This window comes from Musa acuminata, chromosome BXJ2-9, assembly GCF_036884655.1.
Source record: "Musa acuminata AAA Group cultivar baxijiao chromosome BXJ2-9, Cavendish_Baxijiao_AAA, whole genome shotgun sequence".
Taxonomy (NCBI): Eukaryota; Viridiplantae; Streptophyta; class Magnoliopsida; order Zingiberales; family Musaceae; genus Musa; species Musa acuminata.
In genome coordinates, this window is record NC_088346.1 from 17,226,985 (window position 1) to 17,299,073 (window position 72,089).

A 72,089-nucleotide genomic window follows, 5' to 3' on the forward strand; every position below is an offset into this window, starting at 1 on the left:
AACTCCCCCTATCAATATGCCATATTGATAGAGCCTTGAATTCACACTGAATTCAAGTCATTGCAATATTCATCATGAATATTTGCAACACGTCAACATGGACTTATGCATAAACTTATGCATCACATGTCATGTCATCAACATACTTCTCCCCCTTTGTCATCAACAAAAAGGAGAAGTATCACAATCTAAGTGTTTGTGTGTGATATTGGTTCTTCTCTTTGCATGAAAAACATAGTATCAAGTTTTATCATCATGCAATCTTGGAGCTAGAAGATTTAGCAGGTGTTATATCATGCTTAGGACATTCATGCTATCAAGTTTTAGATATTCAAGTTTTATAACATATAAGATAGCACTTTTGGTAATGTTCAAGATAGCAAGTTCTATATCATGCAAGCTAGCAAACTAGAGATGTTCAAGAAAGCAACTCTTGCTTCTTGATATATGCAAATTTGTCAAGTTTTGCTAGAAGTGCAAGTTAGCATTTTTGCCTCTTGAGATAGGCAAGATAGCACATTTGCTTCTTTTGAGATAGCAGCTTTTCGCTTCTCTTTAGACTACGAGCTAGCAATTTTTACGATGTACAAGTTTCACAATATACAAGCTAGCAAGAAACTTTGAAAGCAAATGCAAGATAACTTTCTTGTGTAGGCTCATGATTATTGCTTCCTATTGTAATGTGCAAGTTGCAAGTCTTGCTTCTTGAGATATTCAAGATGGTGATGTTCAAGAAGACAACTTTTGCTTCTTGAAATAAGCAAGTTAGCAATCTTTGCTACTTACGATAGGCAAGCTGGCAATCAAGTTTTTGCATCTTCTTGACTTGTGCAAACTAGCTATCTCCCCCTTTGTCATTGTCAACAAGGGAAAAACCCTTTACATCAATTTCTAAATCATGACAAAGGTAAGTAATCATTCTTATTTGTGCATCATTATAGTTTCAATGCACAAATTCATTAACATTACATTTCAAAAAATTTATGCATGATACTGAAAAATCAATCATCATCATGAGCATATCAAACATGATATTCAAGCATTCATGATATATCATTTTGGCAGCATGATCATAGATATTCAAATGATGGTATCTAGAATTCATTACATCCTATTATGCATGATCATTAACTCCTCATTTGTATTTCATGCATTATTTCATTTCATCTCATAAGGAATATCAAGAAGAGTTATTGGATGATGAGATAAATATTTTATGAATACACAGAATATCATAAGTGTTTCATGTATTCATATTATCACATGAAGCATATTATCATTTTTAAGATTTATAACATGAATAACGTTATTACTATTTCATCAAAATCAGTTTCGAGATTCACATAATATCATGAAATCATTAATCTCGATAAAATGGGAAGAACATTTTCTTTTTAAGTGATTCTTTTAACACATCATAAAAAAGAAAAACTCATTCATAATTCAAGTGATTTACAAGATATCATAAATGAATTTATCACTTGTATTTCACCAAAATCGAGAACTCTTAGAGATAGAAAATGATTGAAGCATTTAATCTGATTGAAGAATGATTCATATTTAAAGTGTAGCATTTGTCAAATCTGAAATCATCAAGTATAACTTTAATATTTTCATTGCAACATTAAGCAAGGTTTCATTGAACATAATTTTGAATGATTCTTGTAGATGCCTAAAACCTCTTTAGTTTTAATCTATGATTGACTTTATAATAGCATGCTCAAATCTTTATTTTTATGTCAAAACCATACATTATATTTCATAAACAAAGACAATGAAAAATATCAAGCCTTCCAGACAAAAGCCATGTATCGTCATTGAAAAGCAATATGAAAATCATCAAAATATACATTCTTGCTTCTCAAGCACATAAATAAGATTAATCTCACTAGGTGTAAAATCATTAGATTTCTATCTTGCATTAACATAAGACATGCAATTTTCATTATCATTTTCAAGATTACAAGCATAATCATATTTTTGCATTTTCATTATTAAATTATTAAAAATATAATTTTCAACAAAATTTAAAGAAAAAGAAAAGTGCATCATGAAAAGCATCATGTAATTTCGAAGTAAATTAGGGGGATTTCGATTACCTCATCATTGTAGGCTGTTAAGGCGTAGTTTGCCGCCTTGCTTTTGTTGACTTTCTCTTCTTCGGAGGAGCTCGATTCATCCCAATTTTTGTTCTTCTTCTTGCGTTTAAAGCAAGTAGTTCCATTCTTTTTGCTTTTTAATTTTCGTTTCATTTTAAGTTCACCATCACTTGAGCTTATGCTCGAGTGGTCTTCAAATGTTCTATGTCCCAAATCCTTCCTGTTCTTTGGAAGGTTGGTTTGTTCATCATTGTCCTCATCACTTGAGTCATCGCTCAAGTGGCATTCATTTGTCCAGAGTTCCAAATCCTTCCTGTTCTTTGGAAGGTGGTTCTCAAGTTCTTCACGTGCATTGCACGTCATTTCATATGTGATCAATGAACCAATTAGTTCTTCAAGTGGAAAATGGTTCAAGTTTTTCGATTCTTGAATAGCAGTTACTTTTGAATCCCAAGTTTTAGAAAGTGAGCGCAAAACTTTGTTAACGAGTTCAAAATCCGAAAAGCTTTTACCAAGTGATTTTAAACCATTGACGACATCCGTAAAACGGGTGTACATGTCAACAACGGTTTCGCTTGGTTTCATATGAAAAAGCTCGAAATCAAGCAGTAGAATATTAACTTTCGAGTCTTTGACTCTACTAGTTCCCTCGTGCGTGATTTCAAGAGTGCGCCAAATATCGAAAGCCGTTTCACACGTAGAAATCCGATTGAACTCATTTTTGTCCAATGCGCAAAATAAGGCATTCATAGCCTTTGCGTTTAAAGAAAAATTCTTCTTCTCCAAAACCGACCATTCGTTCATCGGTTTGGAGGGAAGTTGAAAACCGTTTTCAATGATATTCCATAAATCCAGATTTAGAGAAATTAAGAAAACTCTCATTCGAGTTTTCCAATAAGTGTAGTCCAATCCGTTAAAGAACGGTGGACGAAAGACCGAACAGCCCTCTTGAAAAGTCATTTCTCTCGGGTGTAAATCCGAAATGAGAAATACCCCGCTCTGATACCAATTGTTAGGATCGAGAGCACTAAGAGGGGGGGGGTGAATTAGTGCAGCGGAAATCTTACAATAATTTAAAAACCAAAAGCTGCGTTTGTTCAAAAACTATTATGATGCAAAAGCAAATTCTCAGTTTGTATCTAAGTGCAGTTTGCGTCTAAGCGCAGATTGCGTCTAAGCGCAGTTTTGCGTCTAAGCGCAGATTGCGTCTAAGCGCAGTTTTGCGTCTAAGCGCAGTTTTGCGTCTAAACTCAGATTTACGTCTAAATGCAGATTTACGTCTAAACGCAGATTTACGTCTAAACGCAGTTTTACGTCTAAACGTAGTTTTACGTCTAAACGTAGATTTACGTCTAAACGCAGTTTTACGTCTAAACGCAGTTTTACGTCTAAACGCAGTTTTACGTCTAAACGCAGATTTACGTCTAAACGCAGTTAGACGCAGATTTACGTCTAAACTTTGAAACTCGTTTGTATACTCGCAGAAGGCAGTATGCAGTTGAAAACAAGACGTAAACGTGAACTGAAATCTGATGATTGAGCGAGGAAAGCCGATTTACGTCTGAATGCAGTTTTACGTCTAAATGTTGAAACTCGTTCGTAAAATCGTAGAGGACAGATTGCAGTTATTAATAGGATTAAAATGTAAGCGTAAACTGCAAAGAAGCTCATTCGTAAAAGCACGGAAAACAGTTCTGCAGAATCAAACGTAAACGTAAACTGTAATGTATGAAAATACGAATTTACGTCTGAATGCAGATTTGGAAGAACAGCACTTAGAACTTGTTCGTGAAAGCGCAGAGAGCAGTAGTGATGAGGGAGGTTTGCAGTAATGATAAAGTGCTCGAAAATAAACGCAAACCAGAGATTTAGAGTGGTTCGGTCAGCCTTGACCTACTCCACTTTTGGCTTCCTCCACCGATGAGGTTGCCGACGTCAACTAGGTGCCTTCCTTCAATGGGCGAAGGCCAAACTTCCCTCTTACAGTTTCTCTCCTTTTGACAGGCTTAGGAGACAACCTTTACAGATGTTTTCTCTCCTCTCTTTTCAACTCAAACTTGAAGAACAGAAGGAGGAGGAAAACTAGCAGTTTTGAGCTCTAAGAACCACTGAAAAGATCAAGATTTCGGGTCAGTTCTTGCTCAATTCAGTGCTGAATGGGTGGGGTATTTATAGGCCCCAACCCAATTCAAAATTCGAGCTCAAAACGATCAAATCCCAGAATTCTGGGATCAGGCGGTTGCACCTCTCGACTGGAGAGGTGGCACCGCCTGGCAGAGCTCGAAGACTGAGCTCTGCCGATTGCTTCTCTCTGCCAGAGCTCGAAGACTGAGCTCGATGGTTGCATCACCTGGCAGAGCTCGAAGACTGAGCTTGGTGATTGCATCACCTGGCAGAGCTCGAAACTGAGCTCGGTGGTTGCATCACCTGGCAGAGCTCCAAGCTGAGCTCAGGCTGATCCACCTCTCTGCCAAAGCTCGAAGACTGAGCTTGGTGAATGCATCACCTGGCAGAGCTCGAGACTGAGCTCAGGCTGATGCACCAATCTGCCAGAGCTCGAAGACTGAGCTTGGTGGTTGCATCGCCTGGCAGAGCTCGGAACTTGAGCTCTGGCGGTGCAACCTCTTGGCTGGGGCGGTTGCACCTCCCAACCCCACAGCCCAGGCGGTTGCACCTCCTGGCTGGGGCGGTTGCACCTCCCAACCCCACAGCCCAGGCGGTTGCACCTCCTGGCTGGGGCGGTTGCACCTCCCAACCTCGCAGCCTTGACGGTGGCACCTCCAGGCTGGAGAGGTGGCACCTCTTCACTATTCCAGCTCACTTGGTTTGGCTCCAAACTTGGTCCAAACCAGTCCGAACTTGGGCCTAATTGGCCCCTACTTGGGTTATAGGATTAACACCTAATCCTAACCCTAATTAACGTGCTAACTATGAATTTAAAGACATTTTCTAAGCTATTACAAAGTCCGCAAGTCAAGACTTCTTCTAGCGAGCTTCCGGCAAACTTCCGGCGGTCTTCCGATGAACTCTCGGAAACCATTCTGCGGACTCCCGGCAAGCTCCTAGACTTCACGATTTGTTCTTAGCGAGTTCCAACGAGCTTCTTCGGCAAGCTCCGATCTTTCTCGGCGAGCTCCGCGAACTCCCAACGAATCTTCGGACTTCCGTCGAACTCTCGAACTTGCAACAAATCCTTCGCGCTTGACTCCGACACTTTGTTTCGCTTTATGTCTTCATCGTTATCATAGTTAATCCTGCACAACAAAACAAAACTTCAATCGAGACAATTAATCCTAAGCAATTAACCAAGTTGTCCGACATGTCATTGGTCCCTCGACGCTTCGTCCGATTCTTCGGCGCATCGTCCTCTCGTGCAGCCTATTGCCCAATCGGCCAGTTGACTCCGCAACTCCGATATCCTTGGCACAATACCCGCTCTTCTTGGCCCGATGCCCGAGTCCACGGCCCGAAGCCTTCTGTCGAAACGCCGACCGATCCACCGGCCCGACGTCCAATCTTCTGACATGTTCCTTCGGCACAACATGATTTTCCTGCTTTAATTGTCTCATCCTGATCGAAGCATCCTGCGTCACTCAAAACGCAGATTAAATCATAAACATATATCAAGTAGTTTCATCATCAAAATACGAGATTCAACAGTTCAAGATAACAATTTCTTCTCTTTTGAGAAGTTTAATTTTTGCTTTCTTCTTGAATTGTGCAAGCTAGCTATCTCCCCCTTGACTTGTGCAAGCTAATAATAGCTTCTCTTTAGATGTGCAAGAAAGTAAGCAAGTATTTGTATTTTCTTGACTTATGCAAGCTAGCTAATTTCTCTTTGAGATGACCCTTTACATCAATTCAAGATAGCACATTAGCATCAATTATGACAAAAGTAAGTATCAATCTTATTTGTGCATCAATATATTTTCAAATTAAAACATGTACATTTTCAAAACCATACATTTCATTTTTCATGCATGATATAAATAAATCAATTATCATTATGAGCCTATCATACATGATATTTAAGCATTCATGATACATCATTTTAGCAACATGATCATAGCTTTTTAAATGATGGTATCTAAATGTCAAAGTTCATTACATCCTATCATGCATGATCATTAACTTCACATTTGTATTTCATGCATAATTTCATTTCATCATATTAGGAATATCAAGAAAATTAATTAGGTGATGAGATAAATATTTTATAAATACACAGAATTATATAAAAATCATATCATGAGTGTTTTATGTATTCATATCATCATATAAGGAATATCAAAAAGAATATTGGCGATGAGATGTATAAATAGTGAACATAAATTTTGAATATCAAGAGACATATTATGTTTCTTTTTTAATAACTCAAATAGTGAAAAGAAAGAATCATAATAGATAATCTTGATTTATAAAAAAAATTTTAAGTTATAATTCTCAAAAATCAAGATAAAAAACGTGATTAGATGAAACTCATTCAAATCATCAAAATCATCAAAATCACTTTCAAGATGATCAAATAGATTCATTAAAGTCAATAAGATAGAGAAAAAGAATTTTTAAGAAAAATATTTTTCTCTTTTTAGTTATTTTAATTCATGTGATTGATTTTCTATTAGCATGCTCAAATATTTGTTCTTATGTTAAAACCATGCATCAACGTTTAGGATCAGAAAATGAATTTCGTCATGAAAACCATCAAGACCACTAAATTACAAAAATCATCATGTATAACCTTAACATCTCATGCATAAAATCGTCAATCATGTTATCAAAATATTTAATATTTTCATTATATTATTATGCATTACTTCAAATCAAACATGATTTCATTTAATCAAAATCATGAAATAACAATGAAAATCAACATGATACACATTATTACTTTTTAAGGCATAGTTTGCCACCTCGCCTTTGTTGATTTTCTCCTCGTCTTCGGAGGAGCTCGATTTATCCCAATTTGTGTTCTTCTTCTTGCATTCAAAGTAAGTAGTTCAATTCTTTTTGTTCTTTAATTTTTGTTTTATGTGTAGTTTAAGTTCACCATCACTTGAGCTGATGCTCGAGTGGTCTTCAAATGTTCTATGTCTCAAATCCTTCCTATTCTTTGGAAGGTAGTTCTCAAGTTCTTCACGTGCATTGTACGTCATTTCATAGGTCATCAATGACCCTATTAGTTCTTTGAGTGGAAAACGGTTCAAATCATTGGCCTCTTGTATGACCGTTATTTTAGAGTCCCAAGTTTTATTAAGAGAACGTAAAATCTTATTTACGAGTTCAAAACCCGAAAAACTTCTACCAAGCGCTTTTAGACTATTGACGACATCCGTAAAACGGGTATACATGTCTCCAATAGTCTCTCTTGGTTCCATACAAAACATCTCAAAATCATGCATAAAAAAATTTACTATAGAATCTTTTACACTACTTGTGTCTTCGTGTGTGATTTCGAGAATATGCCAAATATTGAAGGTTGTTTTGCACAAAGAAACCCGATTAAACTTCGTTTTATCTAAGGCGCAAAACAAGGCATTTATACATTTATAGCCTTTGCATTTAGAGAAAACGTCTTCTTCTCCAAATCATTCCAATTGTTCATTGGAAGAGAATATCTTTTAAAACTGGATTCGACAATATGCTATAAATTTAAATCCAACGAAAGTAAGAAAACTCTCATTTGAGTTTTCCAATAAGTGTAGTCCGTCCTATTGAAAAAGGACGAATGAATGAGAAATTGACCCTCTTGAAAGCTGAAATGAGCCATTTCTATTTGGGTGTTGAACTAAATTAGAAAACCATGGCTCTGATACCAATTATTAGGATCAGGGTCGCACTAAGAGGGAGGGGGGGACGGGGGTGGGGGGTTGAATTAGTGCGGTGGTAAAATCATGTCTCGGTTTAAAAACTTTCGTACAATAAAACCATTTTTGACGTAAAGCCATTTTTGAAAACTTAACTTAAAATTGAAAGTATATGAAAGTGTAGTTGATGTAAAGCAATAGAGGTAGTTTGTAGTTAAGATAAATAGCAAAAGGTAAATGCAAACCGAGATTTAGAGTGGTTCGGTCAATCTTGACCTACATCTACTTTTGGCTTCCTACTCCAACAAGGTCACCGACGTCCACTAGAGGCCTTCCTTTAATAGGCGAAGGCCAATCACCTTTTACACCCCTCTTCTCCTTTTATCAGGTTTAGGAGATAACCCTTACAAGCACTCAGACTCCTCTCTTACAGAAATCTAATACTTAGAGTAGAAGAGGGAATTCTAAAGTGATTGCAATAGCATTTCTTTACTTTTAGACTCTCTGAGCTTGTGTATTTTAACCAGGGATGAGAGGGATATTTATATGCTTCAAGTTGATTCAAACTTAGAGCCTTAAAACATCTCATCCCGGGTTCCCTGGGCATGGGCGGTACCATCGCCTATGCTGGGCGGTACCATCGCCCAGGTCTGACGGTACCACCGCCTGGGGTATAGTGCTAGGTGGTACCACCACTTGGCACCTTGCTAGGGGCGGTACAACCGCCTAGACTGGTGGTACCACTGCTTGACACAGTCTCGAAGATTATGCCACGACGGTGAGGCTTCTTGGGGCATTGTTTGGACTTCTTATTGTGCCCAACATAGTTCTTACATGGGCCTAGCTGGCCCATAATTGGGTTGGCTCAATCCAAGCCCAATTACATGCTAACTACGATTCCTAAGACATATTCTAAGCTAAACAAAGTCCGTAAGTCTATTCTTCCGGCGAGCTTCTGACGATCTCTCGGTAATATTTTGGTGGACTCCCGGCAAGCTCCTGGACTTTACAACAATCTTCTTGGCAAGTTTCAATGAGCTTCTCTGGCAAGCTCCGAGACTTCTCGGCCGGTTCCTCCGGAACTTCCGATGAACGTCCGGACTTCCGACGAACTCTCAAACTCTCAACGTAATCGTGTCCTTGACTCCGGGACTTCATTTTGCTTCATGCCTTGCTATCGTAGTTAATCTTGCACATGTAAAACAAACTTCAATCTAAACAATTAATACTAAGCATTAATCAAGTTGTCCGGTATATCATTAGTCTCTCGACGCTTCGTCCGATTCTTGGGCACATCGTCCTCTCTTGTGGCCTATTGCCCAATCGGCCAGTTGACTCCGCAACTCCGATATCCTTAGCACAATGTCTACTCTTCTTGGCCCAATGCCCGAATCCACGGCCCGAAGCCTTCTATAAATACGTCGACCGATCCACCGATCTGACATCCAATCTTCTGACATATTCCTCCGACACAACATAATTTTTCTTGCTTTAATTGTCTCATCCTGATCGAAGCATCCTGCGTCACTCAAAATGTAGATTAAAATATAAATAATTATTAATTAGTTTATCATCAAAATATGAGATTCAACAACATAATCATGTTTAAGACTTATGTGTTTTGATTTTTCATTATATATTTCATTATACACATGAGCTAAAGTGGCTTGACTATCATAAAGTATAGAAATTGAATTCATACTCTTAAACATCAATAAAATTTCTAATAAAAAGTCACTCAATCATTCAGTCTCCTTTCTTGCTTTTGCTAGAACAACAAATTCAAATTTCATAGTTAAGTGAGTTATACACATTTCTTTCTTATTTTTTCAAGAAACAATGTCACTTCCCAAGGTGAACACCCAACTAGTAATGGATTTGTTATCTCCAAAACTCGATATCCAACTTACTTAGTATATTCTTCTAAAATAGTAAGAAATTTTAAGTATTATAGGCCATAATCTTTTGCCCATTTAAGGTACCTAAGAACTCTTTCAATAGTCTTCCAATGGTCTATATTTGGATTGCTAGTAAATCTACTCAATTACTAACTGCAAATGTTATATCAGGTTTTTGTGCACTGAGTTGCATATATAAGACTTCCTATAGCACTTGAATATTCTAATTCAACTACTGTTCTTCCAAAATTTTTAACTAATTTGATACTTGCGTCAAATAGGGTATTTGCTTCTTTGATTTTTAAATGACTAAATTTCTCAAGTACTTTCTCTATGTAATGAGTTTGACTCAAAACGTATCCTCTATTATTTCTTTTTACCTTGATACTAGTGTGGTATCAACTTGCCAAGATCTTTAATCTTAAATGTTGAAGATAGAAACCTCTTTGTTTCTACAATACCTTTCATGTTGTTGCGCAAACTATCACTATATAGCTATCACAAGTTTTAAGATAAATATATATATCCACAACATTGTAAATAAATCCATTAGAAAGAATTGTTGCATCAAATTTCTCATGTCACTATTTTAGAGCCTGCTTTAAACCATATAATGACTTAATAAGTTTACACACTTTATATTCATTCCCGATAAAAAAAAGAACCTTCGAGTTGTCCCATATATACCTCCTCATCGAGGTCTCCATTTAAAAATATCATTTTGACATACATTTAATGAACATAAAGATAAAAAATTAATTCTAAAGAAAAAATAATTCTAATAGATGTGATCCTAGCTATAGTAGCATATGTGTCAAAGTAATCTATTCCATCCTTTTGTCGAAATCTTTTAGCAATTAACCTTGTTTTGAATGTTTGGAGAGTACCATCTATGATATTTTCTAGGAAATTTGCATTTACAACTAATAAATTTAGAAGCAAAAGGTAAATCGATAAGTTCTCAAATATAGTTTGACATAATATAATCCATCTCATCATTAATAGAATCTTTCCAGAAAGTAGTATCACAAGAGGCCATAGCTTCTTTAAACATTTTAAGATCATCTTTCACTTATAAAATAATAGGAATTGTTATTAAGACTCTCTCAGTAGTTCCTTCTATAAGGTAAAAGAAAATAAATCAATATCATCTGATATTAATGTTTTTGCTTTCCGTACACAAGTGCTTTTCCTTAATTCATGAGATTACTCTTTAATCTCTTGTGAACTTGATTGATATCCAATCAAATGAATATTAGGTTACTCACCAACCTTTTGAGATGTCTCCATCGGTGATTCTTCACTAGTTGGAGGATAAACATTATTACTTGAAGTCAATAAGTATTCAAAGAACTCCACATCTCGAGATTCTATTATGATATTAGACTCCAAATTAATATGTTTATAAGCCTTGCTAGTTGAGGCATAGCCTACAAATGCATATTGATTCCTCTATATTCCAGCTTTGTCTTTTGAGGATCATTATTCTTATAATATTTATGACACCCTCACACTTTAAAATAACCAATGTTAGGTTGTTTTCCTTTCCATAACTCATATGGAGAGATCTTATTCTTTTTAGAGGGAATTCTGTTTAAAATATAACATGCAACTAATAAAGTTTCTCCCCATAAATTATAAGAAAATTTAGCATGCAATAACACAGCATTAATCATCTCTAGATAACTTCTATTTTTTCTTCATTAATCATCTCTAGATAACTTCTGTTTTTTCTTTTTGCTAATCTATTTTGCTTAGGTGTTCTAGGTGCTAAACATTCATAAATTATGTCATATTATTCACAAAACAAGTTAAATTCATTAGGAAAGTATTCTCCTCCTCTATCATTTCTTAAAACTTTAATTTTTTTTTCCATTTTTAACTTCTACTTTATACGTCTTAAAAGCACTAAAAGCATCATTTTTATGTTTCAATAAGTAAACATACGTAAACCTAAACATATCATCTATAAAAGTAATGAAATATCTATTGCCTCCTCTTGTTAATATGTCATTTAATTCACAAATTAGTATACATTTCAACACTTTTGAAGGGTTTCTTCGTCATCTTTGATTTAATATAAATTTTACATTTATTAAGATCATTAAAATGATAATTTATTAAGTCATACTTAACTATTCTTTTAATGATGCTAGTTCTAGTTCGAATATGTGCTAATCTATCATGTCATAATGAATAAGAATTAACAATATAAACAAAAGCAATATCTTTATTAAATTTAGAATCATTGTCAAGATAATTTGACCATTCTCTCAACAGAATAGCCTTTTCCAACAAAAGTTCTATTACGGGATAGAATTAATTTTTTGGATTCAAATATAGATATAATTCTAAATTTGCTAAGGAGATTCTTACTCACTAAATTTCTATTCATATCTAGTACATAAAGAACATTAGTAAGAATGACTTTCTTTCCCAAAGTGAAAGTGAATTTCATATTTCCCTTGCCAATCATCTTAGAACGAACTTCATTTCCCATTTGAATCTCTTGCCCATTTGTGATTTCTTTGTAAGTCTTGAAGAGTATCTTATCATAGCAAACATGGATGATAACGCTATCAAATATCGTACCACAAACTAAAAACCTTACTAAATATGACATTCACTTCACTCACCATAGCGATTATATTATCATCTCTCTCAACCGAGTTGACTTTCGATTTTTAATTTTTTTTAAATCTATAGTCCCTAGCAAAATGACTATGTTTTTCACAAACAAAATAACCTCTACTCTTTGGCTTCTTGAATTTTCTTTGATCCTTTTTGGGGCCAAAATGATTCTTCTTGTTTTGCTTATTTTTGTTAGAATTCTTAGGTTTGTTTATATCATTTGCTTTTATATTGCTAAAAGAGTTCTCACGCTTATCTCTCATTCTCAATTTCTCCTCGATTTGAAGATATTTTTAAATTTACTCTAAAGTGATACCCTTCTAGTAATGCAAAATCTTCTTCCTATACCCTTTCCAAGATGAAAATAACTTAGTTATTATAACCTCTACTTGAAAAGGTTCATGAAGTTTGCCTTCAATTGATTAACAATGACCTACAACGCACTTGTGTCAAGATTTACTTGTCATCCACAAATTTATAATCAAAATATTTAAAAATTAAAAATTTCTTTGTTCCTTTCTTCTCGGCATGATACTTGAATTCCAAAGCATTCATTCCAAAGTACTTTTGTAAATGGTTCCATTGTATAAAGATCATAAAGCCGGTTCGAAAGAGCATTGAGAATGTGTCCTTTACACATAACTTATCTTTATTTCTCTTCTTTTGTTTAGTCTTGACTTCATCGGTGTCATTATCGGTCGGATAAGGAATTGGTTGAAGATTTAGATTAAGCACATAGAAGAACTTCAAAGTAGTCAACATGAACTTCATCTTATCTTGCTAATGGAAAAAATTCGTTCCATCAAAATTATCTAAACGAATAAAATCTTGATTCAATAATTTGGTGATATTTATGGCCTCCACGGTGAATTTATATAAACTCACAAAATATCATTTTTAGATTGTTGATGAAAATACTATAGAAATAAATAACAAACGCAAGATGAAAAACACTATAGGAAATATATTTAGGCTTGAAACATATATAAACACTTTTCTAAAATTACATAATTTCTCATTGCTAATATATATATATATATATATATATATATATATATATATATATATATATATATATATATATATATATATATATATATATATATATATATATATATATATATATATATATATATAATCTTCTCATTTTTAGATTGTTGTTGACGACAAACCTCGTACTCCTTTTGTTTCTCCTTAATTAGTTTTATTTTTGGAAAAAGAAAATAAGAAACATGAAGTGTTTTCTCTACGACGCAGCCACAGTCAGATTGAGAACTATCCTAAGAAGCAAGAAGGCTGAAGAAAATTCATGTTCATCCATGACTTACCCATTCTATACATTGACAATGCACCCATCAATCAAATTCCTTTTTTTTTTTTTTTTTTTGCCTAACTTTCATAACTATCGTTGATGATGTCCAAAATTATGAATCTTTACTAAATTTGGAGAGAAAGTTTGGTTCTAGTTTTTTATGTAAATGTAGTGTCATTCCTCATGAGGGTTAGCCAAGTCAAAAAAACACTTTCCCCTAGTATTACACTACTCTTTGGATGGATGAGCAAAGATAGATATCTAGCAGAATTTGCTTGACATCTTTTTGAAACTATATATTTAATGTATAATTAAAAACACATGAGGGAGGATCAATCACGTGATAAAAAAAAAATACTGTATTACCGAAACCGAATATGAGATATATCAGCTGTACAATAACATATAATATCTAGATAAATTAATAAAGTCATGAAAGGATAAAAAGAATAATCAGAACGTATAATTTATCTTAGTTTAAAGAGTTTGAGATTATATCTATTTGATCAACTTTTTTGGGTCACAATTTAAAATTTTAAATCAAAATAAATTTATTCCAGCTACTTGACTGAAATGCCCCTATTATCTGGGGATCCGTTTAGCTCAAGTTCCCCTGTAGCCATTACCATGCCCTGTTTACTTCTACCCGGCAGCCCTTACCAAGCCCAATATAGGCTGTGCGTCCGGCCCGTTGTAATAGCTTAAAGACGGACGGGCCTCTGCGTGTCACCCGTGGAGCTGGCGCTACAAGAACAGCGCGATTTCCCCCATCCGATTCTGCCGTCGTCCGACGCCGAAGCCCTACTTCGCCGTCCGCCGTCCACCGTTAACCTCTGCCTCCACTGCCCTAGGAAGCGGAGGTAGAGCGGTGACGCTTGTCGAATACGCCCTCATCGATCCATGGCTTTTGTATCGTAGGGTTTAGAGAAGCTTGCGAGCAGAAGTCGATCCTCGTGTGGGTTTGTAATCAAAGGTTTCCCTTATAACCCGACCATCGATCCCCAACTTTATTGATATGTTCCTCATCCAAGGTTTCATCTAGAGGGTCTTTTCCAGTTGGGAGCAGCAATGGCGGACTTCCAGACCTCTACCCATCGGTCGAGGTGGATCTTTTCACCTCAGGAATTGGTATATGCAGTCGTTCTGTTGTTTCTCCGTTTCATCAATGCCTAAGTCTGGTAGTTATCGGAGATTTCGAAAAAGTCACGATCTTTGGGATCAAAGTAGCTTCTTTATCGGAAATTGTTCTTGTCTAGAAACCTGTTCTTATGTTTGCTGGGCTTTGCGAGTCCATATGATTCTGATCCCTTTTATTTGATATTATCATAAAATATTTTCCGTCGTAATAAATGCTTAATATTTTGCTCTTCTTACAGTTGGAGAAGCGTGAGGCTGCTAACCAAAGAGCCACTAAGTCGCTCGAACAGGTGTTTTCAGTAAAGCTGGCGCTTTTTTGCCCCTTCCTATTGGTGCACTAGTAATAGCTTTGTCAATCGTATATTTGCTACTCACGTGCCCCAATTAAACTTTATACAACTCCTAAGTAGCTGTTATGTTTAGAATCTTGCTTATTTTGGTGGACGTTATCATCATTCTTTTCCCTTCGCTGCTTAAAAGTTTTGCACTTCTTTATCTGCTTTGTGATAACCTTTTAAATATGCTTATCAATACTGGTCTAGATTACCTAATCTTTCATGTAGTTTGGAGTGACACGGTTGGAAGTTCATCTTGATGGGTCAGTCTCATATGCTGAACCTATACTTGACCAGAAAGATAATGGTAACATCTTGCAAATCTCTACTTTTGCTTTGGTATATGTCTCCTTTATCTACTTTTTCATTGTATGGCCATTTATGATGGATTTTTATAACATTGGCAATCTTGCGTCATATTCTCTCAGCTGAGCGCTCACTTCCCAAGCCTCTTAACTGTGAAGAGGAACAACATATGCGTATTTTCTATGAGCAAAAAATCCAAGAAGTTTGTCTAGCATTCAAATTTCCACACAAGATTCAGGTAAATTTATTTATTTATTTCTGTACTCATGGTAGAATAGCTGATCTCATGCAAATTGTGCTTTTACCATGCAGGCAACAGCAATTATGTACTTTAAAAGATTCTATTTGCAGTGGTCTGTAATGGAGCATCACCCAAAACATATAATGTAAGAATATAAGTTACAATGTTGGTTTATTCATAGCTTATATAATTTTTCTGAATATAGCTACTTTTAAGGCTAGGTTGTTAATTTTGGACTGCTTCTGCACTTCGAGAAAAAAGAAAAAAAAAGTATACTTCATGTTGGAACACTTTATACCTAAGAATTCCAGTTGAGGTTTTGATACCTTTTTAAATAATCACTTCCTTAGGTTTATCTTCCTTGGTTGTTTAAGCTTTCATTAAGGTGAGTTCATAATGTGTTCTAAATGTATAATCAAGGTTTCTTTTTTCTTGTGCAAACAATAGGCTAACTTGCATATATGCTTCCTGCAAAGTAGAAGAAAATCATGTATCAGCTGAGGAACTTGGGAAAGGAATTCAACAGGATCATCAGATTATTCTCAATAATGAGATGGTTGTTTATCAGGTGCATATCTATTTCAAATTTATATTCCAGATACTTTATTATGTTTGTCTTGTTTCTTCATATTGCCTTTCTCTGATGTCGACCAATTTCAGAGTCTTGGTTTTGATTTAATTGTATATGCTCCGTATCGGTCAGTTGAAGGTTTCATTGAGGACATGCAGGTGAAATTTCCTGTTTCTGTTAATGCATTTACAGAACATGTTTTTGTGTGAAAAAGAGTTTCCGCTTGGGCATTTTAGATTGTTTGCCTTCTTGCTTGATTATGCTTTGATTTTAATGCAAAATTTTGCAGCACCTGCTATGATGATTATCAATGACTAACTCTTTGTCTTGATTGTGAAGGAGTTTTGTCATGCAAGGGATGAAGAGCAGGAGAAGTTCAAGGTACATCCTTCTGCTGTTAACTAATATCAAGCTTGGTACTATTAGTGCTGGGTTCTATTGCATGACATATGTCAAAAAAATTTATCATTTTCATCATTATTTTGTTTATAGACTATTTTCATACCCATTGCTATGTGCTGAATTTCCAACACTGTATTGGAGAATAGATATGGTGCAACAATTTACAATTATAGACATCTATAAACAACATTATCAAGAAGGGTTTATACTATCAATTGCTGTTGGAGAATATCATGGAACCATTAGCCATCTCCTACTTGATTGTAGCTTCAAGTAACATAGCTCCATTCAAGGACTGTCTTACCGCCTGAAACAGTATGAAATGGCTGGTACATACTGGTCTGCGTTTGGACCGATATGTGGCCCACTCCCGTTTCGGGCAGTTCAGTCCAACTCAAGGAAAAAATAAAAAAGAAAACCTAAAATAATGATGGGGCTTGTCCAACCCAACATTAAAAAAAAAAACTAAAATAACAACTAGGGTTCGCACAAGCCCCTCTTCTTGCGACTCTACCATCGTTGTTGTTGTTGCCATTCAATGTCGTATCAGCCTTCTTTTCGTGACACTACAATCGCCACCGCTGTCATTCAATGTCACATGATTCTTCTTCTCATTGTTGTCATCGTATCGTGATGCCACTGCCATCGCCATTCCCATGATTCTTCTATCTCTCCAGGTGTACTTACACCTGTTCTCCTCTTCTTTCTTCTTTCACCTCCATCGCTTCCTTTTCTTCCTCCTCTTATTCCTTCTTCCTTCTCCTCTACTGCTTCTTTCTTCTTCTTCCTCTGCCACCATTTCCTCTTCTTCTTCCTCTTCCTCCACTGTCTCTCCTTCCTTCCTTTCTCCTTTCTTCCTCCACCCACCCTTCCTCTTCTTTTTTGTCTCTCTCCAAAATGCTGGTATGGACCAGTGTATTGACACGTGGTACACCAGTATTGATCAGTATGTACTAGTCTGATAGATCACCGAAATAGGTTCAGTACCCGAAACAGTTATCTTTGGCTCCATTACAGAGACTGTAAAATACATTGTGACCTTAAATTTACACTGCATACCAGAAGAAACAATGTCATTTTGGAACAGTATCAGGATCTTCTTCCAATGGTGCATTTGCAGATATCAGAGCAAGAAAATCTTTTGGCAGAAACAACTCTTCCATTATAGATACTGCAAGAAATGCAAAAACTTTTCAGTGATGGAAGTCTTTTTCTATGCTAAATGCTCATGACCTAGACCTGCTAAAGAATCTTCTTTCTAAAAGAATGTCCTCTCAGCCTTTCCCTATTTATGACTCTCCCCGACTTGTTTGTACCCATAATTGCCCTTCCCTTAATTATAAAATCTTACACATTCTCTACATTTTTCTTAATGAGATAGTGCATTGGTCACAGCCCACTGCTATTTCTAGTATAAAAAAGCAGCATCACTGTATCATAATTGTACATGTTAACCCACTTATTGCATTAAATTAGTCATACATCTGAATCCTTTCCCCTGAAGACCTACCCAGAGTTTTACTGGTACTAAATTTGGACATATTTCACATATGCCACTTTGTATTTCCCTTTTCTTTTGGTTCAGTGAGACTAATGTCAAAGGTTTTCTAACAGAACTACAAGTCAGGTTCGAACAATAATTTAGCAAATTATGTGAAACTTTCAGTCCATTTTGGCTGTAGTTTTCAGTTAATTGTAAGAAAAGCTTAATTTGAGGATTTTGTTTGACTTTTTCAACTATCTGGTTCCTGTAAGGTGATTGTATAACAACAGAAGTATATTGTTAGTGTCAAGGAAAAATTATTGGTAAAAGGATGTAATAATGTTGCTTAAGCATATTTGTCTGCATGGATAGATGTGCGTGCAAGTCCAGTTTTTGTGAAGCTTGATTAAATTAGATTGTTAAAGCATACATTGTTAGTAGTTATCTTGTTTTGATAGTAAAAAATGTATCAATCATATAGCATCTGAGTGCTTGTAAGTAAGACTTGCATGCCTTTGCTTTTAAGATTTTCACTAATTCCCTCCAATTGCATTTCAAGAACTTCCTGCAAACTGCTAATGCAGAGGTAGACCGGATAATGCTGACTGATGCACCTCTTCTCTATCCTCCTGGGCAGGTGATATGCTTATTCCAACTCCAATTTCATGCAAGGTTATTATTATTTTTCTTAATTTCAAGTGAAGCATCAATGGCTTCCTTTTTAAAAAAAGTTTTGCCAATCTTTGTTATAATGGCTTTTTTTTCGGAGTGTCATGTCAGACGACATTATACCTAAGAAACTGGGCTATGAAACTCCACATTTCTAGCATCTGGCATGCTCCTTGTTATTCCTTTCTTGGCTATATGGACATGTTCCCAGACTGTTTTGTGCTGAACCTGATATGGTCCATGTGATTCTTGATTGGAGAGACATCATGCTAGTATGAAGGATCCTATAGTTGAAATGCTTGACTCTGTGCTTAATCCTTTTGTGATTGAATTATGATTAATTAGATATTAATGAGATATTATTTCTATTGAGACATCCGATTAGTTAGTACATTATTATACAAGTGATAGGTTAGGTTTGAGACCACGTGTGAGCCTCAAGTATACCATTTAATATAATGAAATTTTTCATAAAAAAGGATTAATGAGATATTAAAATATTTTACTATCATAGTCTTCACAAATACCTGTTGGCCACGTGTAACCAAATATGTTGTAATTCTAAAATGTTTGATTCTCATTCATTTTAAATTGTAAGCATCTTTCCCCAAATCTACATTGATGTATTATGAGGTCTTCTAAAGAACCTTTTTGCTGCTTTTCAGTTGTCACTGGCTTCCTTGCATAGGGCAAATGAGGTGCACGGAGTACTCGATTTTGAAAGGTACTTGAATATTTCTGTGAATTTTTCTCTTATTTTGGCAAGCGAGAATTTTTTTTACTTTTGGTTCCAGGTTATGACATATGCCATGTTCAATTAATATTGCAGATATTTGAATATCCTACTGTCTCGACAGCACTCTGCGTACTCTACTTCTCAGCTATTTGAATCTTTGAAGTCCATTGATACATTGGTAATTGTCATCAAAGTTGAGAAGTTTTATCATTCTTGGTGGTGTTTTGGTTGCCAAAGTACCAGTGGAAGTTAACTGCAATGCCATAGCAATTATACTTGTTTTTTGATGAATTACTTTTCTGCATGATTCTGGACCTGATTGTTTTGATGCATAATTTTGTGCAACTTATTCATTCTTCTTTCTAGGTTAAAATTTTATCAGATCTGCAGATACCAGTGCAAATTGAGTTATCAATATCTTGTCTTTAGCACTGGTTCTTAGGACACTGTCACTACTTAACATAATGGTTTTTCATGTCTAATTCCGAGCACATACAACTCTGTTCTGAAACAAGTTTGTATGAGAACTGCCTTCTGAGAAGCTGATTTAATTAATTTTCTGCTAATGTCCCTCAAAAGGTAAGGGGACATAAAGTTTACATATAAATGAGTGAAGCTGATAAATTTACAAAATTGTTAAAAGCGTGACTTATTTTTTATATGGTGCATGAATCTTTAAGATGATAGCTGACACAAAAGTCACTCAATCATGGGACCTTCAACAGTTCTACATATCTGATGCTTGCAGTTGTGGGTCTTCAATATACTAGTAGGTAGTATCATCATTCACACAAGGACTGCCTGTAGTCTGATGGTGTTACAGCAAATGAAAAGCAAGGAGCAGATTGATTATACATTGTAGGAATAAATTTTGTGATCATGAGAAGAAACTTAGCACATAATTTGATATGTTCTTAGTATTTTGGGTATGTCTTTAAATATTAGCATCTATCGCTCTAGAAAATTGAGGTTTAAATAGATCTCATCTTTCTTGAGTAAGGATTAATTGGCTCATGTTTAAGAAGGAATTCCTTTAGGACTAAATACCAAAAGTCTCACTGATTTGTTCCTATAATTGAAGCTGTCATTCTTCTAGGATTGTGGATTTGGCATATGCTGTCGAAAGCTCAGGTTTAATTTATTAAATTCTTTAGAGTTCTTTCTCCATATTTTGATGGTAAGTGTCCACAATGTATATCTTAGTTATTCATAATATAGAATTTGAGTTTCCTTAATAGTAAAACTGTTGGCCTGTGTCCCTTACCAGTTTTGGTAGCTTCATGATACTGTCTCTTTTTGTTGGTTAGAATAGTTTGACTTCTAGTTTTTTTTTTTATCCATGACTTCCTTCATGTAAAGCCACCTGAGCTGTTGGTTTTTTATTCTATTACCTTAACAAAACAGTTGAATCAATTCTCTTAATCAACTTGTTTCAACCTCCCATTAGCAGCAGTTACTTTCCCTGGTGCATACTTGATCTCTGTAATTCATTTTCTAGTTCTTGTAGGATATACATAAAGAGGCCTTCATCATAGAATTTTAAAACTTAAAACATAGTATTTATTTTATTATCATCTCTCTCTTAGGAAACCAGTGTCAGCCTGGCAGTGGTAGGCTATTGAAACTCATCACTATTCAAATCCAGTGTCCTCACTGAAGCATGTCGAGACTTTCGTCTCCTTTGCTAGCATAGAAAATGACAGTAAATTGACCATACATGTTGGAGCTTTGTAAGATTGCCATCACCAAGGATAGGCTTAAAACATTCGGCCTTGCTAATAACATTGCTAAAATTATGGAAAGTTTTGCTATTGATACCGAATGAATTCTCTCCTAGATTAGTGGAAATCTTGCTGTTGGCTCAGTGGGTTCTGTTTCTGATCTGTCAACAACTTCTTGCAGGTAGGTAAACTTAACATACCGACAGCGAAGGACATGAGGCACATTGATCGGAAACTGAAAAGCTGCTGGGATCCAAGCTCTCAAGACGAGTACGCCCTCTATTATGCCATCTACTGTGATGCTTCTCGTGGATTTTTCATTATCTTACTGTTCTTGTTCTTATATGGGCATATTCTGCAGAAACAAGAAGCGTGAGAAAAGATCGAAGCACAAATCAAAAAGAACAGCAAGCGAGATGCAAGGAGCACATGCATAAATGTACATCCCATACAATTATCTAGAGTCAGAGTCCACAGGAAAACTTCATTATTTTGATCTTTCCTAATTCTTCTTCTTCTTCTACTCTTTTCTCAATTTTTTTGACGTTTGCAGGTAGCAAGTTCTGCACTCCAGTGGAGGATGTGCACAATATTGCATCCAACATCCTCAGTTATTATGAACCATGGTCCCTACCTCTGTTTGGTGCAATTTTTTGTGGGCCATTTTCGCATATCAATTGTGATTGATTATTGAGTCATTGTTTTGGTTCAAGTACTTGAGGTGTTGAGTCATTTTGTGGGCACGTATTTTATCGAGCCAGATGGAACCATTTTCTCTTACATCACATCTGTTTCTCAGGTTCATTCGACTTTGGCCAATTTGAGGGAAAAAAAACTTTTGGCCTTGTTATGTGTGGCTCTCTTTTTTCCTTTCTGAAATTGACACCTTGCAAAGCTTGGAAATAGCAGCATGTTGGCCATTATAATAAACTATAAAGGCTAAATATTTCTAACATTGGTTGACATTAGTATATTTGAGTTTCAAAAAATAAATCATAATATATTTACAATAAATTTTCATATCTTAGCATCGTAATGAGTTTTCTTGAGGGTGGTTTTTTTTTTTCTTTTTCTTTTTTCTATTACACAAGGCTTGATACGTATTTCGAAATCAGAGAACAATTAGCGGAGAAAAGGATTTTTTTAAGGTTAGATGCATGAAGCTCGCTCGCTAAACATTTTATTCCATTCCAACAAACGGAGATGCATGTATGTATGGTTGTGCAAATATCAATTCTTTGAGGATATTATTGCTAAAAAAATTGATTGCTAAATGTATGATTTGAACAATGTTAAGCCAATCATATGATATGCTTCCTTCCGCATCCAATATCGTTTATCATAAAATTTTGAACTTCAATTCCGTTTTTATCACTTGTAAAAAAAAAAAAAATTATATGGCATACTTCGATCGGAGGCAGCAATGGACTCTCAACTGCTATGACGATCGAGTACTCTCAGATCCTGCGGCTTTGGCAGCCGTCGTCGTCGTCGAACACCAACACATGGTCCACCCACTCTGCGTCAACAAACTCCGACGATGCTTCCTTGTCGCTGAATTTGCGGCTTTGGCCATCGTTGAGCACCAACACATCGTCCACTGATTCCGTGCCAATAAACGCGGATGACGCTTTCTTGTCGGTAAAGATGGTCATGTCTGCAACCAGGACAAGCCGGCGACCGGCGAGAAACGTCACGGCGACAGCGGCGGCCTGAGCCGCGAAGGAGCAGATCTCCTGGGCCCAGAGCTCCACGTCGCCGGGGAGGTGGTGGGCGAGCACGTGGGTCACCTGCTGAGGGCCGAACACGGGGTGGACGAGGTGGGCGAGAGGCAGGACGATGTCGGCCGCGTCGAACGCCTCCACGAGCCCCGGGCCTCGGAAGGAGCCATCGATCTTGGAGATGCGGAGCTCGACGCGCGCGAGGGGATGCTGCGTTGCCGCTTCTTGGACTGCGAGAGGAGCAAAAACTTGGAGATGAACTGCGGTGTTGCCGTGCGAGCGCTGCATCTTCATGGCTTCCTTCGACTTCTTCCGCAACGGAGAGAGAGGAGGAGGACGAGGAAAGGATGAACGAGAGAAAGGGAGCGCAGGAGGAGAAGTCGAAGACTAAGAGAGAGAGAGAGAGACGAGGGAGGCGATGGGAGATGATATAGAAACGGAAGGGAAACAAACACCGGGCGAGTCGTAATCCAAGGAGGTATAGGATTCGATTACGGTTGGGACATAGAGTGGAATCTATCTAGTATCCTAATCCCAAACCGACTCGGATACTACTTCTTTTTCTATACTGACTCAGCTCAAGTTGACATCGGAATCTAATTTTGAGCCCATATATTTATGAGACAATCCATTAAAACAAAAAAGAAATCATTCGACGGACGGACAGACAGTCCAATTTTCACAGTTCAAATACCCAAATAAACTAGTGTCGTTATTTCTGCATCAAATTAATGGTAACTTTGGTGCAACCTCCAACATGGATGGAACTGCCACATATGAGACATCAACAGATTAGTTATTTATTTATTTATTCCATTCCTCAATATGACGAGAACACCTTATCAATCTGACCCTTCAAATTAAAACAGATTAGCCACTATACTTGCTTCTACACAATCTTCTACCGGCATCTTCAAATTTTATTTATTGGATTGAATCAATGTCACGTGGAGGAGGAGGGCGAGTCTCCGTATGATATTTATTCTAAAACTAAATTGTATCATAATTATATCTTAAATAAATAGATCCGGTGATGTACCACCAGATTCTTTTATTAAAAAAGATTTTTATCTCAAGATTCTGAATTCGGATATTATTTTTACTATTTATCATTTTTAAAAAAAAATGTATATATATATATATATATATATATATATATATATATATATATTATGACTCGATAGAACACTTAAATAGAAAAAAAGATGAAAGGCGGGTAAACTTTTTTTTTCCTTCTCGCTGGATCCTGTAAGATCTGTTCTGGATTTTGGACGCCTTCTCTCGGATGAACACAAGATTTTGTCGCCTCGCTAGATTTTTGGTCGGACGACCATGTCGGGACATTACTCTTCTTTTAGATTTTGTAAGCCCACGAAGCTCTCCCTTCTGGAAGCGACTTATGCCGCTTTGGGTACCAGAACGATCCCAGGTGGCGCCCGCCGCTTGCCTCTCGCCCTCTCCAGAAGCTCCCCGCGCCTTATCTCTCTTCTCCTCCTCTTCTTTTCTTCCCCTTCCAAACTCCCAGGTTTGCCACCCTCGGCGGATCTCATCGGCCTAGGTAAAGTAAGAAGAAGCCTCCACTTCCGTTTCCTCTCTCTTGATTTCCTGTGAATGTCTGCTTTATGTTGTGTTCTTCACTGTGCTTGTTACTGTTGTTTCCCTCTGCAATCTCGAGGATGGGGGTCAGTATACCACGTGGGGAACTCGTTTATTCTGGAATCGTAGTCATAACTTGATTTAATTGTCAGGATGAGTAGGCTTTCGATTTGTTTTGGTTTACTTTCATTTCTGGATTGGTCCGAATGTTTTCAGATTTTCTTGCATTAGATGGTATGGTGATTGGGATCCTGGTTTCATCTGTCGATCTTCTTGAATCCTATTTTAATGACGAGATGCAGCCTAGTTTACTGCTGCACATTTTCTTAAATAATCAGTGCCCTTTGGCCTTTGTTTCCCTCTTTTGATGTTGGGGTCTAATGCTCTTCTGGAGCTTTTGTCGTAGTGAATGAATCCTTTCACCGTTTCTGACCTTGTATCAGGGTTTTTATCTTCTAACCATGGTGAATTTAGTCATGGGGTTGTCTTTTGTGAATCTGACTTCTGATCATCATCAAAGTATGAAGCAGTTCATGTATGTAAAGTGTAAGAAGTTCTTTCTTGGAAAGGATGCAGTTCTGGGCACAAATTTGACATCATGTCTGTTCATCATCAAAATATGAAGTAGTTCATGTATGTAAGAAGTTCTTTCTTGGAAAGGATGCAGTTCTGGGCACAAATTTGACATCAAGTAGTCATCAGACATGTAGCTAATAGTTGGTTTGCCCATGCATCAAGCAATAAAGATACTTTCAGATAAGGGATGAATCTTAATTCTAATTGGCTTTTCTGTCGATCTAGGAACCCATCCCTTCAGGATGAGACAATTCTGAGTACTTCAATCCAGTTTCCTTGGAGCCGAGTAAATGGAACGGTTCGTAAAGCAATATCATTGATCCATGTTCCGTTTTTCCCTAGACTCATTTTTGAACTCTTTTCTATAACGAGAATAATGATTTCGGTCCTTTCACTGCAATGCTTCATATGGATGCTTTCTCCTATTTTGCCTTGATGTTCATATTGGATGGCTCTCGTTCTCTTAATAGAACACAATATTTGGATCACCAATTTTCATTTGGCTTATCAATTGCGTGAATGTTGAGCATGGGCTTGAGTACCTGATGACTTCTTAATCACATTATTTGAAATTGTGTGACTTCATATCTTTAAGCGCTTCGGAGAGCTAGTTGTTGTTCTTCTTTTCCTTTTCCCTATTGCTAGAATGGGTAACATGTTGCCATAAGATGTTCTTTATATTTTTGGTATTACAATGAATCTACATCATTCTAAGTTGGAGATAGAGATGCTCAAGTTAGATTAATCTCGGCTATAATTATCTCAGCCCTGAGATTAACATAACATTAGTTAGATCTTTGTAATCCTTTTAGCCCAGAACTGTGAGTTTGATCGATCTTCTGTGGACAAGATTTCTCCTTGCGATCATAAGCTAGTATGTGCTGTTGACATCCCTGCTTGAAGTCCACCACAACTTTACTATTTCGCTGGGCTTCTTTTCCTCTGTTGATTCTGAAAAGCTTCAAATGCTGAATCATGCCAACTGATGTTAATAAATTCAACTCATACGATAACCAAGAGATACCAATAGAGTAATCATTTTAATTTTTTTTTTCCTTAGTAATATTGTAACGTAATTGATAATACACTACTTTATTTAGGTATCGGTCCGTCTGTTGATTTGCACTGAACACAGCATCTCATTCTATTTTTGTTTATGAATCCATGCAAAGTTGAAATGTAAAAGGAAGCGAGAGAACTCAGACTGAGGCAACTACATGGGAAGCATCATAATAGGGCTATTGTTTGAGATTCTATGTTTTTCGCTAAACCTACATGAGGGTGACATTCAATGTTGCATTTGTTTCGTCCTTTGCAATCTGAGGAAGAAAACGACCAATCAAATGTTTCTAAAATAAGGACATGATAACACGGAATGTAGTAGTCATTGATAGAGTTATATGGACACTAAGCTGTTGGGAAATCATGGGGGGAGACATCATATGCGCAGCGGAAGAACAAGAAAACAAAAATCCCCGATTCCCAAAAAGATGTTCGTCGTCGTGCGAAGATTGGTGCGCAAAAATCTGCAAAACACAAAACTGCGTATAGAGATTGTGTTACCTAGGGAGATCGTATATCCCTGTTTCCTTGCAGATCCTTAGGAGAGGGTGAAGGAGGTCAAGCGTCCTCCTCTCTAGCGGTGATCCACACAGCAGGGTTGCGACGACGCTCCTCAAAACTCCAGGCCTACTCTGAGGTGGTGAGGGAGAGGAGAATAGGAAGGGCAAGCAAAGACTCTAGCCTATGAGGCTGTGAATCCCTCCTATTTATAGAGATCTCGTGTCAAACCCTAATGGGTCCTTCCCTACTGGGTATTGGATCTGCATCCAATAAGACAAGGGCTCCGTCGGATATCTCATATCCGAACCTCTACTCATCGCAATGCCTACCATATGTGTGTGACCCTCTAGGCCCAATATCGAGCTGGCCGTGAGTCATACCTGTTAAAACTCCTTCTAACTCAGTGAATTATTATCTCTGTAATAATTCGCTCGACTCATCGACTATGGACGTACTAGGCCATTACGCCGTAGTCCCTAGATGATACAGGGGAATCCAATCCATTGGACCTGTCTGTCCTCAGTTACCATGTACCTATAGTCCCTCATCCATCTAATATTCCAGAGACCGTATATCGAGCATGGTGTTGTCAGACCCATACGGTTTCTACTCAAGTCTCGCTCTAATCGGATTCTCCCGGAGAACTCTTTCTCTCTCAACCCGAATGACCCTGGCCAGGGATTTGTTTGAGCAAGAACACATGGGATATTCCTCTCATGACGCTGAGAGTGGATGATCCTTTGTCGACACTCAATAGCCCTCGTAAGGTCGACTACCACTCCCAATGACCAGCTGTACTAGATCTGGGACAGTCAAACCTATAAGTCTGGTATCAAAGAGTGGAGCACTCATACAGGACATCCTTGGTGTCTCAAGTCTAAGGACCAGATACACCACTAGGACTACGGAATCGCTGTCTGACAATAAGGCATCATCAACCATCCAGCATTCCGTAAGCGGATCAATCAGTGAACTCATTCTCCAATGAGCACCTGTATTGTATCCCTAGTGTCTCTACACGAGCAGCTATGAGACCAGCTGCATCCATCATATGGACGGGTATACAGCACACCAGTCTATCCGGTTATCACGATGTCCCTCTCGAGTAACCTATGACCGGGATTATTTAGGATATGTGTTTAAAGGTGAATCGATCTCATTATCGTGATCTCATCACGATCCGATTCCCATTGCACAAATCCAAGGACATCACAATATATATATGCATTTATGCAATAGTTATAAAGTGATATACGCCAAAATATAATAAGCAAAAAGATTCTGTATCAAGTCACACGTGCCATCACTCACGTGATTGGCTTGCTGGGCACCTATGACTAGCAATCTCCCACTTGACCTAAAACCAATCACCTATGTCTGATCCCCATCAGACTCCTGTGACGCTCAAAGACAATCTGAGACAATGGCTTTGTCAGTGGATCTGCAATGTTATCTTCGGATGGAACTCTTTCAACTGCTACATCTCCTCAGGTTACGATCTCTCTGATAAGCTGGAACCTCCTCAGAACACTTCTGATGAGACTCGGGTTCCCTTATTTGAGTAATCGCCCTATAGTTGTCGCAATATAAGGAAGTCGACTTCTCGCTATTTGGAACGACTCCCAAATCTATGATGAACATCTTCACCCAGACTCCCTCCTTTGCTGCATCTGATGCAGCAATGTACTCCGCCTCTGTGGTCGAGTCAGCAGTGGTATCTTGCTTGGAACTCTTCCAGCACACTGCTCCTCCATTCAAGGTGTACACATACCCTGAATTCGACTTGCTATCATCGACATTAGACTGAAAACTTGAGTCAGTGTAGCCTTCAACCTTAAGGCTATTACCTCCATATACTAGTAAAAGATCCTTAGTCCTTCTCAAGTACTTAAGGATCTACTTTACTGCTTTCCAGTGCTCCAAGCCTGGATCCGCCTGATACCTGCTCGTGACACTCAGAGCATGCGCTATATCAGGCCTAGTACATAGCATGGCATACATGATAGACCCTATTGCTGAGGCATAAGGTATCATATCCATGTTCGCCCTTTCTTCTGGAGTCTTTGGGGACATACTCGTAGAAAGCGATATCCCATGTCTCATCGGTATGAGACCTCTCTTGGAATTTTCCATGCCAAACCTTTTGACAATAGTTTCTATGTACCTGGACTGGGACAAGCCAAGCATCCTCTTGGATCTATCTCTATAGATTCTAATCCCCAAGATATAAGATGCTTCCCCTAAGTCCTTCATGGAGAAGTGTCTAGAGAACCAAGCCTTTACCATGGATAGCATTCCTATGTCATTCCCAATGATAAGGATGTCATCCACATATAACACCAAAAAGGTGATAGCGCTCCCACTTACCTTTCTGTATACACAAGGCTCATCTTCGTTCTTAACGAAGCCATAAGATCTGATTGCCTCATCAAATCTTATGTTCCAACTTCGGGAAGCTTGCTTTAGTCCATAAATGGATCTAAGCAACCTACACACCTTATTTGGGCAATTCTTAGACACGAATCCCTCAGGTTGCATCATATACACCTCCTCCTCGAGGTTCCCGTTGAGGAATGCGGTTTTCGCATCCATCTGCCAGATCTCATAATCATAGTGTGCTGCAATAGCCAATAGAATTCTGATGGATTTTAGCATTGCTACGGGTGAGAAAGTTTCATCGTAGTCAACACCTTGCCTTTGACGATACCTCTTAGCCACTAGCCTTGCTTTATAGGTCTCTACCTTTCCATCTACTCCGATCTTTTTCTTAAAGATCCATTTGCAACCGATGGGTACAATACCTTCGGGCGCATCAACTAGGTTCCAAACCTTATTGGAGTACATAGAATCCATCTCAGAATTCATGGCTTCTTTCCACTTCCCGGAGTCTATACTCATAATAGCCTCCTCGTAGGTCTGAGGATCAATATCCTCTACATCCTCTGCTCTAATATGTCCCACATATCTCTCAGGAGGATGCGATACTCTATTACACCTGCGTAAAGTTGATACTTGTGTATTAGGTACCTGAACAGACTCGGGCTGTAGAGTGGTGCTTGAGCTTGGTTCTCCAACCTCGCTCAATTCTATCATTCTCCCACTATCTCTGTCAAGAATGTGTTCCTTCTCAAGGAACACTGCTCTCTTAGCTACAAAGACCTTTTGGTCCTCGAGATGATAGAAATAATACCCACAAGTTTCCTTGGGGTATCCTACAAATTTGCATCGCTCTGTCCTTGATTCTAACTTATCGGGGTTGTGTCTTCTAACATAGGCAGGGCAGCCCCAAATCTTAACAACTTTAAGATTAGGCTTCTTCCCTTTCCATATCTCATATGGTGTAGACACTACCGACTTAGTTGGAACTCTGTTCAGAAGGTAAGCTGCGGTTTCTAGGGCATATCCCCAGAATGAGATGGGTAGGTCAGCGAAACTCATCATGGACCGTACCATATCTAATAATGTACGATTTCTTCTTTCAGAGACACCATTGAGCTGAGGTGTATAAGGAGGTGTCCATTGGGATAATATCCCATGGTCCTTGAGGAACTGAGTAAACTCTGTACTTAAGTATTCACCTCCTCGATCTGATCGAAGAGTTTTGATACTCTTTCCAGTCTGGTTCTCCACCTCATTCTTATACTCTCTGAATTTCTCAAAGGCATCGGACTTGTACTTCATTAAGTACACATATCCATACCTTGAGAAATCATCAGTAAATGTAATGAAGTAGGAGTAACCTCCAATGGCATGAGTTGACATGGGTCCACATACATCACTATGTATGAGTTCCAACAACTCATTGGCTCTCTCTCCAGTTCTACTAAATGGAGATTTGGTCAGTTTTCCACGAATGCAAGGCTCACAAGTTGCATATGACACGTAGTCGAATGGATCTAGATATCCATCATTTAGCAACTTTTGAATCCTTCTTTCATGGATGTGACTTAGCCTACAATGCCACAGGTTTGCACTGTTCAACTCATCTCGTTTCCTTTTGGACATATTTACATTCATGATATGTCGAGTGGTGTCTAACATAAATAAACCATTATGCAATGTTCCTTTCGTGATGATCTTATCATCTAATAATATCGAACAACCATTGTTCTCAAAAACAAATTTATATCCACTAACTGTTAAACATGAAATGGAGATAATGTTTTTGATAATAGTAGGAACAAAATAACATGCATCTAATGCAATAAAAGCTCCACTAGGCAGATGTAGGGCGACCTCGCCAACAGCTAATACAGCAACTTTTGCTCTATTACCCATCTTGAGGTCCATCTCGCCTCTCTCTAGTCTCATAGGCCTTGCCAGAACCTGCAACGAATTGCATATATGATAAGCACTACCGGTATCCAATACCCATGTGTTATCATAAGAGTCTGACAAATGGAGACTGATCATGAATGTACCTGAAGCTTCATCAAGCTTTTGTTTCGCCCTTTCTGCAAGGTACTCTTTGCAGTTTCTCTTCCAATGCCCATCTTTACCACAGTGGAAGCACTGACCTTTGTCCTTTGCTGGGTCTTTCTTAGCAACCTTTGCTTTACCTTGTTTGCCCTTGCCCTTTCCCTTCTTAAGGGACCTTTCTGCTTTCCTTTTCTTTCTGGTCTCACCAGTGTAGAGAACTGGCTTCTCTTTCTTAATAGTACTCTCTGCCTCCCTCTACATATTGAGGAGCTCTGGGAGAGTCACCTCAAGTTTGTTAATATTAAAATTCATTATGAACTGTGAAAAGGAATCTGGTAGGGACTGAAGCACAATGTCCACACACAAGTTATCCTCTAGGACCATTCCTAGACCTGTGAGTTTCTCTATCCACTCAATCATCTTTAGGACATGGTTATGAACCGGTGTCCCCTCAGTCATCCTAGCGCGGAAAAGGCTCTTGGATATCTCATATCGTTGAGTCCTTCCCTGTTCCTCAAACAATTTGCGGACATGTAGGAGAATGGATCTGGCATCCATCTTTTCATGTTGTCTCTGTAACTCTGGAGTCATAGAGCCCAACATATAGCACTGAGCAAGAGTGGAGTCATCAATGTACTTCACGTAGCGAGCGATCTCATCCTCGCTTGCCCCTTCTTCGGGCGTAGGCATCACTGTATCAAGGACGTACACAATTTTCTCCGCTGTGAGAACAATTCTCAAGTTACGGAGCCAATCCGTATAATTTGGACCAGTGAGGCGGTTGACATCAAGTATGTCACGTAAGGGATTTGAAAGCGATATTTTCTGAAAATAAAGATGTAGTAGAAATGAATAACATGCAGATTTTGCAAGAAATAAACTATCAAGATATGGACTTCTATCTTAATATGCTCCCACTATTTTACTAACGAGTCACGCGACACTCTCAGCACGTGAAACGGAAGTCTCCGGCAGACTTCTAGTGGGGATCAGGATCCAATCAGCGTCTTAGTGTAACCTCGAGGGACTCGACCAATCACACTAAGCCTAAAAGGTAGGCAACTCTTGCCGATCACAACTCCTTGTGATTCCCGTCCTGTTCGGCCTCCGAATCACCATGGCCTCGAGGGACTCGACCAACCATGATGCTCGGTTAAGTCAGCACTTTCGTTACAAGATGAGTCCGATTTGATGATATACCCTCGAGGGACTCGACCAAGCATACTATGCCCTCAGGTCACCGGTGACATCTCTATGTCGTAAGCAGGATAGCGAATCGCGATATAGGTGAGTCTCGAGGGACTCGACCAACTCAACCTACACCGGGAATCGGTTCCTACTCATAACGATGGAAGGCCACGTGGGTCAATCTAATTGCCTCACGTTTACCGACTTAATATTATCGAGAGATGTTTCTATAATTTGGTCTCCTAATATGACATGTCACACATATACATATTTAATATATATCTACATCGCATGCAAATATATATACATATCTAGTATGTGTATAAGCAATCACATCAGATGATCATGGACCACAACCTAATATGATTAGGCCCGAGCCAGTAGGCCTAATCACTCACATCAAGATCTATGTGTGCAACGGTGCATCTCCATGCCTTGTGATCGTCCATCTCGTCCTCGTCGGTTCAGTCGACATCTTGATGCATCTCCATGCATTACGATAGTCCGTCTCGTGGGTCCCGCTATCGCTTCCACGCTCCCGCTGCGCCTCCTCATGTGATTACAACTTAATCATAGGCACGCAGGCCCGACAATAAACGAGAAATATAATGGAGGTTCGCAGACCTCAATAATAATAATCACAAGTACACACATCACACGGTCTATGATCATCCGTCCACACATCATACATCAAATGTATAAATAATCATCATCATGTAGGACTACTAGATAATAATAAAAATAATAATCAACTAAACCTTTTAATTAATTAATATTTTTCTGAAATCAGGGACATGTAGGGAATTTCTCAATTCCCAAGGGTATTTTCGTAATTTGGTCAAAAGACAGAAACTGGAATTTCTCAAATTCCGAGGGGCAAAACTGTCTTTTGCCCAGAAAACCCTAATACCCTTTCCCCTTTTCGCTGCTGTCGCCGCCGCCACCCTGCCGGCGGCGGCCTGTGCGGCGGGGCGAGGGCACTACCCTCGCCTGCAGGCAGCACGCCCGCTTGTAACGGACAAACTTCTAAACAAGATGTTGGATGTAATGCTTATGTCTGTCCGTTGTCTTTTGGCATGTTCATGCCTTGTATAGCAGGTAGAGGGGCGGCCGAAGGCTTATAAGTCCCATTTTAGTTGGGTTGGTGGCCTCTTTAGGCTTGTAAATAAAGGTTGTGTCATGTGGACACGTTCGAGAGCTTTTCGGTCTGTAATGGACCATTTTACCCTTTGTTGTGCAACTATTCAGAGCTTGTAAAGTCTGTTTGTAATTTGCATTGTCTATGAAGTGTTTTTCGGACATGTTTGCTTGTGGATCCCGATTGAGGCGTTCTCTTTAACCCGTTCTCTCTTTTGTTGGTCCTTAGGGACAATGGGAGGCTTCGGGGAGGCTGACCTTTGCGGACGGACGCGCGAGGGTGCCGCACGCCTTAGGCAAAACCAGCTAAGGTCGTGACATTATGGTATCAGAGCGGGACAAGCACTCATAGAAACACTTGACATGCAAACGTGGGGGACCTAGCGGGGCTGCGTTGAGGGCAGTCAGCACACGCGCGACCGTTTGAGGGAAAACGGGCATGGAGATGTAGGGAAAAGAGTCGCTCAGAGGAGCGGGCATCTAACATTGGCATTTTGAGGAATGGCCAACCCTTCGCGCAAGAGGCACCACGAGAACAGGCAAGCTTGGAAGAATGCGGAGCGCACAAAGGTTGGGATGGCTGAGTTTGAGCTACGGCTCAACGTTGACAACTATACTTGATGGTGCTCTAGGCAAGCGAGGCGCTTGGCAAGAATGAGACCATCCAAGGTGGAATGAGTTGCCCAACGACCAAAAGAGTTATGCAAAGCTCACAGAGGTGAGGGGAATTGCTAACTCGAAGAATTTGGTACTCATACATGGGCTTGTATGCGGACGATGGAATGTTCGTGGCCATCCCAAGGCGGCCGAGACTCGGCGCCATGGAGCATTGAAACTTTCTCTTCGACAAGCGAAGGATACGTCCGGAGGAGGCTGAAATGTGCAACGAGTTCAGCATGTTGCTAGGCCTTGAGGGGTGCAGCGGTGGTTGTATTGACGTGGAGGCGCAATCTAGCAAGTGCGTCTGCAGGAGGCAGAACAATGCACAGTTTGTTCAGCAGATCGGAGTAGTCCAAGGGGATGGTGGTCTCCGAAACGAAGAGAGATGTTGCTCCAACGGGACAGTTATCCAGGAGGGATAAGTCTCGGCACTCCAGAGGGAGACTCATGTGAGACGGACTTCACATGTTGAGGAGGAGTACGTCACAAACAACAACTTCACGAAGCTCGATGGACTGAGCAAGCGGCGAGGAGTTGTCGCTTGATCTCGCTCGAGAGAATGCATTGGTGGATGCATTGCGAGATCAAGTGGGGGAGCAACCTGAAGCAACTTAAATGAAGGCACACTTAGAGTCGATATAGAGATCGGACTCAAGGGAGGGCTGACCCGTGGAATGGAGGGCGCGAGGGCCACCATCGACTCAATGCAAAAACGAGGAGCGGAGCAACTTGGGTGTAACTTGGCGAAGTACCCAAGCCGCATGAAGGGAGCCAACAGAGAAGTTGGAACATGGAGCAGAAGCACAGTGCTTTCCTTAGACAGAGGTCAAAGACATGAACTCTTGCAGAGGCAAGGGTAGGATCATGTTGTTCCATGGGTCCTTCATTCTGACGGAGCAGACTCATCTTGCATGGTGCCAAAGACGAAGGGAGCTTCTGGGCACATGCACCTTATCTCGGAGGAGCATTTGATGGAGGAACTAAGGCGACTCAATTTGCGGAGGCGAAGTTGGGTTCAAGACCTTAGCACGGGGCAAGAGGACGCAGAGGCGGGTACTCTTGAAGAATATGCCACGGTGTTGCCATTTGAGTTGCTATGAAGGAAGCAGTGCACAGCGGAGATTATGCTGGTTGGGGCAGAGGCCCAGGATCCAGACAATGGTGCACAAACTATAGTGAAGTCGGTGGACTTCGAGAGCTACTAGGCGACGGACTGTCCTAGAGCGGTGCTTCATCTACGTGTGACCCAGGAGTGGGTGGATGAAGGTCGATTGCCAAAGGAGTGAACAAAATCGAAGGTGGAGGAGACCCTGCGATGTATTGGCAGAGGCCACACATGGAGGGTTCACAATTCGAGTTTAGTCCACAAAGATCAGAATGCAATGGAGATGTCACCAGGAGGCGACATGGTGCAGCGGATCGTGGTGGAACAGTTCGTGGCAATGCGACACACACGACAGTGTCCCGTGAGGGATGAGATCATATGGAGGTATGATCGGGAGCTACTGGAAGCTCCACTTCGGTGAACAACACGACGGCAAGAAGGGCTATGGATTCAAGGAGTGAAGGCCATGGTACCGCAGAGGCGGGTCTTCCGGGCGTGCATCGAATTTTGCATCGGATGAAAGCCTTGGTCATCAGCATATGGGGGCTGTGTTCCACCAAGGGAAAAGTTCGAATGCAAGTACCAGTGAGTTCCATGGGAGGGACTTGATCATACAGAGTTATGATCGAAGCAGCTGGAGAGTTGGACTGCTCCAGAGCTCATATTCGCTTAAGGGAGCCCGACAAGTCAGAGGACAAGGTCGAGTAAGCGAACGTTGCTACCAAGGAAGCTAAGGAGAACAGAATCGGTGCAAACTCTACAACGTGATGGCAGAGGCCATGCATGGGAGTTGCAGTCTGTCTTTCCATCGACCAAACAGACTGCTTGGAGAACATAGAGGTGTTGAAGCAGGGGGTCGAAAGGGGCGAGGAAGCGACGACGAGTCCAGAGGGACTTAGCTACCCAAAATCAAGCATCAGTCAGAATGGAGGTGGACTCAGAGGAGTGCCATAGAGACATTACTACTGATCATGTAGAAAAGGGATACAGAGGCGAGGCGACGGATAGTAGGGCCATGGGCATGCCAGCGCCATGGTACCGCAGAGGCGGGACTTCCGTGCAAGTCATTGATCCCTTGCTCTCATGGAGGGAGAGCGCTTGGTCATGAAAGGGGCCGAGGAGGTGGAGCATGCAGAGGCAATCTCCAAGTATCGAGACAAGGCTGAAGGGCAGAGGCCAAGAAACTTCGTAAGACCGGTGTCAACAAGTTTCTCATCAAGATAGCCGTAAGTGAAGGACTTCGGGTCAAGCAAGAGTGCACGACCAAGGAACGAAGCAGGCAGTACGCGGTGCTGTACCTTTGCTACTCGGTGGAGTAGGCGGCAGGGTTGATGGAGAAGACGGTACAATCCCAAAGGCGACCTCATCTATCAGAGAATTACTCCAAGTTGGGGTGAAAACTTCCCGCATTCCAGAAGTTCGATGGCATTGAGAAGGTGAATCACAGTAGCCAACTCAACGCAAGGAGTGCAAACACTTCAAGTGCTTCAGAAGTGTGAGCAAAGAGCAGGCGAAGACTAGTAACCAGCTCGATGCATGAAGTACAACCTCGAGGAGGCGGGCGAAGTCAAAGTAACCTTTGCCTTCTCAACTCTTAAGAGAATGGGCGAAACCGAGTACCCCAGTTCTCTTATCTATCCAGCAGAGGAGCTTTGCACAAGTTCAAAGACCCTTCGAAGATAATGGAAGACAATAGTTGTCAAATCCTCACCAACGGTGATCAGTGCTACTGAGAGTAGATCGTCCGCTTCATTTCCCAACGAAATGCCAATCGAAAGCGGAAGTGATGCGAACCTACTTGGATGTGACAACTAACTGAAAGAAGAGTCAATGAGCAAATTTTGGGGAGGAAGGACCCAAAACTTCAGAAGTTTGCGAGGCGATGCTCGTTAAAGCTCCAACAAGCATCCACCCAGTTCAAGCAGCATGTGGAAATTTTGAGAGACTGGCGCAGAAAAGATGGTCTTTTCCTTCATTTGGTGGATCCGCAAGAATCGACAAGGATCAACACAACTCAGCCAAACCCCCCCAACAGAGTCAGAGTCATTGGTGAGTTGTAGCAGCATGGCGGATAAAAGGGTCGACTACTCAAAAACAGCAGCGTAGAGCAGCTGGGAGCCAGGAGGCGCATTGCAGCTGGAGCGGAAGATTGAAGACTCAGCAAAGGCGAAGAGTTGCAGTGTTCACAAAGGCTTCGACGAGGACGTCGAAGGGATAAGTGGGGGAGAATGTAACGGACAAACTTCTAAACAAGATGTTGGATGTAATGCTTATGTCTGTCCGTTGTCTTTTGGCATGTTCATGCCTTGTATAGCAGGTAGAGGGGCGGCCGAAGGCTTATAAGTCCCATTTTAGTTGGGTTGGTGGCCTCTTTAGGCTTGTAAATAAAGGTTGTGTCATGTGGACACGTTCGAGAGCTTTTCGGTCTGTAATGGACCATTTTACCCTTTGTTGTGCAACTATTCAGAGCTTGTAAAGTCTGTTTGTAATTTGCATTGTCTATGAAGTGTTTTTCGGACATGTTTGCTTGTGGATCCCGATTGAGGCGTTCTCTTTAACCCGTTCTCTCTTTTGTTGGTCCTTAGGGACAATGGGAGGCTTCGGGGAGGCTGACCTTTGCGGACGGACGCGCGAGGGTGCCGCACGCCTTAGGCAAAACCAGCTAAGGTCGTGACACGCTGGCGGCGATGCCGCTGCGGGTGGGTGCCCCCTTCGGGCGCCGCTGCCTCCGCAGACGGTGCTGTACCGTCGGGCGGCCGCCCCTGTGGGGGGGGGGTTTCGCCCGCGGGAGCAGCGGCGGCAGGCGCCGCTGCCCTGCGGCGCCTCTGCCCGTGGGCTGCCAGCCTCGCCAACAGCAAGCCTGCTGCAAGCAGACCGCCGGCCGGCTGCTGCAGGCACAGCGCTTGCGGATGCGCCGGCGCTGTGCTGCCTGGCTGCGGCTACCGCTGCAGGTGGCTGCAGGCATGCAGATCGAGGGCAGCAACTGTTGCCAGTTGCTGCCCTTCCTCGCTTTTGCGTCAACGATTTTGACGTCAATATTCTTCTTAAACACAACACACGCAGTTCAAAACCAATCATTCGCACGAACAACCTGGCTCTGATACCACTGTTGGGAAATCATGGGGGGCGACATCATATGCGCAGCGGAAGAACAAGAAAACAAAAATCCCCGATTCCCAAAAAGATGTTCGTCGTCGTGCGAAGATTGGTGCGCAAAAATCCGCAAAACACAAAACTGCGTATAGAGATTGTGTTACCTAGGGAGATCGTATATCCCTGTTTCCTTGCAGATCCTTAGGAGAGGGTGAAGGAGGTCAAGCGTCCTCCTCTCTAGCGGTGATCCACACAGCAGGGTTGCGACGACGCTCCTCAAAACTCCAGGCCTACTCTGAGGTGGAGAGGGAGAGGAGAATAGGAAGGGCAAGCAAAGACTTTAGCCTATGAGGCTGTGAATCCCTCCTATTTATAGAGATCCCGTGTCAAACCCTAATGGGTCCTTCCCTACTGGGTATTGGATCTGCATCCAATAAGACAAGGGCTCCGTCGGATATCTCATATCCGAACCTCTACTCATCGCAATGCCTACCATATGTGTGTGACCCTCTAGGCCCAATATCGAGCTGGCCGTGAGTCATACCTGTTAAAACTCCTTCTAACTCAGTGAATTATTATCTCTGTAATAATTCGCTCGACTCATCGACTATGGACGTACTAGGCCATTACGCCGTAGTCCCTAGATGATACAGGGGAATCCAATCCATTGGACTTGTCTGTCCTCAGTTACCATGTACCTATAGTCCCTCATCCATCTAATATCCCAGAGACCGTATATCGAGCATGGTGTTGTCAGACCCATACGGTTTCTACTCAAGTCTCGCTCTAATCGGATTCTCCCGGAGAACTCTTTCTCTCTCAACCCGAATGACCCTGGCCAGGGATTTGTTTGAGCAAGAACACATGGGATATTCCTCTCATGACGCTGAGAGTGGATGATCCTTTGTCGACACTCAATAGCCCTCGTAAGGTCGACTACCACTCCCAATGACCAGCTGTACTAGATCTGGGACAGCCAAACCTATAAGTCTGGTATCAAAGAGTGGAGCACTCATACAGGACATCCTTGGTGTCTCAAGTCTAAGGACCAGATACACCACTAGGACTACGGAATCGCTGTCTGACAATAAGGCATCATCAACCATCCAGCATTCCGTAAGCGGATCAATCAGTGAACTCATTCTCCAATGAGCACCTGTACTGTATCCCTAGTGTCCCTACACGAGCAGCTATGAGACCAGCTGCATCCATCATATGGACGGGTATACAGCACACCAGTCTATCCGGTTATCACGATGTCCCTCTCGAGTAACCTATGACCGGGATTATTTAGGATATGTGTTTAAAGGTGAATCGATCTTATTATCGTGATCTCATCACGATCCGATTCCCTTTGCACAAATCCAAGGACATCACAATATATATATGCATTTATGCAATAGTTATAAAGTGATATACGCCAAAATATAATAAGCAAAAAGATTCTGTATCAAGTCACACGTGTCATCACTCACGTGATTGGCTTGCTGGACACCTATGACTAGCATAAGCAACCATTAATCGGTCCCAAGTTGCAGGGTTCCTACTTCACAAAGCCATAAAACAAAGCATATGTCCATAACCAACATTGATCAGCAGAAAAGTAAAGTAAATTAGAGACTTGATCATTCATTGTCAAAGAATTATGCAAGTGGATTGATCTTCTCAGAAAATGAGATTCGCATGGTAGAGATGTTTCTAGTTGGTATTAGCTTTCTCTGTTTTATGTCCTCAATTAATGACAACAAACATCAGAAAAAAGCTGAAGAATGAATTTTTTTCGAGAAACTATTGCTCTCCTTTGGATAATCAAATCAGTTAGTAAGTATGGATAATATGTTGATTAGTATATACAGTAGTTGGCCTTGGCATTTATCTATCGATTTAGATGGTGACGTGTAGTCCTTCAAGGTATCTTGGAAGTAGTCTAACATAATGTTTGTTGTTATGATTTGTTAAACATCAGTGCCTGGTTTGGAGGACTGATTTACTTGTGATCTCCTTATTCAGGATGGCTGAACAACCATACACGGTAGCTTCAGATAGTGAAACAACCGGAGACGACAAATCACAATCGGCATTTCATGATCTTGCAATTGGAATCGAAGTTGGGACCTCAAAATGTAGTATCGCAGTATGGAATGGTGCACAAGTGGAACTTCTTAGAAACACGAGAAAGCAAAAGTCTATGCACTCATATGTCATGTTCAAGGATGATACGTCCTCTGGAGAAGCGTCCTCTGGAGGATCAAGCAACAAAACAGCATATGAGGAAAAAGAAATATTGTCTGGAAGTGCAATTTTCAACATGAAGCGCCTAATTGGGAGAGCAGATACAGACCCAATTGTTCATGCTAGCAAGAACCTCCCTTTTGTTGTACAGACTTTGGGCATTGGCGTCAAACCATTCATCGCAGCTCTAGTTAACAATGTCTGGAGGTCTACCACACCCGAGGAAGTACTTGCCATATTCTTGGTGGAGTTAAAAACTATGGCAGAGGTCCAGCTCAAGCGCCTAATTAGAAATGTCGTTCTTACTATCCCCGTCTCTTTTAACCGGTTTCAGCAGATAAGGGTTGAGCGAGCCTGCGCAATGGCTGGATTACATGTGCTGAGGCTGATGCCGGAGCCAACCGCTGTGGCACTACTGTATGCACAACAACAACAACAACAACAGCAACAATCTTTGCATGGAGGTATGGGAAGTGGCTGTGAGAAAGTTGCTCTTATATTCAATATGGGTGCAGGCTACTGTGATGTTGCTACAACTGCGACTGCAGGAGGAGTTTCCCAAATCAAAGCAATGCAAGGCTGCACCCTGGGTGGAGAGGATATACTTAAGAATGTCTTGTATCACCTTCTGCCAAACTTTGACAGCCTTTACTCAAACCGTGATACGAACAAGATAAGGTCCATGGGACTGCTACGAATTGCGGCGCAAGATGCTATCCACAGGCTCTCTACCCAATCTAGTGTTCAGATAAATGTGGACCTGGGTGATGGGACAAAGATGCAGAGAGTCCTGCATCAGTCGGAATTTGAGGAGGTAAACAGAAATGTGTTTGAGATTTGCGAGAAGCTTATAAAGCTGTGCCTGGCTGATTCCAAACTAGCTGCAGAAGACATAAATGATGTCATACTAGTAGGAGGATGCTCTAGAATTCCGAAGATTAGAAGTTTGGTATTGGGGTTGTGTAAGAAAGAGAAGGAATATGAAGGCATGGATGCACTCGAGGCTGCAGTTACCGGTGCAGCCCTTGAAGGAGCTGTTGCTTCTGGAATTACCGATCCTTCAGGAAGCTTGGATATGCTCACCATACAGGCCACTCCGCTAAGCCTAGGAATTCGAGTTCATGGTGGAGGATTTGTGCCAATCATACAGAGGAACACGGCGATACCGGTAAGAAAGAGCACGATCTTCACGACCACTCAGGATGGCCAGACCGAAGCCCTGATTGTTGTTTACGAAGGGGATGGGAAGATGGTGGAAGAGAACCATCTGATGGGCTACTTCAAAGTGACGGCGATTCCACTGGCGCCGAAGGGGACTGCTGAGATAAGTGTCTGCATGGATATCGATGCGGCGAACACGCTTCGAGTGTTTGCTGGTGCAATGATGCTGGGCACAGACCGTGCCAACTCACCTTTCTTCGAAGTGAGAATGCCTACATTGGATGATGCTCATGGTTGGTGCGCACAGGCTCTTGTGAAGACTCATGGCTCTGCTTTGGATTTGACTACCATCCCAAAAGAGTTGCAGCCGCAGAAAGTACAATAAACTGTATCAGCTCATGGGAGATCTCTGACGGGAATATATTTTCGTTTGTAGCCACGTTGTGATGATAGCTGTAAACTGGGAGACTCTATGATCCCTGTGTTCATCAATAAGTTGCAGATGCAGTGTGTGATCGTGTGCAAAAGGTGTTGTAGATTGCTGTTTGTGTCTTGATTGATGGATGTAGTATCGGTAGTTCAATATGTTTATAGACTCGAAATGCCCTTATTTGTTTCCCTCCATGTGCAAAACTAAAATAACGCACACACAGGAAAACAGGAAGCCATTTGATCCCTGTTGCATGCGATGCTACTATTGAAGAGGACCAGTGGACACGCAAATTCCATCTCTATGCTTCTAATAATTAGAGCGTATTTAGTACAGCACACAGAGAGAGAGAGAGAGAGAGAGAGAGTAGCAGGGTCGTCGTCCAGAGAGAGAGAGAGAGAGCGTAGCAGGGTTGACACGCTTCCCTCCTCAAATGGACACGCTATTTGGAATTCCCTTTCCGGTAAGCCCACGCTCGCTGGTGGGGAAGAGCAACGTATAAGGCACCTGCGCGGCACCATTCCGGTTCTTCAAGCTCTCGTCCCCGTTCCTCCCGATGATCTCGTCCTCGATGCGTTTCAGTGTCGACCCGAACCTGTTGAAGGCCACGAGCGCCCTCTGGTCCGTCGTCCACTCCGGCGTGTCCCGCTGACCGAGGTACACCTCGTCGGACGAGTGCATCGACAGGATCTCGATCAGTGACACCCCGAGAATGGTCTGCAGCTGGCTGGTGATGGTCATCAAGAACGCCTTGTCAGGGTGGGCCTTCAGCTCCTCGTACTCCGGCGTGCCTGGCGCCGGCATGAAGCGTCTGCTGATGGTGGGCCTGTTGGGGAGGTAGCCTGCGTAGGGGTACTGCCCGAAGTTGAGGGCGGCGTGGAGGGCCGAGGCCACCCATATGATGGTGGTGCATGCCTGGGTTAGCTCGGAGACCGTCTGCATCTGCGGCCACCAGGCCTCGTCCTTCTTGTCGCCGTGGCCGACCTCCCGGACCTCCTTCCACCATGCCTGCAGCTCGACGTCGGCTTGGAGCACGGCGTCGTCGGGGTAGTAAATGGCGCAGTACTCGGTGACCCACGTCTCGATCGTGCGCCATATCGCTAGGCCGTCGACGGCGTAAGGATAGTCCTTGATCAGTAGGCGGAGTTCATTGTTCGAATCCTTGACGGCGACTCCCCTGAAGCGAAATAGACTCTATCAAGCCTAGGCACGAGGAAGAAGAACAGGAAGATGTGTTTGACTTGCGATCACCTCTTGATGAGATCAGCCGGGAGGGCTTGTTCGACGAAATTCCAGTTCTTGTAGACCACGGCCGACATCTCCATCGCGTACTTCGCCGGGAAGACTGTGGCCTCAAGGATGCCACCGGCGTTGATGAGTATCTGCCGAGCCAGAGCGTTGATGTTCATGGTGTCGCGGTAATGGGGAGTGAGAAGCTTGTGGATGGGGTGGAGGACACTCAGGTGCCGATTCGTCGCGATGACGAAGGGCTCCATCGTCGCATGGGTGTTTAGCCTGAAAGCACAGGGATGAATCAGATCTACTTCCAGATCTTATCAGAGGAGAAAGAGAACAGAGTGAGCACCAATGGCTGATAAGCTGGTGAACGCCGGAGTCATTGACGACGACATAGGCTTTGGCCAATTCCCAAATGGAGCCCTCAACACCGGCTTCTTCTGGCATGTACACCTCGCTGACCGCACCATGCTGTTCTCCGTCGGGGTGCGGCATGCTGAGCTCGATCGCCAGTGGCTTCAGAGTGGAGTCGTCTCTCAGGAATAAGACAGTTCTAGTAGCGTAGATCTTGCTCGCGGTGGAGTTTATGCGGTTCACGTACGGCATCAGAGCATCGTGGTGATCCAAGATGAACAGCCTGTTGCCACCCAACGCCTGAAAAGAGCGAAACCCGTAGAGAAGATGAGCTCGTTTCGCAGATGAGACCTGAATCCGCAAACGTCTCGTTACGTGTACCTGATCGACTGTCAGTCCTTCGAGGTTGTGCTCGATGTGGGCTGCTGTGATTCTGCTGTTCTGGTTGCCATACTTGCTGGGATCAAGCTTGCTAACTGGGGGGAACTCTTCCAGCCGTCTAATGATCACAGGGTTGACGCCAGCCAGCATCTCCCGAGCAAACTCCTCGTCCGTTCTCCAAGCGTACTTGTTGACTACAGAAACAGAGGATGGCTCGTATGAAGGTTATGGACCGGAATGATCCGCTAAGCTCCTTGGGACTCGAGATTAATGTACCTTCGATGATTTGGGGGATTGGTAACTTCAGCAAACGCTGGTTGCCTTCGGTGCGGAAGAGCTCCCTGATCATCTCGAAAGGAATCCGGTCTCTGAGCTCATCAAGCAGGGGAACTTTCGCCACTGGTAGCCCACCCTCGTACAGCTTCAGAATATCTTCGAACGAGTCGAATTCGTTGGGGGTTTCATCGGCTATGGCTTCCAGAACTGGAACCACCGCCTGAACTAGAGCTTTGAGGGCGTAGGTGAGGAAGTCGGCCATCTTGAGGTGTCCGAACCGCTCGTCCCGAGGGACATAGATGTCGAGGCTGATCAGTGGCAGTCTGCTCTCGGAGTTGGGATCTGTTGCAGGAAAAGTAGAATCAGCGCTGAGTGTTTTACTGAATTCTTGCATTCTTGGCAGAATTACCAGTCTTTGTGGGTGGCCGGCCGGTCCTGCCACGGCGGGGATACGGATACTCCGACGAGCCACCGAGCACCGGCCGAGCGAGAGCTGCGTCACTGTCGGGGTTGCCGAGATCGTTGTAGTACGCGTAGTCGTAGATGCGGTCCCATTCTTGAAGCTGCCCGGTGACATCCTCGCCTCTCAGGTTCAGGAGCTCGTCTTCTCTGTAAGGCTTCAGTGGGGCCGGCGTCTCCCCGGGGAGGTAAGCCTGCAACAGTGTCATGACATGGTTAAAGGGGAGTTCGAAGGTGCAAATGGTGGTGTTCTGCGCAACAATCGGTGGAAGATTGGTCAAGGTCATGTCACATCAATAACTAAGGTTGAGAGAGAGAGAGATCTTGTCATCTCACGTCATGACGTTGCATTAAATACCGGCAGGTCTCAACCACTCCCGCGGTGGTTTTTAGGCCGCCACAGAGACCTGCTCAACCCTGGACGAAAGCGAGCAAGGAAAGCTGTTGATTACTCACAGTATTGGCAAAGAAGACCCGGTCATACTTGTACTTGTCCGCGGAGTAGACCCAGGAGTTGCAGACGAAATGAATCCGGCCCTTCCCAGGGAAGTCGTTCAAGGTGATGCTCTTGAGGTAGAACTGGGACGCGTGCCTGTTCTTGACGATGACTGCGCCAGGGACGCCGTTCTTCTCCTGCCAGTGGAACCTGACGTCGAAGGTGGACTCCCCGGCGGCGATGGACGGAAGCTTGCTGACGAAGCCGTCCAGGTAGGCTGGCTCTCCGACGATCCCCCTGTTGCCATGTTCTGAGAAGAAGACCGATCAGGATGCAGCGGAAGCCATGAAAGTGGAGCGAGGAGCATGCTGGGAGCACGTACTTGAGTCGCCGACGGTGGCGCTGACGAGCTGGAGGGAGACGCGCTGGCCGAGGAGCTCCTGCACGCCGTCGAGGAGGGAGGCGGTGAAGTCGGTGAAGTCGAGGGTGTTCTTCCTCATCAACACCACCGTGCCCTTCACGGCCATGCCCTTGGAGCCGCCAAGGATGTTGCTTCGGATCATCGTTGTCTCTACCGTAATGGGAGGGGCTAAGGAAGCAGAAGGGAGGACTGAAAGAGGAGGAGAAGTCAATGGTGGGGAGGGTTAGGGATGGAGGAGGGGATGTATATAGCATGGAGGTGGAGCGTTCATCATCTTCTTGGCACTTTCCTCTCCCTCGGGGGGAATGTCTGTTTGATGGCCCTTTTTTGTTTTTGTTTTTTTTTTTTTCTTTCCCTCGTTATATCACGTGATGGTCTCCTTTTCATCTTTCTCTCTACTTTTATCTTTCTTTGAGGTATGTAACCATTGGTAGTAGGCATGTTGACATGTATAATAAATAATACTATTCGGTTCGACAAATATGATTGTTTGTATGTAATTCCAAGTTGGACCCTCATGTTTCAGTCCAAATTGATAGGCGAGCCTAGTCAGCAGCACACGAGAAGTGATGATGCGTTCGACAAGACAAGCGTGGGCTCCATATTGGACGAAATCTTGTAGATATCCTTAAGTTATCTATAGAATATTAAGAAAAAAATTATTAATAATTCGATGGTGACACAGGTCTGATTGTCTTTCTCATCGAGTTGGATCGGACAAATCTTCATCTAACCTTTGTTTTTATACGAATGGCAAAAAAAAAAAAAAAGAGTTTGGAGTGTGAGTAGAATAGTGCTTTTCTTGTAAACAGGTTCATTTGTGACGTTCACAATAAAAGCTTGAGGGAGAAGAGATGATGTACAAGTCAACAAAATAAAACAAAATAGTGGTTTGAGAGCGAGCTTAAAAGGGGGAAAGAAGAAGGCGTTAAAAGGTATAATCTAAATTTAACCTCGAAACACTTTTACGTGACTCTTGAATCTTTTTCCCTGTTAATTATTATTATAAGTTCATCACTTGAAGAAAAACAATCAATCTCAAGAATTAGGGGTTGCCTTAGATTTCATGGTGTTTTACTAGGCTAATAAGAAAGAATTCTTCTCCATTATATGATGGATTTGAAAGAATAGCTATGGATGTAGGTCTTCGTATCGGGGATTTGGATGATGATTCTAGAATATTTTATTAATATAAGGTACAATATATATATATACATATATATACATATATATACATATATATACATATATATATATACATATATATACATATATACATATATACATATATATATATATGTATATATATATATACATGTCAATAGTATACATGTCAATAGTATTATATATATATATATGTATATATATATACATATATATATATATATACATATATATATATATACATATACATATATATATATATATATATACATATATATATATATATATACATACATATATATATATATACATACATATATATATATATACATACATATATATATATATACATACATATATATATATATACATATATATATATATATATATATATACATGTATATATATATACATGTATATATATATATATATGTATATATATATATATATATATATATAAAGCAATTTTTGTTCTATTGAAGAAGTAATTAAAAGATCAAAATTTATAAACTCTTGTAAAAATTAGAATTATTTTTCCAATTACTCCAACTACAAGTTCTAAACATAAACATTTGTCATGAAAAAAATATTCATGTATTTATTTAAAAGAGGTTACAGAATATCACATGATTAAGAGATAAAAGAATCATGTAACCGACATATATATATAGTATTTTTTTTATACTAATTTGATGAAAAAAAAATCACATATGTTTGTTAGCAGTAAGCAGCTGGATTCAAACAAACACAATCGTACTTCATCGACTATCCTAATCGATCGATTGATTCACGCGCATGAAGGAGATAGAAGGCTGATGAAAGCAAACGAAGACCAAGGAAATGAGGCAGAGAGAAGAGAAGAACGCGTCGGCGATGGGTTGAGTTGTCGTTGCAGCGACTCATTTACGCCGTAGCAAGCAGCATTCTTTCTACGGAGCTTCTTCGTATATTTTGGTGGCAGAAAGCTGCCACCGAAAACAAAGGTAGGAGATGGGGAAGTCAAAGTCACCAATGTGGTTGCGTGCAGCCATCATGGACGACTCCTTCCGTCCTTCACCGTGACGTGACAATTAGGCAGGCATGGTCCTCCTGATAAACCAAGTGACGATCCGAAGATTCCGTAGCATCCAACAAGAAGACAATTAATTAATTAATTGATTAATTAATTAGGCAAGCCTCGGGCGGAAGGCTTGAGGAGGATCCATCGATCGGTCCTGATGAAAGAAGAAGTGACCATCAAAAGACTTCGTAGCATCCACTCTCTCTTAGAAGAATCAGGAAGGAGGATCCATCGATCGGTCCTGATGAAAGAAGAAGTGACCATCAGAAGATTTCGTAGCATCCAGTCTCTCGTAGAAGAATCAGGAAGAATGATTATCCACCACAAATTATTAACTAAATCGAACCCAAAGAATTCTTGTATTGTTCATATATGCATAAATCTTTGTCGAGTCCAATCAAAACTCGACCTGACAGGTCTATCTACCTACAATAATATCATAAAGCAAGACTTGTCGAGTAAACATAATTCTTAATAGAAAATATTTTTCAAATGATAGATTATTAGGAGAATTTTTTTCTCTATTCTACGTTATAAAAATAGTGAACTATTCAGGTACAAGATATATATATATATATATATATATATATATATATATATATTCTCTATTAAATCAAATTCACGACAGAATCAGATATATTCTATAAAGTCAAATTCACTATCAACATGAACATGAACACTAAGAAATTAAATTACTAATAATTTGAAGAGATTGCAACACTCTAGGGTGATTTATTCACACGTCAAGTAATGAATGTCATGTCAAATCTATCGTATCCGCACCCACGGCAATCTAATACGATACTTGTTGTGGATTGACAGACATGAATACTTTTCCATCCCAAAACACCTTTTAATAAAAGCCTTATCTCCTACTAATCTTTGGGATAGTTGGATCTTAGTAGAAGCAACCATGTCATTGTCCCTTTATTACTAGTCTCATGAATACAAGGTCTACCCAAAAAGGCAAAAAAAAAAAAACAATGATTGAGATTAAAAATTGTTGTGGTCTTTTTCAATAAAAAATTGACATACATGCTTTGAAAGATGGATAAAGTTGGATTGAATGTGCTCCTACAACATCCACCAATTAAGAAGCCATAAAATCATATAGACTGTGGTCCATTAAAATTGAGTCCATGCAAAAACGACATCTTTTATAACTATATCATGTATAATCTTATGATATATTAATTATGATTTTGATAACATTATTATTTAATAAAATATAAGTACTTATATTATTTAATAAAATATAAGTACTTATATTATTTAATAAAATAAAATTCTTATGTATGCTTTAGATCTGGAAAACGATGATGTAGCCATGTCTAATAATATATGTCTATTGTTTATGAAATATCAATATAGATAGGATAATTTTTACATTAAAAATACTTTTAGCATTAGGTTTTTATCATATGGTAACTACATGATTAGTTTTTACTCACGTGTATATATATATATATATATATATATATATATATATATATATATATATATATATATATATATATATATATATATATATATATATATATATATATATTACTTTAACAAAAATAAGTGATTGTCGTTTGACTCGGCACCGCTCGGTTTGGCGGTGGCACCGCCCGAGACACCCTTTAAAAACCAAAGGGTTAGGGTCGGCGGTGACACCGCCCCCAACCCGTGAAGGCCTCTCTCGAACTCTCCCAAAATCTTCCTAACTCTCATTCTAACCTCTAGAAGTCTTGGAGAGGAATTCTTCTTGGTCCAAACTCTCCATCCTCCAAGAAACAATCCATAAGGTAAAATCTTTCCTTCCTCTTCTTGTTTTACTTACTCATTACAATTTCATATTTTTTTCCTATCATCTTGTCTAGATAATAGCTCCTAAGAGATCAAAAGGGAAAAGGATTGAAGGAGATTCATATGACCATGATCTTTTTAGATCCAAAGAAGAGGCCCATAGGTTTCCAAAATTTGAAACAAGATGTATCCATAAAGGTAAACACGTTGATCTTGATGAACTAGGAGACTTAGAACCCATTAGGTGGTTTGCTCATCTAGAGGCCCTACCTCTCTTATAAATAGATGAACCAATTTATCCTATGTTAGTTAGGCTTTTTTATGCAAACCTATGGGTAGATAACGATAGCCTAAGTACTTACCTTTTAGGAACACAAATTAGGATTTCTGATAATACTATTTGTGAACTAATTGGAATCACTGAAAAAGATAGGGGCTGCTATTTTAAAGGTAAATGTGATGTTAATATAATCGGAGCAACTTACACCGAAGCTGTCAAAACTATTTTTGCAAACTCGGACCTCGGAATAATACCCAAGAGTTGCGAACACTTACTACCTTTTAACTCAAAGATTCTTCGTCATATCATAACAAGCATACTATTCCCTAAGCATTTTCATCTTGATGAAATGAGTTTAATAGAGATAAGCACAATGTATTGGATTATGATCGGTCAACATAATTATTTTGGATACTCAATACGGCAACACATGCAGGATATTACAGCTAAAGATACTATGTTGCCATATGGGGGGTTAATCACTAGATTTCTTCTTGCCTATGACATTTGCATCCCACCCGATGAAGAAACAATTCAAAGTGATAGATATAACATCATCAATAAAAATCTACTGAAAAGACTTAGGTGTACATTTAACAATGAAATATGGGTAAGGCAACCTAGAAGGGCTGATCCTATTCCTCCACCAGTAGAACAACCAGAAACACCAATTCTTAGGGGAAATGAATCTCCTCCTCCTAGTCCTTTTGGCGCACCACCTTCAGCTCATGTTTCATCCTCTAAAGGACTCATTATGGCAGAACTGTCTTAGATCAAATTCCAACAAGACCAACTCAAATCGCAGCAAGAACAAATTCAACTCTAGCAAATTGAAATTTTGAAGGAACTACGACAAATGAATCAAAAAAATAGATGTTATGTATCAGCACTATGGATTACCTCCTAAGGATTAATTGATGTATCTTTTTATTCTGATCTGTTTACTCTTAATACCAAGTTCGAAGCTTGTCATCTTTTGAACGAAAACTGAACCTTCTTCTTAGATGTATTTTTAAAATTCTGGATAAATATTTTTGGTAAATATTTTTGGTAAATTTGGATAAATATCATCTCCTTTTTGTTGATGACAAAGGGGGAGAAAAGTGATGACTTGTACCATTTTGATAGCATGACTTATATGAATTACAAAAGCTTGTGTGATATGAATGTCTTATATGCCTTTCAAAATCTTTGAGAATATCGCAATATTGATTGATTGTGTAATATGAATGTCTTATATGCCTTGCAAAATCTTTGAGAATATCGTAAGATTGATTGATCATATTGAAAGCATGTCTTACATCTATATCATGAAATTTATGTTGAAAATCTTTATCTCCTATTGTAGTAAAAATTGCCCTTATCATTCGACTTGAAAATGATTTTCATCGAAGTTTCGTATTTACTATTGCTTAATGAGAATAAAGATAAGTTCTACAGTTAGAACTTATCGGTTTATGCTTAAATTTAATGGGATGGAATTCAAGTGTTTTTATCTTCTCATAATATGACATATAGATAGGGGGAGTTACGTTTAACTCCGTCATCAATTGATTGTCATCATCAAAAAGGGGGAGATTGTTGAATCTCGGATTTTGATGATAAAATCAATTGATGGGTTAATTGATCTAATCCATATTATTGAGTTGAGTGTGCAGGATTAACTATAATAACCAGAAAACATAAAGCAAGAATACCAGAGTCAAGTTCGATGGACGTTTAAGAGTCCGAAGAATCGTCGGAGATGCTGCCGGAACCAACCGAGAAGAAATCGGGAACCTGTCGGAATTTTCGGAAGTTCACCGAAGAGATCGTCGGAGGTTCACAGAGATCACCGAGAAGGCTCGGCTACTCGTTGAAGTCGTCACAAGATCAGGAGCTTGCTGGGAGTCCGTCGGAAGAAATCCGAGGGCATATCGGAAGTCCGCCGGAAGTTCGTCGGAAAGCTCGCCGGAACAAGACTCGACGTTCGCGGTTGAAAACTTGCTTGGGATGTTTTTAGTTATGTAGTTCACATGTAATTAGGATTAGGATTAAAAGATAATCCTATATCCTGGTTAGGGGCCAATTGGGCCCAAAATTAGACTTGGTTTGGGCTGAACTTAAAGCCCAACCTATGAACCGAAGGGTTTGGGGGTGGCACCGTCATACTGGGCGGTGGCACCGCCCAGCACCTGAGAGCCAGGCGGTGGCACCGCCCAGGACCCGAGAGCCAGGCGGTGACACCGCTTGGCTGGGCTATGGCACCGCCAGTACACTGTCAGTGTGAGGCACTAACAAGTGGTGGCACTGCCAGCATCGGGAACCAAAGAGAATTCAAATTTTGGAGCCCAAATTTGAATCCTCTTGAGGCCTATAAATACCTCTCAATTCTCAGTTGAGATTACAACTTTTGCAGAAGCAATTGATTGAGAGAAAGGTCTTAGAAAAGTCTTAGCAAGTCTTGTTTTCAATTTGCTAGAGTGTTCATCTCCTTCTTTCTTGCTGAAAATTTGTAAGAGTGTGAACCGCTTGTAAAAAGTTGTAAGAGGGGTATTTACCCTTCCCCTTCAAGAGATTTGTTAGTGGAAGGTAGGAGCCTCATCGAAGAGGGCCTCGCAAGTGGATGTAGATCATTTGACCAAACCACTTTAAAATCGGTGTGATCTCTGGTTTGCATTTTATTATTGTTATTTACATTACTGCAAACCTTCTTACGTGCTTTATTTCCTCATTACCTTTGCTGCATACCTTTACGAACACACGTTCAAGTTAAGCTTTTCAAGTTCAGTTTTTATCGTATCGAAAGATTTTCCAAAACCGAAGTTTTAATCCGCTGCACTAATTCACCCCCCCCCCCTCTTAGTGCCGCTCTGATCCTAACAATTGGATCATATGGATGAAATTCAATAAGAGCTAATGAGAGATTATTTGGTGGAGACCCACTATTCTAAGTAGCATGGGTAGTTGGTGCTAGTCATAGGTGCCCTACAAATCAATCATGTGAGTGATGACACGTGTGACATAATACGTATTCTTTTTGCTTATTATATTTTGATATTTTATCACTTTATATTACTTTTACATATATGCATATATATTGTGATGTCTATGGATCAGTGTAATGTGAATCGGATCATGATGAGATCACGATAATGAGACCAATTCACCTTTAAACATATACCCTAAATAATCCTAGTCATAGGTTACTCGAAAGGGACATCGAGATAACCAAACAAACTAGTATACTATATACCCATCCATATGATGGAGGCAATTGGTCTCATAGCTACTCGTGTGGCAACACTAGGGCTATAGTATGGGTACTCATTGAAGAATGAGTTCACTAATTTATCCACTTATGGAATGCTGGATGGTTAATGATGCCTCATTGTCAGACAGTGATTCCGTTGTCCTAGTGGTGTGCCTAGTCCTTAGACTTGAGACACCAATGATGTCCTATATGAGTACTCTATACTTTGATACTGGACTTATAGGCCTGAAAGTTTCAAATCTAACACAATCGGTCATCGGGAGTGGCAGCTAATCTTATGAGGACTATTAAGTGTCAATAGAGGATCATCCACTCTCGGTGTCATAAGAGGAATATCTCATATATTCTCGCTCAAACAAATCCTTGGGTAGGGTCATTTAGATTGAGAGAGAAAGAGTTCTCTGGGAGAATCTTATTAGAGTGAGACTCGAGTAGAAACCGTATGGGTATGATAGCACCTTGCCCGGTATACGGTCTTTGGGATATTAGATGGATGAGGGACTATAGGTATACAATAACTGAGAATAAATAAGTCCAATAGACTGGATTCCCTTATATCACTTGGGGACTACGGCGTAGTAGCCTGGTACGTCTGTAGTCGATGAGTCAAGTGAATTATTGTTGATATAATAATTCATTGAGTCAAAAGAAGTTCTGACAGGTATGACTCATGACCAGTTTGATATTGGGCCTAGAGGGTCACACATATATGGTAGGTATTGTGATGAGTAGAGATTCAGATATGAGATATCCGCCGGAGCCCTTATCTTATTGGATGTCTAATAAGCCCCTAAATTATTAGATCATATGAATGAGATCCAATAAGAGCTAATAAGAGATTATTGGATAAAGATCCACTAATCTAAAAGACTTGGATAGTTGGATAGAGATCCAATACCCAATAAGGCAGGATCCATTAGGGTTAAGTTTATAGGGGACCTCTATAAATAGGAGGGAACCAATGGTTCATAGGCTAGAGCCTTTTTGGGTTGCCTCTCCTATTCTCCTCCCCTTCTCCTCCTCATATAGCAGGCTTAGAGTTTTGAGGAGCATCGTCGTAACCCTAATGTATGGATCACCGCTAGAGAGGAGGACGCTTGACCTCCTTCACCCTCTCCTAGAGATCTACAAGTATTTAGGAATATATGATCTCCCTAGGTAACACAACCTTTTATATACGTAATTTTAAGTTTTGTGATTTTTTCGCACTAATTTTTTTACAACGACGAACACATCTTTAGAAAATTGGGGATTTTGTTTTTAATGTTCTTCCGTTGCATATGTGATGTTGCCCCTAGAGTTCCCAACAGTCGTATCAGAGCCAGGTTGTTCGTGTGAAAGATTGGTTTTGCACTACATGTGTTGTGTTTTGGAAAAGCTTTTAACGTCAAAATTGTTGATGCAAAAGACGCAAAAGTGTTGGCCGAGAGCTTCTAAGGGAGGTCTCGGCCACATGCAGCAAGCCACCTGTGTATAGGAGCCGCTCATGGCGATCGTCCACCCACAAGCAGGCTGCCCGCAAGCAACCTGCTTGCAGTGCAGGCAGCTTGCGCATGGGCATAGCGCCCGTGCGCAAGGGCAAGGACTACGGGCGCTGGGCCCGTGGGTGAGCCGTAGCGCTCGCACGAGGGCGATGTCACCCGCATCCGAGCAGTGAGGGGCGACCGCCACCTATAGTGGCGCTCGGAAGGGGGCGTCGGCAAGTTGCGGGCACTACCCCCGCAAGGGTAGTGCTTGCGAGTGTTGCACCCGCGAGCAGAGTTGCCCGTGTGCGAGCCACCCACGGGCGGCTTACGATGCCCCCGCCCCCGCTGTCGGCATGGTGGCTATGGCAGCAACAAGCAACGGGAGAAGGAAGGATAGGGTTTTCTGGGCCAAAGATAATTTTACCCCTATGAATTTGAGAAATTTCAGTTATGTACTTTTGTCCAAATTATCAAAATATCCCTCAAAATTTAAAAAATATTAATTAATTAAAAAAATTAATTATTATTATTATTATTATTATTATTATTATTATTATTATTATTATTATTATTATTATTATTATTATTATTATTATTATTATTATTATTATTATCTAATAGTCTTATATGATGATGATATTTACATGTGATGTATGATATAAACGGATGATCATGGACCATATGATGTGTTTATACTTGTGATTATTATTATTGGGGCCTACGAGCCTCCATTTTATTTCTCATTTTTTGTCGAGCCTGTATGCCTATGAGTAAGTTGTAATCACATGAGGAGGTATAGCGGGAGCATAGAAGCGATAATGGGACCCACGAGACGGATGATCGCGATGCATGGAGATGCGTCGAGATTCCGATAGAATCGATGAGGACGAGATGAACGATCATAGGGCATGGGGATGCACCATTGCACACATAGATCATGATATAAGTGACTAAGTCTACTGGCTTGGGCTTGATCACATTAAGATGTGGTCTATGATCATTTAGTGTGATTGCTCATGTGATGTGTGATTGTTTGTACATCTACTGGATATATATTTATATATTTGCATGCGATATACATATATATTAAATATGTATGTGCGTGACATGTCAAATTAGAAGACCAAATAAAAAATCCCTTCTCTCGATAATATTAAGTCGGTAAACATGAGGTAATTAGATTGACCCACGTGGCCTTCCATCATTATAGGTAGGGACCGATTCTCGATATAGGTTGAGTTGATCGAGTCCCTTGAGGCTCACCTATATTGCGATTCACTTGTAACGATGAGGACATGGTATGCTTGGTTCAATCGGTATATCATCGAATCAAACTCATCTTGTAATGATGGTGTTGACTTAGCCAAACATCATGGTTGGTCGAGTCCCTCGAGACCATGATGGTTCCGAGGCGAAATAGGACAGGAATCACAAGGAGTTATGATCAACAAGAGTTGCCTACCTTTTAGGCTTACTGTGATTGGTTGAGTTCCTCGAGGTTATACTAAGATGCTAATTAGATCTCTATCCCCATTAGAAGTCTGCCAGAGACTTCTGTTTCATGTGCTGTGGGTGTCGCATGACTCGCTAGAAAAATAATGGGAGTAGATTAAGATAGAAGTCCATATCTTGATTGTTTATTTTTTTTTATAAAATCTGCATGTTATTTTTTTCTACCGCATCTTTATTTTCAGAAAATGTCGCTTCAAAATATCTTACGTGGTATACTTAATGTCAACCGCCTCATTGGTCCAAATTATACGGATTGGCTCTACAACTTGAGAATTATTCTCACTATGGAGAAAATTGCGTATGTCCTTGACACAGTGATGCCTATGCCCGAGGAAGGGGCAAGCGAGGATGAAATGACTCACTATGTGAAGTACATAGATGACTCCACTCTTGCTCAATGTTACATGTTGGGCTCTAGGACTCCTGAGTTACAAAGACATCATGAAAAGATGATGCCAGATCAATTCTCTTACATGTCCACAAACTGTTTGAGGAACAGGGAAGGATTCAGCGATATGAGATATCCAAGAGCCTCTTCCGTGCTAGGATGACTAAGGGGACACTGGTTCAGAACTATGTCTTAAAGATAAATGAGTGGACAGAGAAACTCATAGGTCTAGGAATGGTCCTAGAGGATAACCTATGTGTGGATCTTGTGCTTTAGTCCCTACCAGATTTCTTTTCATAGTTCATAATGAATTTTAATATGAAGAAGCTTGAGGTGACTCTCCCTGAGCTCCTCAATATGTTGAGGGAGGCAGAGAGCACTATCTAGAAAGAAAAGCTAGTTCTCTATACTAGTAAGACAAGAAAAAAAAGGAAAGTAGAAAAGTCCCTTAAGAAGGGCAAGGGCAAGGGCAGACCGGGTAAAACAAAGGTTGCCAATTTAGACTCAGCAAAGGACAAAGGCTAGTGCTTCCAATGTGGCGAAGATAGGCATTAGAAGAGAAAATGTAAAGAGTACCTTCTAGAGAGGGCGAAACGGAAGCTTAGAGAAGCTTTAGAGACATTCATGATCAATCTCCAATTGTCAGATTTTTTATGATAGTACATAGGTATTGGATACCGATAATGCTTATCACATCTGTAATTTGTTATAGATTCTGGAAAATGTTGAATCTCGTATTTTAATGATGAAACCACTTGATATATGTTTATGTTTTAATCTGTATTTTGAGTAAAGCAGGATGCTTTAATCAAGATGAGACAATTAAAGCAGAAAAATCATGTTGTGCCGAAGGAATATGTCAGAAGATTGGACGTCGGGCCGGTGGATCGGTCGACATATCGACAGAAGACTTCAGGCCGTGGACTCGGGCATCGGGCTAAGAATAGCGGGTATTGTGCCAAGGATATCGGAGTTGCGGAGTCAACTGGCCGATTGGGCAATAGGCTGTAGGAGAGGACGATGCGCCGAAGAATCGGATAAAGCGTCGAGGGACCAATGACATACCGGACAACTTGGTTAATTGCTTAGGATTAATTGTCTCGATCGAAGTTTTGTTTTACATGTGCAGGATTAACTATGATGGAAGTAAGACATGCAGCAGGAGTTACGCCGGAGTAAGACTATGATCACGTTGGGAGTTCGAGAGTTCGACGGAAGTCCGGACGGTCGTCGGAGGTTCTACGGGAACAAATCCGAGAAGTCTAGGAGCTTGCCAAAGAAGCTTGTCGGAACTCACCAAGTGGATCAATTGCAAGTCTAGGAGTTTACTGAAAGTCTATCGGAGCATCGTCGAAGGTTCATCGGATGTTCGCTGGAAGTTCACCGGAAGAAGCGATTGATGCACCGGAGCAAGTTGCAGTAAATGCCTTAAGAAATTCGTAGTTAGCGCGATGATTAAGTTAGAAATGGGAGGTGATCCCATTAACTTAATCTTGGGGCAATTGGGCCCTTGATAGACCCAAATTGGGCCGAATGGATCAGCCCATTCGGACCCAGATTACTTGGCCAGAGGTGGCACCGCTTGGGTCAGCGGTGGCATCGCCCAGGGCTCAATCTCCGAGCTCTGGCTAGGCGGTGCAACCACCTCTAACAGAGGTGCAACCGCCCCAGTCAGGCGGTGGCACCGCTTGAGCTCGGTCTCCGAGCCCTGGTAGGAGGTGCAACCGCCCTTGACAGGAGGTGGCACCGCCCAGAGGCTCAGCCTTCGAGCTCTATCAGGCGGTGCAACTGCCCCAGTTAGGCGGTGTAACTGCTAGACCCCGGAATTTCGGGAATTGACAGTTTTGAGCTCGAAATTCAAACTGGTTTGGGGCCTATAAATACCCCACCCTTTCAGCAATGATAGAGTAACCAAAAACCACCAAAATCCTGATCTTACTCTGTGTTTTTGAGAGCTAAAAAAGTGTTGTATGAGTTAAAAGTTCTCCTTCCTCTTTTCTTCCAAGTTTTGATCAGTCAAGAGAGGAAAGAAAATTCTGTAAGGGTTGTCTCCTAAGCCCGTCAAAAGGAGTGAAACTGTAAAAGGATGGTTGGCCTTCGCCTATTGAAGGAAGGCCTCTAGTGGACATCGGTGACCTCAGCGGTGGAGGAAGCCAGAAGTGGATGTAGGTCAAGATTGACCGAACCACTCTAAATCTCGGTTTGCATTTACTTTGAGCATATTATCTTTACTATAAACCTCCTCAATAGCTTATTGCCTTTTGCGCTTTTACGATCGTGTTTCAAAGTTCAGTATTTTTCGAATCGACGTTTAGACGTAAATCAGTTTTATCGTATGAACATCATATTTCAGTTTACGCTTACATTCTAATTTCCATCACAACTGCAAACTGCCTTCATAGACTTGCTTTAACTGCATCTTGCTTGATCACAAGTTAAAGTGATTTATGAATCGGATTTTCTACCGAAATCGCTCTTATCGTACGAACACAGTTTTAATCGTCGAAAGTTTTTCACTGCACTAATTCACCCCCCCCTCTTAGTGCTCTTGATCCTAACAGCAAAGCCTAGGAGATTGGTGAGAGAAATATTGCATAATGATTTGTCTATACTAGACATTGCTCCACATATCATGAATGTAAGTATGTCCAAGAGGAAATGAGATGAGGTGAACAATGCATACCTATAGCATTGTAGGCTAGGTTGCTAGTCATATGTGCCCTGCAAGCCAATCACTTGAATGATGGCACGTGTGACTTGATACGCAATCATTTTGCTTATTATATTTTAACATTAATCACTTTATATTGACTATTGTATATATGCATGTATATATTGTGATATCCTTGGATCTATGCAATGGGAATAAGATCGTGATGAGATCACGATAATGAGATCGATTCGCCTTTATACACAAATCCTTAATAATCCTGGTCATAGGTTACTCGAGAGGGACATCGAGATAACCGGATAGACTGGTGTGCTGTATACTCATCCATATGATGGATACAACTGGTCTCATAGTTGCACATGTAGGGATACTAGGGATACAATACAGGTACTCATTGGAGAATGAGTTTACTGATTGATCCACTTATGAAATGTTGGATGGTTGATGATGCCTTATTGTCAGATAGCGATTATGTAGTCCCAGTGGTGTATCTGGTCCTTAGACTTGAGATACCAAGGATGTTTGTTTGAGTGCTCCATAATTTGATACCAGACTTATAGGTTTGGATGTCCCAAATCTAGCATAGCCGGTCATCGGGAGTGGCAATCAACCTTATGAGGGCTATTGAGTGTCGATAGAAGATCATCCACTCTCAGTGTCATGAGAGGAATGTTGCATCTGTTCTTGCTCAGACAAATCCCTAGCCAGGGTCATTCGGATTGAGAGAATAAGAGTTCTCAAGAAGAATCCGATTAGAGCGAGACTCAAGTAGAAACCATATGGGTCTGACAACACTATGCCTGGTATATGGTCTCTGGGATATTAGATGGATGAGGGACTATATGTATATGGTAACTAAAGATAGACAGGTCCAATGGATTGGATTCCTCTGTATCGTCTGAGGATTGCGGTGTAGTGGCCTAGTACGTGTGTAGTCGATGAGTCGAGTGAATTATTATGGAGATAATAATTGACTAAGCTAGAAGGAGTTCTGATAGGTATGACTCACGGCCAGCTCGATATTAGGCCTAGAGGGTTACACACATATGGTAGGCATTGCGATGAGTAGAGGTTTGAATATGAGATATCCACTGGAGCTCCTATCTTATTGGATATCCAATAAGCCCCTGAATTATTGGATCCTATGGATGAGATCCAATAAGAGCTCATGAGAGATTATTGGATAGAGATCCACTAATCTAAGAGGCTTGGGTAGTTGGATGGAGATCTAATACCCAATAAAGGAGGATCCATTAGGGTTAAGTTGATAGGAGACCTCTATAAATAGGAGGGATTCAGTGATTCATAGGCTAGAGCTTTTGCTTGCCTCTCCTATTCTCCTCCCCCTCTCCACCTCAGAGCAGGCCTGAAGTTTTGAAGAGCGTCATCGCAGCCCTACTGTGTAGATCACCGCTAGAGAGGAGGGCGCTTGACCTCCTTCACCCTCTCCTAGAGATCTGTAGGGATTCAGGGATATACGATCTCCTTAGGTAACACAATCTACTCTATATGCAGTTTTAAGTTTTGCAGATTTTGTGCACCAATCTTCACATGATGACGAACATCTTTACGGGAAATTAGGGATTTTATTTTCTGTTCTTTCGCTGCGCATGTGATGTCGCCCCCAAGATTTCCCAACAGTGGTATCAGAGCTAGGTTATTCGTGCAAAAGATTGGTTTTGAACTATGTGTGTTGTGTTTTTGTAATTCTTTTGACATCAAAATCGTTGATGCAAAAGCGAGAAAGGGCAACAACTATTGTTGCCCTCTACATGCGTGTAGCTGCGACAACGGCGACCGTAGGCAAGCAGGCATGTGCTTGCAATAGTCAGTCGATGGCCTGCTTGCAGCAGGCTTGAGGCCAACAGGGAGGGGATTGGCAGCCCGCGGGTGCCCCACCCGCGGGTGTAGCCTGCGGGCATAGTGCCCGCAGGGGCGGCACTGCCTACAGGCATGGCGCTTGTGGGCACTACACCCGCTAGCACAGTGCCCGTTGGGGCACCACCACCAACAGTAGCATGCACCCGCAGGGGTGCTCACCTGTGGGCATAACGCTCGCAGGGGGTAAGGCCACCTGTAGGGGCGCCAAACCATGGGGGCGCCGCTCGCAGGTGAGCCGCCTACAAGTAGGGACGACGCCCCTGCCCCCCGTCGCAAAGGGCCGCCACCGGTAGGGTGGTGATGGCCACAGCAGCAGGGGAGAGGGAGGAGGGCAATTAGGGTTTTTGAGTAAAAGATAGTTTTGCCCTCAGAATTTAAGAAATTTCAGTTCTAACCTTTCTATAAATTACAAAAATACACCTTAGAATTTAGAAAATTTCTTACATGTCCCTAATTTCAGAAAATATTAATTAATTAAAAGATTTAATTGATTATTATTTTTTATTATCTAGTAGTCCTACATGATGATGATTTATACATGTGATGTATAATGTGTGGACGGATGATCATGGACCGTGTGACGTGTGTACTTGTGATTATTATTATTGGGGCTTACGAGCCTCAATTATTTTTTTCGTTTATTGTTGGGCCTGTATACCTATGAATAAGTTATAATCACACGAGGAGGTGCAGCGGGAGCATGGATGTGATAGCGAGACCCATGAGACAGACGATTGCGATGCATGAAGATGTGTCAAGATGCCGATGGAATCGACAAGTATGAGATGGACGATCACAGTGCATGGAGATGCACCACTACACACATAGATCTTGATGTGACTGATTAGACCCACTGGCTCGGGCCTAATCATATTAGGCTGTGGTCCATGATCATTTGGTGTGATTGCTCATGTGATGTGTGATTACTTATACACCTACTAGATATATATATATATATATTTGCTTGCGATGTAGATATATATTAAATATGTATATGTGTGATATGTCATATTAGGAGACCAAATCATAGAAACCCCTCTCTCGATAATATTAAGTCGGTAAACGTGAGGCAATTAGATTGACCCACGTGGCCTTCCATCATTATAGGTAGGGACTGATTCCCGATATAGGTTGAGTTGGTTGAGTCCCTCGAGGCTCACTTATATCGCGATTCGTTATCTTGCCTACGATATAGAGATGTCATCGGTGACCTAAGGACATGGTATGCTTGGTCGAGTCCCTCGAGGGTACATCATCGAATCAGACTAATCTTGTAACGATGGTGTTGACTTAACCGAATATCATGGTTGGTCGAGTCCCTCAAGACCATGGTGATTCAGAAGCCGAACAGGACGAAAATCACAAAGAGTTGTGATCAGCAAGAGTTGCCTACCTTTTGGGCATAGTGTGATTGGTCGAGTCCGTCGAGGTTATACTAAGATGTTGATTGGATCTTGATCCCCACTAGAAGTCTGCCGGAGACTTTTGTTTCACGTACTGAGGGTGTCACGTGACTTGCTAGTAAAATAGTGGGAGCATATTAAGATAGAAGTTCATATTTTAATTATTTATTTTTTTTATAAAATCTACATGTTATTTATTTCTGCTACATCTTTATTTTTAAAAAATGTCGCTTTCAAATCCCTTACATAGCATACTTGATGTCAACTGCCTCACTAGTCAAAATTATATGGATTGGCTCCACAACTTGAGAATTGTTTTCAGATAGAGAAAATCGCGTATGTCCTTGATATAGTGATGCCTACGCCCAAGGAAGGGCCAAGCGAGGATGAGATCGCTCGCTACGTGAAGTACATTGATGACTCCACTCTTGCTCAGTGTTACATGTTGGGCTCAGTGACTCCTGAGTTATAGAGACAACATGAAAAGATGGATGCCAGATCCATTCTCTTGCATGTCTACAAACTATTTGAGGAACAGGGAATAACTCAACGATATAAGATATCCAAGAGCCTATTCCGTACTAGGATGACTAAGGGGACATCGGTTCAGAACCATATCCTAAAGATGATTGAGTGGATAGAAAAACTCACAGGTCTAGGAATGGTCTTAGAGGATAACCTGTGTGTAGATCTTGTGCATATCATGAATATAAGTGTGTCCAAGAGGAAATAAGATAAGGTGAACAGTACATACCTATGGCATTATAGGCTAGGTCATATCCATGAGAGAAGGATCCAAAAGTTGCTAAAGGATGGATATCTAGTTCCATTCAACTATGAGTCATATACAACTTATGAGCCTTACCTTTATGGAAAACTAACCAACTCTCTATTTAGTGGAATTGGAGAAAGAGCCACTGAACTGTTGGAACTCATATATAGTGATGTATATGGACCCATGTCAACTCGTGCCATTGGTGGTTACTCCTACTTCATTACCTTTACTGATGATTTCTCGAGGTATGGATATATGTACTTAATAAAGTACAAGTCTGAGACCATTGAGAAATTCAGAAAGTATAAGAATGAAGTGGAGAATCTAATTGGAAAGAGTATCAAGACTCTTTGATCAGATCGAGGAGGTGAGTACTTAAGTATAGAGTTTACTCAGTTCCTCAAGGACCATGGGATATTATCCCAATGGACACCTTCTTATACACCTAAACTCAATGGTGTATCTGAAAGGAGGAATCGTACACTGTTAGACATGGTACATAGTCTATGATCAATTTCGCTGACCTACCCATCTCATTCTGGGAATATGCCGAAGAGACCACAGCTTATCTTTTAAACAAAGTTCCAACTAAGTCAGTAGTGTCTACACCATATGAGATATAGAAAGGGAAGAAGCCCGATCTTAAGGTTGTTAAGATTTGGGGCTGCCCTGCCTACATTAAAAGACACAACTTCGATAAGTTAGAATTGAGGACGGAGCGGTGTAAGTTCGTGGAATACCCAAAGTAAATTTTTAGGCATTATTTCTATTATCTCGAGGACCAAAAGATCTTTGTAGCCAAGAGAGCGGTGTTCCTTGAGAAGGAACATATTCTTGGCGGAGAACGTGAGAGCATGATAGAGTTGAGCAAGGTTGGAGAACCTAGCTGAAGCACCACTTTACAGCCTGAGCCTATTCAAGTACATAATACACAAGTTTCAACTTTACGTAGGTCCAGTAGAGTATCCCATTCTCTTGAGAGATATGTGGGACATATTAGAGGAGAGGATGTTGAGAATATTGATTTTCAGACCTATGAGGAGGCTATTATGAGTATAGACTCTAGAAAGTGGTAAGAAGCTATGAATTCTGAGATGGATTTCATGTACTCCAATAAGGTTGGGAATCTAGTTGATGCGCCCGAGGGTATTATACCCATAAGTTGCAAGTAGATCTTTAAGAAAAAGATCAGAGTAGATGGAAATGTAGAGACCTATAAAGCAAGGCTAGTGGCTAAGGGGTATATGTTGAATCTCGGATTTTGATGATGACGTCAATTATCATTTGTTATCTAATCCATATGTTGCGATAAGTATGCAGGATTAACTACGATGAAAGTAAGACATGCAGCAGGAGTTGCGTCGGAGTCAAGACTATGATCACGTTGGGAGTTCGAGAGCTCGACGAAAGTCCGAACGGTCGTCGGAGGTTTTGCGGGAACAAATCCGAGAAGTCCAGGAGCTTGCCAAAAGAAGCTCATCGGAACTCGCCAAGTGGATCGTCGTAAGTCCAGGAGTTTGTCGGAAGTCCATCGGAGCATCGCTGGAGGTTCGTCAGATGTTCGCCGGAAGCTTGCCGGAAGAAGCGATTGACGCACTGGAAGTAAGCTGTAGTAAATGTCTTAAGAAATTCATAGTTAGCACAATGATTAAGTTAGAAATGGGAGGTGATCCCATTAACTTAATCTTGGGGCAATTCGGCCCTTAATAGACCCAAATTGGGCCGAATGGATCAACCCATTCGGACATAGATTTCTTGGCCAGAGGTGGCACCGCTTGGGTCGGCGGTGGCACTGCCTAGGGCTTAGTCTCCGAGCTCTGGCTGGGCGGTGCAACCACCTATGATAGAGGTGCAACCGCCTGAGCTCGATCTTTGAGCTCTAGCAGGAGGTGCAACCGCCCTTTATAGGAGGTGGCACCGCCCAGAGGCTTAGTCTTCGAGCTCTGCTAAGCGGTGCAACCGCCCCAGTCAGGCGGTGCAATCGCCAGACCCCGAAATTCCGGGAGATGATAGTTTTGAGCTCGAAATTCAAATTGGGTTGGGGCCTATAAATACCCCTCCCTTTCAGCAATGAAAGTGTAACCCAAAGGCACCATAAGCTTGATCTTACTTTGTGATTTTAGAGCTCAAAAGTGTTGTAAAGTCTAGAAGTTCTCCTCCCTCTTTTCTTCCAAGTTTTGATCTTTTAAGAGAGGAGAGAAAAGTTTGTAAGGGTTGTCTCCTAAGCCCGTCAAAAGGAGTGAAACTGTAAAAGGGTGGTTGGCCTTCGCCTATTGAAGGAAGGCCTCTAGTGGACGTCGGTGAGCTCATCGGTGGAGGTAGCCAGAAGTGGATGTAGGTCAAGATTGACTGAACCACTCTAAAATTACGGTGCTCTCTAGTTTGCATTTACTTTAAGCATATTATCTTTACTGCAAACCTCCTCAATAGCTTACTGCCTTCTACGCTTTTACGATCGTGTTTCAAAGTTCAGTATTTTTCGAATCAGTGTTTAGACGTAAATCAGTTTTATCGTACGAACATCATATTTCAGTTTGCGCTTACATTCTGATTTCCATCATAACTGCAAACTGCCTTTATAGATTCATTTTAACTGCATCTTGCTTGATGACAAGTTAAAGTGATTTACGAATCGGGCTTTCTATCGAAATCGCTTTTATCATACGAACGCAGTTTTAATCGTTGAAAGTTTTCCGCTGCACTAATTCACCCCCCACCACCCCCCCCCCTCTCCTCTTAGTGCTCCTGATCCTAACAATTGGTATCAGAGCCCGGTATTTCTCATTTCGGATTTACACTCGAGCGAAATGGCTCTTCATGGTTTTCAAGAGGGCTTATCGGTTGTTCGTCCACCGTTGTTTAACGGATTGGACTACACTTACTGGAAAACTTGAATGAGAGTTTTCTTGATTTCTATGAATTTGCATTTATGGAATATTGTTAAAAATGATTTTCAACTTCCCACTAAACTAATGAACGAATGGTCGGATTTGGAGAAGAAGTATTTTTCTTTAAACGCAAAGGTTATGAATGCCTTATTTTACGCTTTGGGCAAAAATGAGTTCAATCGGATTTCTATATGCGAAACGACTTACGATATTTGGCGAACACTTGAAATCACGCACGAGGGAACTAGTAGAGTCAAAGACTCGAAAGTTAACATTTTATTGCATGATTTTGAGCTTTTTTGAATGCAACCAAGCGAGACTATAGGCGACATGTACACCCGTTTCACGGATGTCATCAATAATCTAAGAGTTCTTGGTAAATCTTTTTCGAATTTTGATCTCGTAAGCAAGATCTTAAGATCCCTTTAAAAAGGATGGGATCCTAAAATAATGGCAATACAAGAAACAAAAGATTTAAATATTTTTCCACTTGAAGAACTTATCGGTTCATTCATGACATATGTAATGGTGCACAATGCACATGATGAACATGATGAACAAAACAACCATCCAAAGAACAGGAAAGATTTTGGACATAGAACATTTGAAGACCACTCGAGCATAAGCTCAAGTGATAGTGAACTTAAACTACAAATGAAACAAAAATTAAAAAGCAAAAAGAATGGAACTACTTACTTTGAACGCAAGAAGAGAACATCAAAAAAGAAGGCGCTCAAAGTAACGTGGGATGACTTGAGCACGTCCGAAGAAGAGGAGTCCAACACCGAGCAAGTTGCTCATATTACGCCTTAATGGCCATCGGAGAGGAGGTAATAAATTTAATTGATGCAGATTTATCATTTGATGAGTTATTAAATGCCTTCCATGACTTATTTAATGAATGCAAGATTATTAGTAGAAAATATAAATTGCTAAAAAAGGAGCATGATAGTCTTACTTATAATTTCGATAAGTTAAAAACTAAATATCATGATAGTTTAGGTTCTTGTATAAAATGGCATGATCTAGAAACTATCCAAAAGGAAAACTTGCTACTTAAGGACACCTTGAAGAAATTCGAGGTTGGTAGCAAGTCTTTGAACATGATCCTTACAAACAAGGGTCACGTTGCTAAAAGAAGTGGAATCGGATTTGTGAGAAATCCTCACCAAAATCTAACCACCTTCATAAAAGGCCTCATCCTACATGTTTGACACCAAAGCAAATGCAACTTTTGTTGCAAACATGGACACAAAACGCATCATTGTCCATTCAAGAAAATTAGTCCGAACAAATTAATTTGGGTTCCTAAAGGAACCATGATAAACTCTATGCAACATGACAAACAATGTAGATCAGTTTTTGAGGCACCCAAAAGTAAATGGGTACCTAAGAATTATCCTGTCTCGTAGAGACGTAAAATAATATTCTGCTCGGAGCATGAAATAATATTCTGCTCTTTGGATACTCGATATTCATAACTCGAGATCCAAAAAGAATGATGCTCCCTAGCCTAAATAACAAAAAGAGGATTAGAAAATTAAAATTACAAGAGCAATGCAGATACAATCCTATCTGATCCCTCAGAATTGGAAACCCATGATTCTCCCTTCACATATCCTCTGGATTTTCAAACCCATCAAATTGACTTGTTCGAATCCAACTATATCATGAACTTACGTCTTGTAAGCAAAGTTTATCATGGACTTGCAAAGCTTACCAACTTGGACAATCTATCATAAACATGCGTACGACATTTGAAGTAGAGTATGCGTGTCACTAGATCTATCTTGATCGTGCAAAATTTCTCATCTTAAAATAAAAATTCTTATATAATTACGTAAGTAAAGTTGACTGCTTCAAATACAAATTCTTCTCAAGTTAAAAACATTCAAATCAGATCACATAGCAGTCAAAACGAGTGCTCACCGCCTGCAGGCGATGGCACCGCCCCAACTAGAGGTAGCACTTCCAGCTATCACTTATTGCAAGCGGTTGCATCGCCCCAGCTAGCGGTGCAACCGCTCGCAATCCTACCCCCTTTTAAACCAAGCTAGGGCTGGTGGTGGAACCGACCCCAACTCACTCCCTTCCCCTCTTTACTTTTCCAAAGCTTCTCCACCTCCATTTCTCCCCTCTTAGCATCCCAAATACTCCTCATTTTGAAGCAAAAGATCAACAATCTCTCCTTCTCTTGAAGATCTCAATTAAGGGGTTTGCAAACCTAGATCTACTCCCTATTTTACAAATTAGTGAACCCATCTATCCAAGACTTGTTAGACTGTTTTACAACAATTTACAAGTAAATGAAGAAGAAAGAATGTCTACCTATATCTTAGGACAACACATCTCCATTACGGATAAATTCATTTGTGACATGATAGGCATTCCCATAAAAAATAGAGAACTTTATTTTAGAGGATCGTGGGACAATGAAACAGTTGGGACAACATATGTTGAAGCCTTAGGAACAGTTTTCGGTAATCCTAACCTAGTGATAGTTCCTAAAAGCTATGAACATCTACTATCACTAAACACTAAAGTACTTCATCATATCCTAACTAGCATCATTTTCCCTAAACAATACCATCATGATGAAGTAAGTCAAATGGAATTAGGAACCATGTATTGGATCATGAAAGGACATAACATCTGTTTTGGATACCTTATACAACAAAACATGATAGAACTATCTAAGAGAGACATGATGCTTCCATATGGTGGTATAATCACTAGAATACTTAAAGTCTACGATATTCCAATATCACCCGACGAAGAAGTGATGAAAGTAGATAGGTTTAGCCTAATAAACAAAAATCTACTTCACCGATTGAGATGTGTTTATAGAAATGGTAATTGGGTTAGAATGCCTAGAAGAACCGATCCCCCTTAATTTGAACCAGAACCCGAAACACCAGTCTTTAGGGGTACTCAATCTCCTCCGATCTGTCCCTTTGAGGAAACACATCCATTTGGGCAAGCTCCTGCATCATCTATCGAAGACATTGGAATTCGGATAGATCGATTTGAATAAAGATAAGATCGGCTTGAACTTCGACAAGATCAAATCCTATCTGAACTGCAACAAATTCATCGACAATTTGACTCTTTATTTAGGCACTTTAGTTTTTCACCTCCTGAATAAGCTTGTATATGTGGACACAATAACCTCTTGTTGTAACAATTATGTTGTTGTAAACTCTTTATATTACTCACCTTGATCACAATGCCTTGATGACTACTAATCTTTGATATGGTTATTTGATGTATTAATTGGTGAGAATATGCAGGGTTACGTTGCTCAATCTCGTTACTCATTGTCGGATTTCATATTGAAATTAAATGTTTCTATAATGCCAACTTTGAAAACCATGTGTCTTGGTTTCCATGATAAATGTGAAAGTAATATAGCCATGAAATTGATGTGTCATTTCCATGATGTTAATGTGACATAATATTACCATGATGTTGATGTATTGCCATGATGTTGATGTATCCGAATGCATAAACTTGTTAAAATTATTCGGACTTTATTGATTGAATGATCAAATCACTTAATTACCATTATATGCTTAAAATAACATGTTAGAAATTAATACAAAAAATTTCATAACAATGAGCATGTCTTCATGATTGTATAGTCTTGTCCGATTGCATGAAAGTGTTAAATTAAATTTTCAGTTCCAATCGGATTTCATGAATACATTATTCTCTTTCGGACCTTGATTCATATCATTTAGCAAATGCATATCTTTTAGACTTATCATGTAAAAAATATTCCCTTTGAAAAAATAAATATGATGATTCCTTCTTATAAAAGGAAGATATTTTTTTATAAGGATTTGATTCACATAAATATCCTGATCCTTGTAAAGCATGCCTTAATATCCTATCGATTTGAACTATACAAATGGCTTTCCTTCTTCAAGCAAAAAAGATAATAACAAATAAAAAGGAAGAAGTTTTCACTCTATGTAAATAATCTTCATGTCATGTTTTTCTTGAGATGTTTGTATCCTATCACTTTATGTAGATAAATGACATGAACCTACTTATGGCATCGCACGTATATTTAAAAGTTGTTTATATTGTTCTTCTTTTTGTTGATGACAAAGGGGGAGAAATATATGAATTGATGCTATAAATGTCATATTATATTGAAAAAAGCAGATATATGAATTGATGCTATGATTGCTAAAATACTTGAAATGTGTGCATTAATGATAACTATATGCCATATTTGCATCATGTTAAGATATCAAGAACTTGCATCGTAGTCCTACGTGTTGATATCTTACCATGTAATGAAATGCTATAATTGCTAAAAGACTTGAAATGTGTGCATCATGTTAAAATATCAAGAACTTGCATCGTAGTCCTACGTGTTGATATCTTACCATGTGATGAAATACTATGATTACTAAAAGACTTGAAATATGTGCATCATGTTAAGATATCAAGAACTTGCATCGTAGTCCTACGTGTTGATATCTTACCATGTGATGAAATGTTATGATTACTAAAAGACTTGAAATGTGTGCATCATGTTAAGATATCAAAATCTTACTTCGAAATTTTACATGTTGATATATTACCATATGATGAATTGCTATCATTACCATAATTCACATTTGAAATTTGAAAATGGATGTCGAGTCTTGACATCATACATCATTTTCAGAGAGATACATCATGATGGGAATCATAATGGGAATATTGATAAGGTTAAATGATTTAAACTTATCAATATGTCTCTTGAATTCAAAGGCTTTGAATTCAAGAATGACTTATCTCAAGTATGACACATAGATAGGGGGAGTTAAGGTTAACTTCGTTATCAATTGATTATCATCATCAAAAAGGGGGAGATTGTTGAATCTCGGATTTTGATGATGACGTCAATTGTCATTTGTTATCTAATCCATATGTTGAGATAAGTGTGCAGGATTAACTACGATGAAAGTAAGACATGCAACAGGAGTTACGCCAGAGTCAAGACTATAATCACGTTGGGAGTTCGAGAGCTCGACGGAAGTTCGGACGGTCGTCGGAGGTTTTGCGGGAACAAATCCGAGAAGTCCAGGAGCTTGCCAAAAGAAGCTCATCAGAACTCGCCAAGTGGATTGTCACAAGTCCAGGAGTTTGCCGGAAGTCCGTCGGAGCATCGCTGGAAGTTCGTCGGAAGTTCGCCGGAAGCTCGCCGGAAGAAGCGATTGACGCACCGGAAGCAAGCTATAGTAAATGTCTTAAGAAATTCATAGTTAGCACAATGATTAAGTTAGAAATGGGAGGTGATCCCATTAACTTAATGTTGGGGCAATTGGGCCCTTGACAGACCCAAATTGGGCCGAATGGATCAACCCATTCGGACCCAGATTTCTTGGCCAGAGGTGGCACCGCCTAGGTCGGCGGTGGCACCGCCTAGGGCTCAGTCTCCGAGCTCTGGCTGGGTAGTGCAACCGCCTCTGACAGAGGTGCAACCGCCTGAGCTTGGTCTCCGAGCTCTGGTTAGGCGGTGCAACCGCCCCAATCAGGCGGTGGCACCGCTTGAGCTCGGTCTCCGAGCTCTGGCAGGAGGTGCAACCGCCACTGACAGGAGGTGGCACCACCTAGAGGCTCAGTCTTCGAGCTTTGCCAGGCAGTGCAACCGCCAAACCCCGAAATTCCGGGAGATGATAGTTTTGAGCTCGAAATTCAAATTAGGTTGGGGCCTATAAATACTCCACCCTTTCAGCAATGAAAGTGTAACCCAAAGGCACCGAAAG

At 40.7% G+C, this 72,089-nt stretch overlaps 3 protein-coding genes across 9 annotated transcripts; 2 read left to right on the forward strand and 1 right to left on the reverse strand.

The window, feature by feature from the left end:
* The first annotated feature begins 14,451 nt into the window (after positions 1–14,451).
* LOC103998401 (cyclin-H1-1) lies at positions 14,452–22,198 on the forward strand. Of its 4 annotated transcripts, none has more exons than XM_018831146.2 (15): positions 14,452–14,720; positions 14,790–14,875; positions 15,124–15,174; positions 15,448–15,526; positions 15,648–15,763; positions 15,838–15,911; positions 16,214–16,334; positions 16,427–16,495; positions 16,677–16,718; positions 18,782–18,859; positions 19,557–19,615; positions 19,721–19,805; positions 21,530–21,618; positions 21,710–21,787; positions 21,902–22,198. In XM_018831146.2, the coding sequence occupies exons 2-14, from the start codon at positions 14,816–14,818 to the stop codon at positions 21,783–21,785; spliced, it is 999 nt and encodes a 332-aa protein (XP_018686691.2). In that variant the 5' UTR covers positions 14,452–14,720; positions 14,790–14,815; the 3' UTR covers positions 21,786–21,787; positions 21,902–22,198. The 4 variants fall into 4 exon arrangements, with proteins under 4 accessions (XP_018686691.2, XP_064982140.1, XP_009418140.2 ...); XM_065126068.1 differs by having other exon boundaries at positions 14,452–14,706; XM_009419865.3 differs by having other exon boundaries at positions 14,452–14,706; positions 14,804–14,875.
* Positions 22,199–24,390: 2,192 nt separating this feature from the next.
* Positions 24,391–42,417, forward strand: LOC135623284 (heat shock 70 kDa protein 8-like). 4 transcript variants are annotated; one of them, XM_065126072.1, is made up of 3 exons: positions 24,391–24,632; positions 25,467–25,539; positions 40,417–42,417. In XM_065126072.1, exons 2-3 carry the CDS (start codon positions 25,532–25,534, stop codon positions 42,182–42,184), a joined length of 1,776 nt encoding a protein of 591 aa, XP_064982144.1. In that variant the 5' UTR covers positions 24,391–24,632; positions 25,467–25,531; the 3' UTR covers positions 42,185–42,417. The 4 variants fall into 4 exon arrangements, with proteins under 4 accessions (XP_064982144.1, XP_064982142.1, XP_064982146.1 ...); XM_065126070.1 differs by having other exon boundaries at positions 24,391–24,627; XM_065126074.1 differs by lacking the exon at positions 25,467–25,539.
* A 93-nt stretch (positions 42,418–42,510) lies between these two features.
* LOC135623283 (probable linoleate 9S-lipoxygenase 5) lies at positions 42,511–46,060 on the reverse strand. The gene is made up of 8 exons (XM_065126069.1): positions 45,754–46,060; positions 45,392–45,681; positions 44,886–45,129; positions 44,477–44,818; positions 44,201–44,394; positions 43,815–44,119; positions 43,481–43,744; positions 42,511–43,406 (listed from the first exon to the last, which is right to left on the reverse strand). Exons 1-8 carry the CDS (start codon positions 45,932–45,934, stop codon positions 42,659–42,661), a joined length of 2,568 nt encoding a protein of 855 aa, XP_064982141.1. The 5' UTR covers positions 45,935–46,060; the 3' UTR covers positions 42,511–42,658.
* Between the last annotated feature and the right edge of the window lie 26,029 nt (positions 46,061–72,089).

Bases quoted from the DNA above. Each gene is read 5' to 3' on its own strand.
- LOC103998401 (XM_018831146.2), top strand. From the start codon at position 14,816: ATGGCGGACTTCCAGACCTCTACCCATCGGTCGAGGTGGATCTTTTCA. The intron at 15,527-15,647 runs GTAACATCTTGC...ATATTCTCTCAG, and splicing joins ACTTGACCAGAAAGATAATG to CTGAGCGCTCACTTCCCAAG. The intron at 16,496-16,676 runs GTGAAATTTCCT...TTGATTGTGAAG, and splicing joins GTTTCATTGAGGACATGCAG to GAGTTTTGTCATGCAAGGGA.
- LOC135623283 (XM_065126069.1), bottom strand. From the start codon at position 45,934: ATGATCCGAAGCAACATCCTTGGCGGCTCCAAGGGCATGGCCGTGAAG. The intron at 45,682-45,753 runs GTACGTGCTCCC...TCTTCTTCTCAG, and splicing joins CGCCACCGTCGGCGACTCAA to AACATGGCAACAGGGGGATC. The intron at 44,120-44,200 runs GTACACGTAACG...CGCTCTTTTCAG, and splicing joins AAGGACTGACAGTCGATCAG to GCGTTGGGTGGCAACAGGCT.